We start from the raw sequence: 72,089 nt of genomic DNA, 5'->3' as shown, positions 1-72,089 counted from the left end.
TTGGTCAAAGCCACACCTCCCGACTACCTCTGTTTCTCATTAAATAGGGCTAACAGGAAAGGGGGTGGCCTAGCGGTCATCTACCGCAATTCTATGAGGGCATCTTTTAATTCATTAGCTAATACTGAATGTGAAGCTCTAGATTTTAGTTTTTATCTTTCACACCATCTTACCTTCAGAGGCACCCATATTTATAGGCCCCCGGGTCCCAGAAGGCAGTTCTTAACACAAGCTGGTAGCATGTTGGAAAATGGGCTAAGCGCTAATTCGCACACGATACGGGGAGATTTTAACTTCCATCTGGAAGTACTTTCTGATCCAGAAACCTCAAGCCTGCTGGACTTGATGAGCAATGCTGACTTAAAGCAACTGGTGATTGGTGCCACACACCAGGCTGGACATACACTGGATGGCATATTTTCCAATAACATACAGCTGCTCTTTACAGGCCTTCTGCCGTTAGTCTGGACAGACCACAAGGCAGTGCTATTTGAGCTTACCACACCTGTCCAACACACTCTGAAACCAGCAACGAAACAGCTGGTGAGCAGATCATGGAACAAGGTAGAAGCCGAGGAACTTCAGGAGTTGTTAAGCGCTACATCTCCCACCTTTCCTTCAGATCTGGATGAGACTACTCTATCTTACACTAATTGGTTAGAAACAGCAGGTAATAAGCTAGCTCCCAAAAATCTCCTCCACCCTAATAGAGCACGACCATCTTCCCCCTTATGCATGACAAATCTACTTGCACTTAGGAAGGTTTGAAAACATGGCTCTTTTTGGCTTAAATCCTGATAACAGTCTCTCTGTCTTTATGACTTTAAAGGACTTCATATAGCGCCAGGACACCTCCGGGTAACAGTTGCGCTCTACAAATATCAATAACATTAACATTAACATAACATAACAAGAGGTGGAAGAGGATGTTTGCTTTTTTGAGTATGACGGTAAGGGGCCTCTAGATGTTGAACAGTGATGGAGAGAGAAATGAGCCTTGTGGGACACCCTGGTTTACTGGAAACACGTCAGACATTGAAGTGTTTATTTTTATTTGCTGTCAGCGGTTTTGCAAAAAGGATGTGAACCATTGTAGGACCACCCCTTCTGCTCTGATCCTTTCTTGAAGTGAGTTCAAGAGAAGCTTGTGGTTGTATGTGTGTGTATATATATTTATATATATATATACACACAGAGTTTTTAAAAGAAAGAAAACCAAAGATGCAGTTTGGTTGAGAAGGTTATTAAAAGTGAGTTTTTGTCAAAGAAGACAACCAGATTTTCAACCTTTTCAACTGGGGATGGAATAGGGCCCATATCTGGTGACCACCATGCCGGGGACCAAAAATCAGTATTTTTCCTAAGAGAGTAATATCTTGGTCTTGCCAGAGTTTAATCTCAGGCAATTTTCTGCCATCCAGGTTCCGATTTATTCCATACAGAGGTGGAATTGGGCGGCTGTGTGTGCAGGATTTCCTGTGACTGACAATGATTTGCATGTCGACAGTGTAGGAAACAACAGAGAAACAAAAGATCTTGGTGAGTTTTAGCAAAGGGGCAATATAAATATTAAATAAAGTAAGGCTCAGTGATGTCCCTTGAGGTACTTCACAGGAAAAATTCCAAGTGGTGGATGAGAAGTTTTCTAGAGTGATGAATTGTTCTCTATCTATTAAGAATGATTTTATTAGGGAGAGGACTTTATCCCTAATGCGGATCTCAAAAAGACGCTTTAGCAGAATGTCATGTTTGACAGTGTCAAACGCCGCTGAGAGATCCAACACTATCAATGCCATGTTTTCTCCTCTGTCTACTATAGATCAGATTCTTTATGCTGAAGTTCTAAGAGCAGAATTTGTGCTGTGTTGGCTCCAGAATCAACATTGTGAATCTAATAGGTTGTTTTCCTTTATGAAGGCGGATAATTGCAAATTAAGAAATGTGTCTAGTATTTTGCCTGACAAAGATACTCATGATATGGGACAATAGTTTGAGGGATCTGATGCTGTGAGATTTGCCTTTTTTATAAGGGGGAGTATTGCTGCTTTCTTCCATAATTTGGTGATAACACCTGTGTGTATAATTTCATTAAAAACGAGTGTGAGATGTCCAGAGATTATCTCAGTTTCGAGATGTAGCACTTAAGGTGGACAAGGGTCATCCGGACAACCTGAATTTGTGTTAGCAAGAAGGGTCCTAAATTGCTCTTGGGTTAGAGGTAAGAAGTTAGGAAAACAACATTGAGTGATGATTTCTGGATGGGGCTTTTGGCCCTTAAATAATTTGGGACCGTTAGTGGTAAAAGTGGAAAAAACATTGAGTACTTTCGATTGAAAGGTCTTCGGCAGGTCATTACAAAAAAGTTGACTAACATTGATCGCGTTATTTTGAGATATATTTGATAAGGCTTTAACCGTTCTAAACAGTTCTTTGGTTGAGTCTTTAGCTAATTCAATTTTCTCTGAGAAATAGGCAGATTTATTTACAAAAATCATTGATTTATAGGTTTTGGAAGCTTGCTTATATTTGACTTTATCCTCATCGTTATATTGTGATCTTTACTTCCATTCAAGCTTACGGCAGAGCTTTTTTGTTCTTTTAGACTGTTAGATATTAGACTATGCATATCATTCCTTATGCTTTTGCAAGTGCGGTTATGAAGTTGTTAAGTAGCAATGAAGCCCAAAAAGAAAACTAGACTGCATATGTAAAGTTGCAGATTTACTTACATGAGCAACTGAAAGTTCTATTTATCGTCACATGCTAATGGAAACCTACAAACAAATACTTAACGCATAGAATACAGCTTAATCTACATACGCTTTCTTTACATGCTCTCTGACTAACAAAATAAAACTGTGCCCAACAAGTACAACAATAACCATCTTCTTTATGGACTCCAGTGCAACAAAATTGGAAAAGTGACTTATCAGTGAGCTACACCAACAACTATATGGTGGACATGATTATTGGCAATTAGGGGAAAATAATAATATTAAATTGTTATAACAACAATGATTGGCTTTCATTCACTTTGAGCTTCATATGTAGCACAATCTTCCTAAAAGTAGCAAGAAAACCCAAGAAATAAACTACATATGTACATTTTCAGAATGAATACATGAACAATAAAAGAAACATTTATGGTCACATGATTATGTAAACCAATAAACAAATACATAACAAATACAATATATAAAATGAACGAAATCACATTAAATCTGATTGCCCAGGGAGGGGTTGAGTTCTTAAAGGTATGGGCAAGTTTGGGCTTGATTAGTTGGGGGGGTTGTAGTAATGTTTTTTTTGCAGCAGGACAAAGTGGCATCTTGTATATGTACATCTTAGCGGGTATCAATACCCAGGTCACTGATGTTAAGTTTCAAGGCATTGTATTGTGCAGTAACAGCATAGGGGCCGCCCTGGAGGAGGCCGCAGAGGGTTTAGTACGCTATATATTTTACATGAATACCATTGTATTACTATTTGAGGCTAATGGTGAGAGGTCAGGGACTTAAAATTACTACATGGAATGTCAACGGGTTGGGAAACAAAATTAAGAGAGGCATTGTGTTGCAGTATATCCATCGTCAGGGACTTGATATAGTGTTGTTTCTAGAGACCCATTTGATTGGTAATTCTTGTATGGCCCTCAATAGAAAGGGATATAGCATGTTAGCACACTCGGGCTTCACCACTGGATCCAGAGGGGTGGGGGTTCTCCTTTACAAAGGCTGCCCTTATGTGATACAAAACACTTGGACGGATCCACAGGGTAGATATGCAGCTTGTACGGGTATGTGGGAGGGCAGAATTCTTAATGTTATCCCTGTGTATGCCCCACCGGGTCTGCAGCGCTTGACTTTGACGGATGTAGGGGCGCTATTAGTGAACTTACCTGTGGGTACCCTGGTTATGGGAGGCGACTTTAACCTGACGATGGATGGCCTACTGACTGGTCCCCGCCCAGACATGACTCGACACACTGCGCACAACTCCGCGATTTTACTAACGCCTTGGGGATGGTGGATATTTGGAGGTGGTCGCACCCCCATGACACATTTTACGTTTCAATCCGGTGTACATGGCAGTCAATCACGAATTGACTACTTGTTTACCCATGCACAACACATACACGAATTTACGGCGGTGCTCAACAAGCTACACAACCTGGTCCGATCATGATTCAGCCATGGGCACTAAAGATTCCACATATCAGGGAAACTTTGCGGAAAGATATTGATTATTATTTTGAGGAGAATATAGGGTCGGTTAAGTCGGCAATTACACTAAGGGGCGCATACGGTACGGTGATCAAGGGGAGGTCTCTGTCTATGATGGTGGGTCATATGGCGAAGCATAACCGGAGGGTGATCGAATTGGAAACGGAGAACTAACGCCTTCAGAACGCCATCTCCCAGGGCCCTGATCCTGATACTCAGCACCGTCTTAATATAACAAGACAGGATTATAGACAATTTCTTCTGGAGGACGCTAACAGGCGTGCCCTTGCCACCCTTCACCGGGTATACGAGAAGGGCGAGTGTACTGGCAAACTACTGGCATGGCTGGAACACAAGGAACAGTCAGCGAGATGGGTGCATGCAATTAAGGGGCCTGACAACGATCTGATCACTGACCCGCAGGGCATTGCTGAGGCCTTCACGAACCATTACAAAAGAGTGTACAGAATTCCGCAAAATTCACAAGCTTCGATGGCGGCAGATCTTCTTGCCACCATTGAGGTAACAAGCACCTCCCAAAAGGGTAGGGAGGCTTTGGATGTGGACATATCTGTTGACGAAATTCAGAAAGCAATTCAGGTCATTCGCGCGGGTAAGTCGATGGGCCCTAATGGGCTTCCTATTGAACTGCTTAAACCCATGGCTCTGAAGCTAGCGCCCCATCTGCTCAATCTATATAACGAAAGCTATGAGAATGGCCTCCACCCGGCTGATATCCGCGCTGCCACCATCGTGGTTATCCACAAACCCGGTAAACCGGTGGATTAGTGCACATCATACCGGCCCATATCCCTGATTACAGTGGAGGCCAAAATTCTGGTCAAACTGTTGGCTAATCGCCTGCTTCGGTATCTCACCGACTTGGTTCACCCAGACCAGCTGGGATTCATGCCGGGTCGGAATACGGCACGAAATCTGCATCGACTGTATGGCGCACTGGGCTGTGTGGCTACGCTAGAGGAAGAAGGGATCGTGCTTGCGATTGATGCAAAAAAGGTGTTAGACACCATAACATGGGAGTATTTGTTTGTGGTTCTTGCCCGCATTGGGTTCGGACCCAAGTTGATTGGGTGGATCTGACTATTACACGCACAACCCATGGCGCACGTTTCTGTGAACAATCATCGCTCCATTTCATTCCCCCTCTGTCGCGGCACGAGGCAAGGATGCCCGTTATCGCCGCTCCTTTTTGCCTTTGTTCTTGAACCTCTGGCGGTTTGAATAAGGGGGGACCCAGGCATCAGAGGCATTAAATGGACAAACGAGCATGAAGACCGCATATCGCGGATGATATTCTGCTTTATCTTGCCTCACCAATGCGCTCGCTCCGGCACGTACTACATATTTTTCATATATTTGGGGCGCACTCTGGGTACCAGATAAACTGGTCCAAATCCCAGATGTATTCTATCTGGGGCGACCCCCCGCAAAGTCCTCGAGGATATAATATTCCAGTGGCGTCCCAGGGTTTTCGATATTTAGGCATTTTTATAACAACCGATGCAGCACTATTTTATTAACAGAATCTGTTGGGACCGCGGCAGAGGTTCAGATTGGATGTCACCCATTAGAAGACACTCCCTCTTACTCTTCTGGGACGTGCGTCTTTAGTCAAAATGCTCGCCCTACAAAATACTTCTATTTTTTACAGATCGAAGCAGCAGTGAGGGACTTACTTTGAGAGAATAGGCCACCTCGGATAGCCATAAATAAACTCACTATGGGATGGTACGATGGGGGTATTGGGCTGCCAGACATGCGCCTCTACCATCAGGATTCGCAGCTAAGGGCCATCATTAAATGGGTGTTTGGGTCACATGACAATCCCAGCTTCCTCACCAACCATTGGCTAATGGGGAAGTAGAGCATTATACACAAACCACAGAAAACTACCCCTGACTGGCCCCACAGCGTGTACAGTGGAAGTGTGGCATGGAGTCCAGCATCAGATGGGTTGGCAGGGGCGTCTAACTAAGGCTACCCCTCTGTGGGAACCAGACATTTTGGAACGACTCAGTGCCTGTGCGGGGTTTGATAAATGGGACATGATCGGCATTTCCACTGTGGGCGATATGTGGGTTAAAGGAAAGAAGGCATCTTTTGCGGATCTCCAAATTAAAAACCAACTAGCACCGTCGGAGAACTTCCGTTATCTTCAGGTCAGCCACGCCATTGACTCTGCCCTTCCGAAGGATACCCCCCTTCCAGATTCCTCTCCTCTTGAGGACATAATATTGCTGGACCCAATGGACTGTAAGGCCATTTCCCTCACGTATAAGAAATTGATCAATAACCGGACTGACCCAATGCTGAAACTACGGGCGAGTTGGGAGGTAGACCTGGGGGAAATGGCTGAAGAGGACTAGAGAGAGGCACTGGCCTCCCCACGGGAGGTGGCCATCCCGATGCGACTTCGGCTGGTCCAGCTCAAGATTCTCCATCGGTATATTTTGACGGCACACTGTTATTTAAGTTAGGTAGAAGACCCGACACACTCTGCCTCCGACATTGTAATCAGACTGGTACATTCATACAAAAGGGAGAGACTCTCGGTGTTGGAGGGGGAAGATGAGGGGATGATGGCACATACTCAGGGCAACTAAGAATAATGAGAATCGGTGGTGTTTCCTGACCCGGGGACATAGTTGCAACCCTCATAGTAGCTGTTAAGCTATTAATAGAAGCTCCTGATGACTTGAAGGTCGTAATGCAATGCTATAATCTTGCATAACTTTGCCTAAGATGTCTATATAATGTCTTTATTGCTGCTGTTTGTTTCTAATAAAAACTGTTTAAAAAAAATCTGATTGCCACTCTGTAGTTATAGTTAGTATTCCCAAAAATAAGAATTCCTTGGATATTAGCTCCCTAATAACTTTCCAACCATTAGACAAATCATCTCAAAATTATACAGACCTATAGCAATTTCTACTTTTTGAGATCATTATTGAATGATTATTGGATTGCGGTACCCTTTAGTCACAGATGAAGTCGCTTCAACAATGCAATATTTAAGTCAAATTTACAAAGAAACACAAGGCTACCATACGTGGCCTTGCATTGATTGGTAAATCAGGAGAAATGCAAGGCAGCACAATTCACTGTTTTGCATTACTCTGCACACCATTTTCTACATTGGTGCTGAATTTCACATACATCCGTATGCCACTCCACTATACGCTATTGCACTTTACACCACTCCACTCTATGCCTCTCTACTGTATGAGACCCCTCTCTATGGCACTTCACACTACACTGTTGCGCTGTATGCAATGCCACTATACGCCACTAACGCTATGCTCTTACACTGTACTCACCCCCACTCTACCCCGCTCCAGTCTACATCACACCACTGTATGACATTTTACTGTATGCCACTCCACTCTACCTTATTCCACTGTATGCCACTCCATTCTACAAAACTCAACTGTACGCTATTCCACTGTATGCCACTCCACTGTACGCTACTCCACTCTAAGCAACTCCACTGTACGGCTCTCCACTTTACGCCATTTCAATCTACACTATTCAATTGGACGCCACTCTACTGTATGTAATTACACTCTACCCAATGCCACTGTCCGCCACTCCAGACCACCACTCCATTATACGCCACTCCACTACATACTATTATAGATGATGCCAGTATTTGTAAAGCGCACAGCTACCTCCGACGGAGGTGTCCCGGCGCTGGGGGCCCTCAGGAAGCTAGCTATTGCCCAGAGTCACATGGTGCTGGTTCTAACCTGCTGCCGGGGATTGAACCGTGAACCCTGTGGTCCGGAGGCAGGCACCCTGGCTGCTACGCCACACCTCTTCCAAAAACTGTACAAACTGTACAAAACTGCGCCTCAGTGCAGTCCACTCTCGCTATTACACTGTATGTAACTCCACTCTACGCCTCTTCAGTGTACACCACTCCACTGTCTGCCATTCCACCATGCTACTGCAATATATGCTATTCCACTCTATGCCATCCACTGTATGCAACTCCACTCTATGCTATTCCACTGTATGTCATCCCATTGTATTCTACTCTACTCTATGCCACTCCACCACTCTACCCATCTCCATTCTACGCTACTCTGCTGTATCACTTTTACACTCAACCCCATTCCAGTGTACCCCAACCCAATCTACACCACTTGACTGAATGCCTCTGTACTGTACATTACTCCACAATAAGCTATTCTAGTCTACAACACTACTGTACACCAATCCACTCTACGCTATTCCACTGTATGCCACTCCACTAAAGGGGACTCCACTCTATGCCACTCCAGTCTATTACACCCCACTCTACACCACTCCACTGTAAGCCACTCCATTCTACACTAGTCCATTGGATGCCACTCAACTATGTGCTGTTACACTCTACCCCACTCCAATCTGCACCACTTCATTGTATGCCATTGCACTATATGCTACTCCACTATACGCTATTCCAGTCTATGCCACTGTACTGTACACTACTCCTTTCTGTGCTATTCCACTGTATGCCACTCCACTATAGGCTACGTCACTCTATGTCACTCAAGTGTACACCACTCAATTCTACGCTATTTGATTTGATGCCACTCCACTCTACGCCACTTCACAATATGCTATTTCATTCTGCCTCACAACACTGTACACCACTCCATTCTACACCCACCACTGTATGCCACTACCCTCTACGCTATTGTACTGTACACCACTCCGCTGTACTCCACTCCACTCTATGCAATTACACCCTACCCTACCCCACAATATACCACTCCAGTATACACCGCTTCACTGCGCGCCACTTCACAATACGCTACTACACTAAAAGCTATTACACTATAAGCTATTACACTTTTTGCCATCCCACTATATGCTAGTGCACTTTACGCCACTCCAATGTATTCTCCTCCACTCTGTGTAACTTCACTCTACAAAACTCCACTACACTCTATGGCACTCTACTAGGGTCTACCCCAACTCTATCCCGTGTACACTCCACTGTCCAATTTTGCACTCGGCTCATACACTCTATTGAACAACACTCTACTCCACTCTATGACAGTTTCCAACACTGTACGACATAGCACTCCAATCTATTGTATGAGACACCACTCCAATTTATAAGTTTCCTCGACTCTACGCTATGACACTTCAATGTATGCCACCCAACTTTACGCTAATCCTTTGTACTCTACTCTACTATATACCACTCAACTCTATGCTATTCTACTGGATGCCATTCTACTCTTCTACACTGCACTGTACAGTATTCCACGGTATGCTACTCCACTTTATGGTAATCCACTGTAAGCACTACGGTGTACGTCACTCCACTCTATGCCTCTCCATTGTATGACACACTCCTCCACTCTATATAACTTTACTCTGTAAAGTTCTACCACACTTCATGCCAATCTACCACATTCTACTCCACTCTATCCCCATACACTCCACTGTTCAACTTTATACTCCCCTCTATGCCTGTACACCCCGAGATCCCACTCCAATTTATAACAGTTTACTACCTACGCTACGTAGTGATAGGTAGGTTAAATTATGTGAAAATGGCTGTATGCTTTTTAAAAACAAAATAGGGAGTACCGCAGTATTACCTCAAAAGTTTCTAGAGAGTACCATGGTACCATAAAACTCTTTAAAAAAAAAAGAAGACATATTTTGACATTTAATAATTTAGCTATTAGGTTGGCTCTTAAAAGAGCTTTTGATTACAAGTGTTTAGGTTGATTTAGATACTGTTTAACAGCAATTTGTGGATATTATTTATGAACACATTACTGCCCTCGGAGGTCAAATGTACTCCATTTGCACGATATGTGTATGCGGTTTTTAAAACACAATGTTTAGGTGATATATAGAAGACATGCTGTGATCTTTTAGGAAGGCAGACACCTACTGTTAATGAGTACCTCCATTTTATCCTTTGGCAAATATTTGAAAACACAAAATAGGTGTGAGGAAATAGGGACATTAAAGATGTAAAAATAGCTTTCCTCTCTATTACGATTCAAATACCAGTGAGGTGACCGATATCATTGCCTCCACAATGAATAATTATAAAACGGAAATGCTCACATCGAGTAAGAGATGAAGTAAGAGGAAGAATGTTATTCCACCCTAAACATTTTCAGCCTTTTTCAGCCATTCATGTTATCTCAACGTTTGCCAAACCTAAATTATGCTCAATTCCATACTTTTTTGGCATACTCTCTAGCCCAAAAGATATACCTGTGTCCATTTATCCACACACAAACCATGTTGATTGAAGACTAGCAAAAATGCTGAAAAAATACTGACTGAATCAAGGAAAGTAACACATGTATGTACTGGGTTACAAGATTGGCCAATTACATAGTATTTAACATATTACACTTATGAAAGAAACAGTCTGATTGAGTACATGTAAGATTGGGCTACTAACAAAGCCCAAACACTACTAAAGAAGCACATCGAATAACAAATAGACTAGACAGTATTTTTTCAGAATATTATAATATACCTTCAGCTATTGCAGTGACATTTTAAGTCATATGATGTAAACCAATAGACTACAGTATTAGAAGAGAAAGCCACCATGTATATTTTATGTATTTGTTAATTTGTTGAAAGCCACATGTGAAAGAGATACTGTTTATAATGCCATCATAAAATAAACTCATAGTATGGTATGCAACAAATGCAATATAGGTGTAACAAAGATTGCTCATTGGATTATATTACAAACCTAGCCTAATACTACTAGAAATATGCATATACTATTTAGAGTAGGTGAACAGTTGTACTACAACTGAAATTGAACTAAAGCTTGAAGACATGCCTATTTATTACATAGTTTGACACTATTACTAAAATAGTCACAGTATTTATTAGTATTTATGGTAAATACAAATAAATTTGCATTATATTTTAATAATAAAACTGGTTATATGTAAAGCTAATGCGTGATTTATGGTTTACTGTAATATCACTAATAGTACAGTTGCTTTGTTTTTTATATATTTTTATTTTTTATTTTTTTATATTTATTTTTATTAATTATAACACAAGAGAAGAAATGTACATATCAGGTATCATTTGGAGGAACATACTGTGATGGTGAACGGGCAAATAATTTGAGGATATACACAGCAGTTATAGACATCTGAAAATCAACAATGCCAGCTTAGAGCTGGGGCTAAACAATACAGTACAAATAACCTTTAAGCGAACAGCATCGGAACCCGCCCCCCCAAACGACAGGATATTAAAATCTAACATTCGACACCCAGATATGAAGAACTAAGCGGCTCAGGATAATATGCCACATCTCTTGTGAAGAAGGGAAAAGGGAGAAAGAAAGGCCATAGAACATAATAAAGAAAAAAAAAAAAAACTCAGCCCCCCACCCTGCACCCCTGCAGATGGCTACGACCTAACCCCACTAGCAGCGTGCCTGTCGCCCACTAAACTAAACCCCAAGGAAGGGAAAAGATGGAGGAGGAAATGTCATACAATACAATACGAGCTCCCGAACTCCCCTCCCCCCCGCCAAAAGCGGACAGCCCCTACCGTCGTACAAAGCGAAGGAAAGCAGACTAATAATCAAACAGATAGGGGAGTCACAAAAAGAAAAAGAGAAGAAGACCTTCCCGCCCAACCCCCGGCACAACAGAGGCAGCAATCCCTTATCAAACAGAGCAATTGTACCAAACCCAGACGATCAGACTTCCATCTGGCCCCTACGCTCACAGGCACCACCCAGCAGGGCCAAAAGATAGTCACTGTACCGAACTCAGACAATCAAATTCAGCCCTGGCTCTCACGATCCATCGCACAAACCCCATCCGGTAGGACCGACATAGTAGCAAAAGAGTCAAAACGTTGTAAGAAAAAAAGACCTATACTGCTGGAAAGGGTCAAAAATGTTAAGTCTCGAAGTCTCCCGGATACACGAAAGTCAGTCAGAAAAGTATGAAAGGAAGCCTCCAGAAGCGAAGGAAAAGATGAGTCCTGCGCGGGCGATGACTCAGCCGGTCGTGCTGGTTGTTCAAGGGCTCCGGCAACGTTCCGCTGCACTCGTGCATAGACAAATGGCACCAGGTCTCGATTATGTTCGGGGTTCTCCTCTCGAGTTAGATCAAGCTTCGCGGGGGTCACCGTATGTTGCAGGTCTGACACAGGGCTGGAGTCCGGTCTCAAACACACTGTCTCGATGCTTACGGCCAATTTGTAGAAGATAGCCTCCATTTGCAAGTGTAGAGCCCCAATGGCGGCCATTACGGTCCCCAGTGATGGTCCACACATCGTCCCATCCATCGCTGCTTGCACGATAACAGAGCAGGTCCTTAACCCCGGAGGCCGGCTACTCCGGGGAAACAAACAGGAGCAGGATGGACGGAAGCGACGGGCGACTTGTAGGCTTGGCGCTCTTTACACTGTTGCCGTGAGCGGGGGCCCCACCCGCGGACCCCGCGGGATGCTACAGGGTCCCCGGGACCTGGCCCCCACCCACCCCAGCAAACACGTCTCGTCGCCGTCTGTCAAGTATTCGCCGGGACCAGAAACCACCACCAGGATCGAAGAATAAATTTCACTCCGATGAGACCAGACTCCGCCAGGTACCCGTGGCTGATGTTGTTCAACTGAAACCCGGCTGGGTCAGTACTCGAGGCCCCGGCTTACACACTGGAGTAGGCCCAAAAATGAAAGACGGTGTAACTTCGTCAATCGGTGCGAGAAAAACTCCGGGAATGCCCCCCTGGGCTCAGCAACGATTCAGACACCCGGGAGTCGGGCGGGAGGTCAGGATTAATTGCAGGATAGGTTCGCCAGCGACAGAGGTCGACGGAGCCGGGAGCTTATGCGGCCATCTTGGTTGCTAGCGTAGCTCCTGTTTTTTATATTTTTACATACAAGTAACAAGTATAGGTACAGTTAGCAAAATGCCTCCAAAATATTACCACAATTGTTTTTACATTAAAATGTATTTGAGAAAACTTACACAGAAAAGGAGAAAATGTATGTTCCAAAAACAAAAATGGTTAGCGTATTACAACATGTTTGCAAACTGAGAAACCAGCTTCTGCTGATTATATGTTTAGGCATGTGAAAAAGCTTCTTGTACAGTTGTACATGAAGGGAGAGCATTCTAACCAGATTAGAAATAGAGTACTTGCAAAATTACTAAAAAATAACCCACTTCCAAAAACCATACTGCCAAACTGAAACATAAACAATATGTTCAACTGATTGTGGAAAATAATTTTGCGGTAAAAACGAAATCATTTATTTTAACTATAAATCGCATGTAAGCCATAATGCATTTAATTGTAACATATACATTATATAAGTTAGGAAAAAAATGTAATTGGCTACACTTTTCAAATACATTTGGAGACTGTTGGAGACACACGTCCAGTACTGAACCATACTTTCAGGAAGAAGCTGCTACACAGACACAAATTGGGTCCCATCTGTAGGACGTTGCTATGAAGTTATGCATGGCTCTGTGGTAGGGTTAGAAAAAAAAGTTACAAATATAATGGACCACTCAAGATAGGATTTTGAGGAGAAAGCTACTAAACATCCCGTTTACCAATGGAATTACACATCCATATGTGAGATTTAGATGAAGTCTATTGAAAAACTATACCTGTTTATCACTGTTTTAAAAAGAAACATTTGCAAGGCAAAATCAAGATTTTGCAAACATTGGATACATTACAGATACAAAGCAATTCTTTAGCCTGCCTTACAAATGATACGTGTAATTCAACTTTTCATGACATTAAAATGCTTTCAACTCACCATTCAAGTAAACTTATACGTAATTCATACTTTGTTACAGGACCATCAGTACAACTGGAGTATATAAATTATGCTCTACTACACTGCAATCCTGAAAAGATTCCATCAATTACAAAGTATATACAATCGCAATAATTTAGTGGCAAATCTGAAGTTTCCATGGGATCAAATATTGTATACCCACAAGTTATCCAATCTTATTACCAACTGGAAAAGGAGGGCAAAATGTTGATTGTCCAGTTCAAATTTCTGAATCAGAATATCGTTCCTCAAAACTATATTCAGATGACCTGCGATTTCGGCAAAGCATACCTTATATATTTACTTAACTATATGAAAGTGAATTATCCATTACCTCTTATGCTGTTGTGCATGTAATGCTAACTGGTACAGAATTTAATAACTTATCAGCTTAATAGTTTGTAAACAAGGTGTAGAGCAATGTAGAAAATCTGAAATATAACTTAATAAATATTATGGCATGTAGCAAGGTACAAATGAATATTGGTTGCGAAGCCATGGAGAGCTAAGATATATGTTGAGGAATTTGGGACCACCTACTTGTTTTTTTATTTTGAGTTGTTCAGAATAGCTATGGGATGATTTATACATTTTCCTACTTGAAACCAATAATAATCTAACAGATGTCGCATTTAAAGCATCAGAAGAATGATGTTCTTTAGATCCAAAATGTTGGTGTTTGGTCAAAATATCGGATTAGAAATATCAAGTTGCAGCAATATCGGAGAAAAAATATCATGATAATAAAATTTTAAGATGCAGTAATATCACTTTCAATAATATTGTTGTTAATATCCTTTTCAATAACATAGTAGTAAAAATATTGCTTTTTAATTATGTTTATGTGTTTTTCATATATTCATTTTATGTTATTATTGTTTGTATTATAGTTAATATTATTTTTAAATATAGTTTGTAATTTTAAGTGATTTTTTTATTTAAATGCTAATGGTAACATATAATTAATTAATAATAATAATTAATTATTAATGTACTATTAATTATTTAATTGATGATTATTTATGTAAACTGTAATTATTGTAGGATTCTTTTGTTATATATTAGATGTGGGCTGCTGGCTTTGTAGGAGTAAAGGGTGGGAAGTTAATTAAGTAACAGTTTATTAAAAATTACATGTATAAATTACATGTATAAATTATTTAATTGATTAATAAATGTTAAAATTGTGTAATAATTATATTTGTTAAGTTATATACTAGGTGTGGGCAGTTGGATTTGTAGGGGTACAGGGTGGGATATTTCTAAAGTAATGATTAATTCCTACTCATTATTTAATTGATTAATCAATATGTAAAGTGTCTAATAATTGTATATTTTTTTGTTTTATATTAGGTGTGGGCTCCTGGGTCTGTAGGGGTATAGGGTGGGAAGGTAATTCAAAATGAATTAATCTATAATTAATTATTAAATTGTTAATCAATATTTAATTAAGTAATAAATAAATATTAAATGTATTTATTTTAGTTATATTGTAGGTGTCTAATCATGTTAATTGTTTTGTAATTTTATATATATATATAAAGATATAACAATACCCTTTCAGGCATAAAGTGAAGCATAAATTATGCAAAATAGAAGCAGAGAAATCTAGGTAGTTCCCAAGTTTAGGTGGAAGGCAGCTTCTGTACAGAGCACCCTCAACACCAGCGACAAACTAAATTTGCTTACCTCAAATGTCTGCTTTTCTATCAAAGTTTTTAAGCATAGGATTAGCACAGTGACTAAAGCCATTTACCCCTCCAGGCACAGTATTACAGCTTTGGATAGGTAAAATACCATCCAAGCCAACCTTGAATGCATAAAAGCAGCCCCTGATACTTGTTTCCCTGTCATTACAGCTCATTAGAGCGGTTTAGCTTTGTCCAAACACAAAGGAGCACCCAGTATAAGTCAAAACAATACCCTTGCAGGCATAGAGTGACACATAAATTATGTAAAAAAGAAGCAGTGACCTCTGGGGGTAGTTCCCATGTTTAGGGGGAAGGCAGCTCCTGTATAGAGCACCCTCAACACAAGCGCCACTCTAAATTTGCTCACCTCAAATTTCTGCTTTTTATCAAAGTTTTTTAACATAACATTAGCACAGTGCTATCCACGCCAAGATAGAAAGGGACAAAGGGGCATATGTAGGTAATTCTCGTTTTTCGATTCTCAAATTGCGATTTTTAAGGAATCGCAATTAGAGAATCGCAAAACGAAATGTAGGTAGGATTAGCAAAGTTTTTTGCAAATCCCACTTATTCCTTATTTACAAATCGCAAATTGAGATTCGCAAATAAGGAATACATTCTCATTCATTCCTATGGGCTAGAAGGCTCATAGGAATGAATGGGAAGACATTCTCAATTTGCGATTCTCAATTAGAGAATCGCAAATTGAGAATGCAATTTCAGGGTTGTAAGGCTGTCAATAGGATACCCTTTTGCACCCCTGAAATGAACATGTGTGCACATGTGGCCCACATACATGCCATGTATGTGACCCACATGGCACTTTGAAAAATGCCAAAAAGTGCATTTTTCAAAGAAATCGCAAAATACCACCAAGCTGAAGTTGGTGGTATTTTGCGAATCCTTAAGCCAATATTAGCACAATTTGGGTGCTTCCTACATTGCATTTAAGGAATCACAATTTGCGATTCTATAGAAGTCAATGAAGTCTGGTAGACAGCTCTTGTAGTTGTAGTTTATTCTTCAAGTTACAGCTTAGTAAGTTCCAATGCATGTCTTAATATAAGCTCTTAATATAAGCCCCACCAGGTGTGGCCTCTTGGCTGCTCAGCCCATCTTCTCTAACTGCTCTCACTTCAAGCACAAACCTCCATAACATTCTAAATGACATCACATAGCAAGAGCATCAGAGCCAGGGAGATTCATTACATAAGAAGGAGATTCCTACACATTCCTTAAATGCAATACCAAAATAAGGAATCGCAAATTTTGCGATTCTTTATTTTGCATGTGGGTTTTTGTGTGCTACATAGCACACTGCCCTATTTGCGATCGCAAATGCTGAAATTCTGCAAATTTCAGCATGTGCGTGCGCAATTAGGCTTCCTACATATGGCCCAAAGTCTTTTGCCATTTCTACAGGAAAGTCTTTAAGCATAGGATTAGCACAGTGCTATCCATGCCAAGTTGTAAATTGACAAAAACCATTTCCCACTCAAGGCACAGTATTACAGCTTTGGACTGGTAAAATACCATCCTAGCCAACCTGAAATGAATAAAAGCAAACCCTGACATGTATATATAAAATCATAGGGTTATGTGTCATATATGTTATGTGCAGCCGCGGCCGGTATGGGAGTACCTGCCGGGCGGTGATGTGGGGAGGGGGAGGGGCAGGGTGGGGGTAGTAATGTATGGATTACGGACCTTAACAGGTAAGTAAACATATAAATAAATACAACGAATTTGTTGCGCGCACTGCATCGCATTTGGTGATGCAGTGCACGCAACGAAATTTATTTATTTATATGTTTACGTACCTGTTAAGGTCCGTAATCCATACATTACTACCCCCCACCCTGCCCCTCCCACTCCCCACGTCACCGCCCGACAGGTACTCCCATACTGGCCGCAGCTGGTTATGTGTTTGAAGGGAAGTACTTTACCTACTATTACACAGACTAGAGTGGGAATAGTAATTGTTACCCCTCTGAAGTTCAACACTTTCCCTACTGTTGTAAAGAATGGAGTGAGAATAGTACATGTTACTCCTCCAGAGTCCAACACTTTCTCTACTGCTGTACAGACTGGACGGGGAATAGTAAATTTGACCCCAGTCCTACATTCTGCTAAAGAAAATGATGGATGGTGTCGAACAAAATGTTATTTTGCGTTGGAGCAATGGAGAGATGGGCATACCCATATCCAGCATTCAGCACCAATGATCCTGGCGGTGGTAGGGCACAGTGAGCAACTGTAAGCTGCGCTATTTCAACTTTACTAACTTACACCAACACAAGCATTGAAATGACCCTCTGAAAGAAAAGTATTACAGAGACAAGGGCTGCAGTTTTAAAAACTCTGGGGCTTATTTACAAGCCTCTTGCGCCACCCATACATCACTTTTACCATGTTAAAAATGACGGCAAAGTGGCGCAAGAAGCTTGTAAATAAGTCCCTATATATCCAGGCTAAGCCTTCTTACTGGCGTACTATTCTGTAGTGCTGGCACCAGCATTCCTTGCACAGGCATGACTGCCAGACAAAAGGCCTCTGACAGCACACGGACCACAAGCGCCACTGATCTGCTGTTTAGTAAGAGGCGCTCTGGGTAAGCAAGTAACGTACAGAGATATCAGATCACGTAGGGCATAATGCAAAATTATGTAGCCCTCCATAGAAGGCAAAGAAGGGCCCCTAACCCTCACATATCTCACAGGCATTCATTGGCCTTAAGCTGAATGGGCTCCCCTGAATGGTTATCCCCTACTCACCGCCTGCGCCGCAGGGGCTGCAGGGGCCTGCCTAAGGCCTGCAGCGGCACCCCAGCCTTTTCTATAATGTCACTCCTCGGGGTCCCACCCATCGCTTGGAAATTAGTAGCAACAGCCAGTGCAACCAGGGGCTCATGGCGGCCCTGTGCAGGGAGCGTAGGTAGGGGGCCCCGGAAGACATGGTGTCTATAGCACAGAGTATATAATGGGTGAAAAAGTGAGGGACCTGTTTCACAGGGAGGGAGTGTATACTATCAGGAGATGCGTTCCTCACATAGTGGAGGCTGTATGTGGAGGGAAAGGGGGGAGTCGGTTGGACATTGCGCATAGTTCCGTTGAATCTGTTTCACGTGTTACCTGAAAGGGGTGTTTTTAGCACCAAGTTTTCAATCTCCTTTCTCCAGACAGCTCTATTCCATGTCCTCCTCCACCTCATGTACATTTGACCTATGTTCAAGTCCCTAGTTAATCCTGGAGCATCTTTGCTATCTGCTCCTGTGGTTTAGCATCATCCTTGTGCCAGTTGCAGAGGAGAACTTACCAGTGTCAGGACCCAGTGGGTATAATAAGGAACGGGAAATGACAGATGCAGGAATGACCATTATTTTACCCGAATCTCTTGGAAATCTTGGCTAATCAGCGCAGAACAAAGCTGGAGACAGACAACCATCTGTGAGCCAGATCCCAATTGATGGAAGAGCCAACCATTCCAGATAGAGATTCTTTTTCAAAGGATGAGCATCAAGGCCAGTGTCACCCAGCAAAGCTATACCAAGGAGTCAGGCAGAAGTCAATGCATACATTTCATGTACTTTCTCTATTTAAACCGTCCTTACTTTGAGTCCTGGAGCAATCCCTGGTTTCAGGACAGTATCTGTGGTAGGAAGTGTTCACCTGTGGCGCAAGACTGGACAACTCAGCTTAGGGGGATGAAAATCCTGCAAAATAGACCCAAAATTAAGTCACACAAAAATCCACTACCTGAAAACCAGAGGGGTCCCACACAAGCAAATAGAAGTTTCACAGTACCAAGCCCCAAGTGGCCCAAAATCCTGATGTCTATTTAAATGGGTTTATCAGAAATGTGATTATCTGTTTCTGGGAATCAGACACAATTCAGGATGAATCATTTTTTGTCCAACTGTTTACAGCAGCACAAGTAGAGGCAAGAGGGCTACTGGTGCTGGAATTGGACTAGTGTTCAAAGCAAATTCACCAGGAGTATCAAACTTTGATGCCGGTTGAAATTTTCAGTTTATGAGGCACCCTCAAATGTTGGGGGCTACCTCCCGGCCCACAAGATCACTGGTTTTAACCTAGGCACAGTGATATTGGATTAGGATCTAAACAGGCACAAAGGTAGTTACACTCCTATGTGTTCCGCTTTAGGGTTCTTTGATGCTGTGCCTGCCATGTTAGGTCTTGACTGTGATGCTGACATGGGATGATCTGGTGCTACAGATTCTATGAACATTGGTGGTGCTGGCCGATATAAAGCGAAAAAGGACTGCAGCGAGCCACGAAGCTCTGGTATTGAGATTGAGGTGTAACCAGGACTGAAGTGCGGAAACCTATGGGAGCTGAGTCTGTGGTCACAAAGGTGAGGAAAAGCAGAGGCATGATGCTCGGGATTAGGGTGAGTCTGCACCTTTTGCTAAGCTTAGTGGCAGGGCTCCCTTTGGACATCACCCACCCCATAGTCAAAAAGGGGTAATATTCAGAGATCAGCTTGTTCTATGCATGATGGTGAAGTAGCCATTTAGTAACAAAGTCACAAAGGAACAGACAGCACTTTTTTATGCCCCAACATTTTCCAATCAGAGAGGGACCCACACCTGAACGGCCAGCTCCGCTCCTCCGACCGCGCCCTCGCCACCATCCCCCGCATCCGAAGAGCGACCTCCAGCGGCAGATCGTTCTCCTACCTCGCCGCCAAGACCTGGAACACCCTCCCCATCCTCCTACGGCAGACCAAAGACCTACTAACCTTCAGGAGGCTACTCAAGACCTGCTATTCGAGCAGTAGTAGCACACCACCCCCCTCCGCGCCTTGAGACCCTCATGGGTGAGTAGTGCGCTCTACAAATTTCCTGATTGATTGATTGCGTCCTGAGTCATGTGAGGTAGTGGCCAATCAAGAAGTCTCTGATTGGATGCTTTTTGAGCTATAAGTTCTGTTTATCTAACCTGACTATGAAGACAGGCAAAACAGAAGAGGCTTTTGAAACTGTGAAGGTGAAAACAGAGCTACTGTCTGGTATGATGATGGTATAGGAGAAGCCTAGGCATAAACTGGAGGACCATATCAGCTCCCTTGAACACTTTCTGGGGACCTCTGAGTCTATCCAGCAATACACATTCTGTATCATTGTCAAGCGGGAGAAAAAGTTTTTGAGTCCGGAGACTCGGATTTAGACTGTGACCCATCCCCAGATGCCGGACAAGATGACAATTTGACTATGGTTGTCCTGATTACTAAGATTTCTGAAGTCAGAGACAGAATACTACCAGCCGCTGTGCAGCTGGAAAATTAAAAGAGAGGTCTAAAATCAGGAAATGATTTCCAGTCTCAGTCATCCAGTAATACCTTCAACAGGAAGTCATGTGTTGACACAAAAAGAGCCTGCCAGGTCTTTTCCTGCATGCCTGACAACCACAATTGTGTATAGCCATCACATTATCTTCCTCGGAATACGACTGCAAAAGATATCCTATACCACACACATCATACCACAGACCATGGGAAGGTAAGGACCTTAGTAGTGGAAGGTGACTGGAGGCATCATGCTGGGGAGATACTGGTAGGCTATCTCCCCTCCAGGGGTAAAGGGAAAAGGTTCTGTGCCCCTGAACTTGTGTCACCTTTCACCACAAGTCCAGCCTAGTATGCTGAGGCAGTAGCCAACCTTGACTAAGGGGAAGCATAGCTTTAAGTGCCGTACCGCACCCCCTGAATGCCAGATCCATGGGCATTGTGGTGAACCTAGTTTAACAAGATAAAGCACCTCTGTGGACTCAAACAAAAACTCAGGACAGACCAAAAAATGTCAAAAGAGGGCAGGGTGGCACAGTAAACCAGCCATGCAAAACGTTTGCCCAACATGCAGCTGCAGCTCTATTTTGTAGATTTGCACAATGAGTTCCAAATAAAAACCTACTCTAGCAATGGAAGAGGCTATCGGTGAAGAGTGTGTCAAATCGTGGATGCAAACAACCAGCTTTTTGGGCGCCAAATACAACAACCCAAAGGAAGAACCCTTTGTGATGATGGTTAACCACCCTACCCATTCTGTGGTTGTCACAACACCCTTTGGCATGGGGAAAGCTTATGCTTCTTCTCTCTCTTCAGTGTGGTTTAGAGATGTTGAAGAATGGGGAAAGGAGTTACAAAAGTAGAACCCTTTTGCTTTATGCACTGAATTACTTAATTCAAGGCACAAAGTGGCAGCAAAGTTTGTTAACACTGCCCTACCCAGTCTAGTTACTAGTGTATTCTGGCACACGCATTGCCCACCTCAAATGACCAGCTGCCACATGGCCACAGATAAGATATAGTTTGGACAGAATGATGAGAGGCAATACAAATTAGTACAGTAATGAGTCAGTGATCAATAAAAATTACACCAAGGGTTTTGTTGTTGTGAGTTGCAGATTCTTTATTTCTTATATTCTTTTCACAGTTTGGTACAGCCAACGCATTTTACCCTAGAGAGGGCTTCTTCAGGGCAAGCTATTATTGTAAATACAGTTCAAGTGTAAACCGTTCGTAACGCCAGCAACGAATTGCGTCATCATAGTCCCTTGGTCAGTCAAGTATACGCCACTTCTTGTATTCTGGTATTCTTAATGTAGATAGTTTGAAGAGTGGTCAGTGGCAATTTCCTAGTTGACTCTGGCGTTTCCAAGTCTGTAAATCCTTCCAATTCGGATAAGTCTTCTCCCATGTATGGTCAAATGTCTGTTTATATTCTGTCACAGAATACAAGCAGTGGCGTATACTTGACTGACCAAGGGACTATATTGACACAATCCGTTGCTGGGGCGCTGGACGGTTTACAATAGAACTGTACTTACTATAATACCTTACCCTGAAAAAGCCCTCTCTAGGGCCTAACACGTTGGCTGTACCAAACTGTGAAAAGAATATAAGAAATAAAGAATCGGCAACGCACAACAGCAAAACCTGTGGAAGAATTTTTATTGATCATTGGCTCATTACTGTACTAATTTGTATTGCCTCTCTTCATTCTGTCCAAACTGAATGACTTAATTGATCTTCAAAACTGAGGCAGCATTGAGAAATGATTGGAAGAATCTCTTTCTCTGGAAACTGCAAAGGAATGGCTTTATTGTACACCAGAGATAAAGGAAGTAGCTATTGAGTACTTACAAATCCATAAGATCTGGTAGAGGACACCGCCAGATCAAGATATGCCTCAATATGTATTTACAGGTGTGCCTGGTTCAGAAAACCATCCCTACATTCAGATATAAACAGGCCCAGACTGGAAACCAGTACCAGACCTGGCAAAAATGTTCAAAGCAGACCTGTGCTGCAGAAGGACACAAAAAGAAAGGGTCCAAGTGGCCATGATTAGACCATGGCAGCCAATCCTGCTCTGAAAGCAGCCATTGACCTGCAGCCCACTGGGAAAATATCAGAGTAGTAGAATGCCCAGTCTGGCTGTGGATTCCTACTCTCTGATGGTCAAAGTTCTCTGCTGGAGCAGTCCCAGAGAAATACAACTCAGGGTAGTAAAATCCACATATTTGTGTGTCATTACTACTAACCATTAGAACGATCAATGGAAAATAGAATTATGTATGAGATTCATCTAGCGCAAACCTAGATACTAAGCTATGGAGGGCTGCAGAAGAGCAATGGTGCAAGGGCAGGACACTCTTGGATGTCTGGGGGGCATGAGTGTTGACGAAGGTGGTCGATATGTGGTGGATGAATAAAGCGGAGAACACAGTTAAGTTAAGATGCGTTACTCAGCGGTGGCTCCTCCACAAGCCAGCACCTGAAAAATAAAACGATATCCTACTATTTTTTTATTTTTTAGTTGCTGACTCTGAGTCAGCGTGTGCAGGGAGGGGCGGGCCGGGCCATGGAAGAAGGGAGGAGGAATGTTATGTGCACTTGTAGGTGTGCATGTCAGTTTGGCCAGGTTGGAGAAACAGCACAGACTGCTTGTACCTGAGCGAGCGTCTTTTCAGCCTGCTCAGGCCAATCCACACACTGCTCTTATGCTTGAAAGCAGCACAGGGATTGGATGGGAGGCGTGATGCTGACCAGTAACTGTAGCAGAGGAGCGCAAGACAGCCGGCAGCACCAGGTAGGTGATTTTTTATTTTTATCATTAACCCCCCTGCGCTCCACCCACCTGCTTCCCTCTGGCAACCTCCTCCTCCCCCGCTCCTCTCGCCCACCGGTATTTGTCTGTGTCGGCCGCCACTGGAGTTATTAGAGGAACCCGAGAAGGCCAGTAGAGAGCAACTGTAACTGCCATCCTATGGAACCCGACACAGTGAAAACTCCATAATTTTACTTAGAATGCAGTGTAAAATGAACATACAACACAAATGAGAAAGCAGCAGTAAGTAGAAAGTCGATCATGGCTGACAGTGCAAAAGTGGACGGGGAGATGCAAAGGTGTAATCGTACAAGGGGAAGAGGGGATCTCTTTAGGAGGGTCTGGCAGCACAGTGGTCCATACTGGACAAGGTGTTGTTTGAAAAGTTGAGGCTCCTGCTCTTTCCAGAAGGGTGAAGGGATGAGACATGGTGGCACTGGAGTATAGACCAGTAGTTGGACTGCATTCTGTTAGGTACCAAGAGAGTGGTTACCATTCACATTGAATAACACATTGACCAATTCCATTTCTTCAACCACATGCAGTTTGGATTCCATCCCAGTCACCTTACAGAATCAGCTCCTTTGGATGTGGTGGATTCAGTGCATAATCTGAGCCGGGGCCCGCGGGCACTCATTTTTGGTGGTTGATACTTATTTTTCCTCCTCAAACATTGAACCAGAAGAAGGCAGTGAAAAAACACACAAGGGGGAAAGAAGGAGAAAGCAAACAACAGAAACCCATGACAAAGGGAGATATAAGGGATGAAAAAGAGCCTGCAAGAGTAAGATAAAGAGCCGGGGAGTGTTCGATGGTGGATTGAAGAGGCGGGAGGTGGAATTAAGACTAGGCGCCCTGAAATTCGCACGCCTACATTCAATAGGGTTGGAACGGGCTTTTGAGCAAAATAATGGGCCAAACACTTATTCTTTTACAAATTAACCACTAGGTGGAATCAGTTATCGGAAACCATCAATGAAGGGGACCTGGGGCTCTTGGTCTTATTAACCTCTTTCCTGCATTCACTAGGATAGACCACCCTGTAGGTTGACCGCCTTAACCAGGGCCAGACTGGCTGTAGCGGGCATCAGGTGTTTCTCCGGGAGGCTGGAAGGGTGGGGACCGGTTTTGAGGCTTAGTGGGTGATTTTGTTACTGGAGGCCGGTTTTGCAGCAATACCGGCCCCCAGTACAAACCAAAAGCAGCAGTGCAAACTTGTGCACCCACCACCCCCTCGTGGAGGCTGGTCTGACAACATTTCCAGGGCTGCTTTGGGGTCCCAGTCCTGGTCTGGCCTTGACTCAGTAGTGGTGGTAAAAGGATCTTCACTGGCTGGCTCTCCTGTTTTTGAGTGAGCTAAAACAGCAAAAGTAGTGTAAACGTAGCCTTTTCTTTAAATAGACCCAAAGTATCCTCTGGGCTCATAAGAACTTTTCTTCTCTCCTCGTTTATTTTTACATCTGCCTGTAACACCTCGTAGATCTGAATACTGGGTATGACCTATACTACCAGTATGTGGCAAGTAAATAAAAATACCTTTATTTTAGATGATTAAAATATATTTACTAATTCACTTAAAAGATAAACACAGATACAATTAGCAATCTGGTCTAGCATACACCAATACAAGCTAATTGCCAATAAATATAAAATCGCCAGATGTTGCGCCTAAGCCCTCATACAGAAACTGAAAAGTAACAATTACAACGACTATTTAACACATTTTACAACAATAAAACATGAACACATTCAAACAGTTAAAACTTAGGCAATATATAGAAAAGATATTGTATGATAGCTAATCTAGCTAACATATTTTGATATTAAGTATTTCTGAGGTTTGTTAGCCAAAATATAACAAGTGGCGATTATTCTATTTGAATGACCTTGGAAAAAGAGGGCAACAGCCGATATCAGTATTGTACTCTGAGCCACTTTACATTTAAATGTAAATATTTTTGCCTGGGTCTACTCAGGTAGAATAAATGCAGATAAAATAATCAATGGTTTCTAAACATTGACTAGATGAATAACACGTGCAACCTTTTTAAGTCTCGCCAACACTCAGCTCTTCACTGTGTGCCGTCGAAGACCTATTGTGGATGATGCCAATACATAGAGTGGACTTTGGCTCAGCTCATTGCTTATAATCTTTTGGCTTTCTGGTCAATCACATTTGATTGCTTCTTATTTGATGATTTCCCTTCCCCTTCTAGTGTTTATCCCTCCCCTGGTCCACAGTTTCTTTACCTGCCCTTTGACTGATTGGATGACTTATCTCACTCCTTGTACTGCTTACGTTCAGGAAACGATTTTTTCCTTTTTCACTCAGCTCTCCATGGCAGTGCATTCGTTTTCCTGTTCTCTCCCTCCTATGCTGCTTCCCTACTCAAAGTACTGCCCCACAACCTGTGATCTTCGTTTCGCTGCCCCTCCCTCCCAGCTCATCTATTGCTTACCCAACACCTCCATATCCCTTTTTAACACCTCCCACCCAGGTCTTCCACTGCAAGCTGCTAACTTGTGTTTAATTTAACCTGCCAGCCCACTCCATGGTTACTGCCCCGTCTCCAAGTATGTTCTTTTTGTTTTTAATTTGAAGTGCATTTCCTTTATAAAATAAAGTGCACTTTAGAGCACTCTTTATTTTCTTTTAATTTACCACTCCAGAATGGCCATCGTACATCTGGAAAGGGTAAATTAAAAACAAAAACAACATAACCCCCATGTCATAAGTTGGTGATGCATGTGCCCACACTTTTTGCCCCAGTGCTGATGGTTATGAGTCTGAAAGGGCATTGAGGCCTGCTGCCTAGACCCCAGTGCCAGTGCTCTCTCCTTAAACACGATGTAGCAAATTGTTACTCTCAATTGGCAAGGACTTTAACCCCTTTATAAGTCCCTAGTAAAGTGGTACCAAGGGTACCCAGGGCATGGGTGTTAAAGAGGCCACCAGGGGCTGAAGCACTATTTGTGCCACCTTGAGTGACCCAAGTAAACAGTTGATAGCAGGCCTGCCACTGGAGACTGCAAGAACAGTGCAAACTGTTCCAACTCGACGTTGCCCTCACCATGAGTGGCAAGGTCAAAGCACTATCTATAATATATGTCAGTCACCCCTAAGGTAGGTCTCCTAAGCCCAGGAGACCGGGTGCAGTATATTAAATGTGTGGACATGTAAATATCAGTTTATATGTCCCTATAGGAGCCCTTTCCATTAAGGACCACAATAAGTGATCAGCGGTCCATAGGATAACATGGGCTGCCACAAGGGCACATTTGAGGTCGCAAGCTCCATTATGGTACCACCAAATATGGTCATGTTTAGTATCAAACACTGTGCGTCCACACCCCTGATATGAGTCCAATATCAGGTTTGATGTGGAATGCACCCAAATGGCTACCGTAGAAATGTCTCAACTTGGTTGCCCTAGACTCTCCTGTCCTCTAGCTTGCAGCCTGCAGCTGCCACCACCCATGCAGAAATATGACCTCCTGAAAGGCAGAGTGAGCACACCCAGGAGTCAGAAACAAAGGCCTGGCCATGAAGCAGGTGACACCTCCCTCCCTGACAGAATGGCTAGTGAAGAGGCACATCAAGGGGGTGAGCTTCAAAGTACTCACTGTCTGTGATATGCACCCAGGCTGACTCCAAAAGCAGGAAGCCGCCCTTCCTCTGCCCTCAGGCACATTTGCACCTGAGCAGGAGGGAAAATTGTTCAGAGGGTGTACATCCCCAGAAGGCTAGCCACACCCCTAGGGTGGGCACTTGGTCTGAACAGCCACGGAACTTTTCTGCCAAATTTAGAAGTGGCAGAATAGAAGAGTCTAGGTTCAAAAAGGTGGCCCACAGGTCACCTCAGTTGCGGATAAGCAGCTGGGGCAAGTGGCCCATTGACCACTTGTGCCCCCACCCTTAATACCCCTAAATCTAGGATACTCTGCACCAGTAACAACACTCCTGGAACTGCAAGACTTCAACTCCTCCTGGACCAGAAAGTGGCTCCCCTAGACAGAGGGAACCCTTTGAGATTCAAAGGCAACTCCAGACTCCCTTGAGCTAGTGGCACTAGTCCCCTGCAACTTCAGGTAAAAACAACGTCTCAGAACCAAAGAATCGATGGACATCAGGCCCTACGAGTGATCACCCAAAAGTAGATGGTCCAGTGCATCGTGGAAAATGCAGTGATGACCTCCAGCAAGTTTCAGGCAGCGACCGCTTTCCCCTGGACCTCCGGACATCGAAGTATCATCTTGCTGGCCTAACCACTACCAAGGCTTGTTGGTGACCAGTCCAGTTAACAACCCTCCGTTACTCAATGCTACAACAAGGGGAAACCACGCAGCCCCTTCAACTGCCCCTGGCAGTGGCCCCGTTGTTAACCTTTTGCATCCGTTTTCTCCCTAGCACCTTCTCAGCAGTAAACCCAGCTTTCCATAGCTCCCGCTTCAGCACCAAGGACAGACAGGACAACTCTGTACCTGGGCTGCTCAGGCCAGGTAAAATTGAACGGACTTCTGTGGCTCGGTCCTTGAACCCTTATCACCGTACACCTTTGTTGGTTCCACGTAACTCGGCCTGCAAGTGACCGATTGTCAATAGTACCTTTTTCCCTTTCACCGCAATGGTACAGTTTACAGTACTGAATTGCACTGAATTATGATTTCTTTTAAAATCCATAACTCTGGTTATATTAATCGAATTGTGTTCGTGTTGGAGTCTAAATGTATATAAATATATGCTTTATTTCTAAAAATTAGTGTTGGAATTCCTTCGTGCTGTGCCAATTACTTATCATCCATGTCGGTACTCTTAAATGCTTCTTACAGGTGACACCTAGTAAAACCTGACTGGTGTTTGCCACACTACCAGGACTGAGCTACGGATTTATTAATGTGTATCCAAGAACCATCTTTGGGGTATTGTGTTTGTATTGCATGGTGAGGCTTAACCAACATCACCACATTCCACTTTCCTACAATCACTATGTTAGGGCCACCAGAATGTGGTGACACATATGTGTGCATTTATCACCACACATACACATTATTACACTTTTTTTTCTGCCAATACATTCCACTTTTTTTTCTTCTTGATGCTGAACAGCATAGCCAAAAAACATTATCAAAGCCAAATGTCTGCACCGTAACAGCCAAAAGTAAAAGTTGTGGGATTGGCCAATAATGCTTGTTTACATATTGCATACAACACACCCTAAACCTCAAGAATTGGAATACAATAATCAGAAGTGTTGGAAAATGTGTTTCTCACTTGTTTCAAGACTTTATGCCAAATACATGTGCCTAAACGTGTCTGTAAATCAAAATCTGACAACCGTTTGTCTACATTTATTTTCACTTTGTATCTCCACTCCATTTTTGTCTACCCTGCCAAATTGTCAATGAGGCTTATATATACTTATAATGTAAGAAAGCGCCCGACATCGCCATAGCCATCCCGGACGGATACAAGATCACCCCGAAGGACCGCGTCAACCAGACGGGAGGAGGCATCGCCATCGTACACAAGAACACCATCCGCATCTCGACTAACTCCGACGATACCTTCACCGCCGCCGAACACCTACACTTCCAGATACACACTGACCCCAAGACCACCCTCCGAGGCACCCTCATCTACAGACCACCGGGACCACGCACACTATTCAGCGAAGACATCGCAGACTTCATCAGCCCACACGCCCTGCCCTCCGCCGACTACATCCTCCTAGGGGACCTCAACTTCCACCTGGAGAACAACAACGACAGAAACACCACCACCCTGCTGGACAACCTCGCCAACCTCGGACTCAAGCAACTGGTGAACACTCCCACCCACTACGCCGGCCACACGCTTGACCCCGTCTTCTCTTCCAGCAAGCACATCTCCTTCAGCCATGCCACCGGACTCCACTGGACCGACCACAGCTGCGTCCACTTCAGCTTCAGAAAGACTGCGACCCACCACCACCCGCAACAGGTTCCCCGCCGGAGCTGGAGCAAGATCACCGCCGAGCAGCTCACCGCCTCCCTCAGCCAGAACACACCCACCAGCACAACGGACCCAAACGAAGCAGCCAGCAACCTCGCCAAGTGGCTGACCGCCTGCGCCGACGACCTCGCACCACTCAAAAACCCTCCCAACAGACCCGGCAGCAAGAAAACCCCTTGGTTCACCAACGAACTCAAGGAATCCAAGAAGAACTGCTGCACTCTCGAGAAAGCCTGGCGGCTCGACCAGACCACAGACAACAGGACCGCCCTCAAGCACGCCACCAGCAAACACCACCAGCTGATCCGCGCCACCAAGAAGTCGGCACTCAAAGAACGACTGGACAACAACGCCCACGACAGCAAGGAACTTTTCAGCATCGTCAAAGAGTTCTCCAACCCCAGCGCCGGAAACAACGACATCACCCCCTCGCAAGACCTCTGCAACTCACTCGCCACGTTCTTCCACCGCAAGATCACCGACATACATAACAGCTTCGACGCACAGACCACGCACCCTACCGCAGAACCAACGCCCGCCACTACCACCCTCTGCAACTGGACCCCGATCAACACCGAAGACACCACCCGCACGATGAACTCCATCCACTCCGGATCACCAACCGACCCCTGCCCACACCACGTCTTCAACAAAGCCGACGCCATCATCGCACCCCATTTCCAGGACATCATCAACTCCTCCTTCCACACCGCCACCTTCCCGGAGAGCTGGAAGCACGCCGAGTTTACCGCCCTCCTGAAGAAACCAACGGCGGACCCCACCGACCTCAAGAACTACCGTCCCATCTCGCTCCTTCCGTTTCCGGCCAAAGTCATCAAGAAGACCGTCAACAGACAGCTTGCCGCCTTCCTCGAGACAAATGGATCCCTCGACCCCTCGCAGTCCGGGTTTCGGGCCAACTACAGCACCGAGACCGCCCTAATCGCAGCCACCGACGACATCAGAACCCTAACCGACAACGGGGAAACAGCAGCCCTCATCCTCTTGGACCTCTCTGCGGCGTTCGACACCGTCTGCCACCGCACCCTAGTGAAGCGCCTCAGCAACATCGGAATCCGAGAGAAAGCACTGGAATGGATCATCTCGTTCCTCGCCGGAAGAACCCAGAGAGTCCGCCTCCCCCCGTTCAGATCCGAGGCCACCGAAGTCACCTGCGGCGTTCCACAAGGATCTTCACTCAGTCCAACCCTCTTCAACGTCTACATGAGCCCCCTCGCAGCCATCGCACGCCAACACAACCTCAACATCATCTCCTACGCCGACGACACCCAGCTGATCCTCTCCCTCACCAACGACCCCACCACCGACAGAGCCAACCTACACGACGGGATGAAGGACGTCGCCGACTGGATGAGGAACAGCCGCCTTAAACTGAACTCAGACAAGACGGAAGTCCTCATCCTGGGATCATCACCCTCCGCCTGGGACGACTCATGGTGGCCCCCGCCCCTGGGCACCGCTCCCAAGCCAACGGACCACGCACGCAACCTGGGCTTCATCCTGGACTCCTCCCTGTCGATGACCAGACAAGTCAACGCCGTCTCATCTTCGTGCTTCAACACCCTGCGCATGCTCCGCAAGATCTTCAGATGGATCCCCACTGAAACCAGGAAGACCGTCACCCAGGCACTCGTCACCAGCCGACTGGACTATGGGAACACCCTCTACGCCGGAACCACAGCCAAACTTCAAAAAAGACTCCAGCGCATCCAGAACGCCTCCGCACGACTCATCCTGGACATCCCCCGACACAGCCACATCACCGGACACCTGAAAGACCTGCACTGGCTCCCCGTCAGCAAGAGAATCACGTTCAGACTCCTCACCCACGCACACAAGGCTCTCCACGACCTGGGCCCCAAGTACCTCAACGACCGCATGACCTTCTACACGCCCACCCGCCAGCTACGATCAACCAGCCACGCCCTCGCCACCGTACCACGCATCCGCAGAGCCACCGCCAGAGGATGATCCTTCTCCTACCTGGCAGCCAAGACCTGGAACTCCCTCCCCACCCACCTTCGGCGAACCCAGGACCATCTCTCCTTCAGGAAGCAGCTCAAGACCTGGCTGTTCGAGCAGTAACATACCCTCTCCCCCAGCGCCTTGAGACCCTCCCGGGTGAGTAGCGCGCTCTATAAATGCCGTGATTGATTGATTGATTGATTGATTGATTGATTGATTGATATTACTATTGCTGTCCTTAAAGCACCATACAGCACCCACTACATATAGCTAAGGACATAGAGAAGGAAAGAAAGCACTTGTCCGTCTCAGCTGTGGACTGCAGTACATTAAAAAGTGTGTGGACATACTGAATAGACAATATATCTAAGTTATTATTTTGATGCCAACAGTAAAGAGAGGTACAGTAAGAGTTAATGGGCCCAGTAAGGGGGGTCAATGCAGTGTTTGAATCTCCAAAAGCTTTTCCTCCACAGCAGGTCATAAGAATTGACTTGTCAGCAATTTAAAGTGTGTTTGCCAATTTACCTTGTTGTCAATCAGTTCTTGTATATCAGAATATAGAGGACAGAAGTAATCATCCTACAACAGTAATGTGGCCTAAATATTGAGAACAAATAAATATAAACCTAAGTATAGATATACTCTTCTTAACTCTACCTACCTTGACAATATGAATATTCTAATGGTATATATTGTGTTAACAAGGCCGTGGTGGTGAGAGTAGGTTCTGTTTAGGGGAGCTGATAAATAAAGATAACACAGGGTATGTTATTTATCAGGTGTGATAAATGGAACCTTTTACAAGTTTGTGGGGAACAACATGCACATTTGTAGTATTAACATACCAAAATCTTCATAGTATGGTAAATACCCTACATTTGTCCTGCCGAAATTTGCTAAAGCTTGAGGTATTTAACACAACACTACTAGTAATTCAGTGGCATAACAAAATGTGAGGGGGCCCTGCAAGGGGCTGCACACACTCACAATCACATCAGTAGGAGCTGTGGGCCCCCCTCCAATATGGGTAAGCCTGGGAGCCCCCGCACCACGGGAGCTGCAGTAGTCTGTGCTATGCCCCTTCAGTAATTATTGGATGTTAACTACCTTTTAACTCGTAATTACTACCTGTGCGGAAACGTGTTTGCCCTGGGTCGGATTAATCAACCCACTCGTAATCAGCCTGTAAGTGTCTTCTAACAACCCCACTCAAGGAAGCAAGAACAAGTGCATTCCTTACCATTATTGCAGAAAATATGACATTAACTATGGTACAGGCAGGCTGGACAGGCTGTAATCAGAGTGCATCTATTGTTTTAAATGGTAAATTATTGTGCTCACTAATAACTTTTTATTGTACTGCTTTGATTTCTATGATTACATATGTTTCAACTAAGATAACATTGTCTATCATTGTTGTATGCACTTTCACTCTGTACAAAATCAGAAAGGATGGGAATGGCTATGTCTGTTTAATGAGTTTACACTGAAGCAATAGCGGATTACATACCCTTTTCGAGTTGGCCCATTGTTACACCACCCCTCTCATTTAGTTTAAGGGGTCTCCAACCTTTTCTGTATTGAGAACTATTTATGTTCAATAAAACACAATAACAGCTACTAATATTATTAGTGCAGTATAATTTCAATTTCTTTATATGTATATTAATTTAACCAAGCAAAATGTTTCTAATTTAATAAGCTGGGCTGCACACAGGTTAGCTACTCAGAGTTAGCTCAAGAGCTACAGTAGCTCACGAGCTACTGGTTGTAGTACTGAATACCTATTACAAAAAACTACACTGATTTCTTAATTTAAAATATTGCAAATCCACCAGTCTCGCTATCAACGGGTACAGTATACAATTTGGTCTCATTTTATGATAGATGAATATCTAAAGACTGTCCCCCTGTCTCAGTGCTACATCTGCAGACAAAACTCACCAGAGAACAGCTTTGGTTCCAGAGAGGCGATGGAGTAGTCATCTGGCTCTGCATCAGTACATGGGAAAGTCATGTGCTTCGCATGCAGAAATTATTCCTCATATGATTCTCCCAGGCTCACTTTGGCATTATTGCAGCGATGGTAGTCCTGATGGGCTACTGCTGATGACCGGCTACTATGCTTAAAGTCCAGGAAGTGGTGCTGAGAGTTCGGATGAAGGCGTGTGATGGTATTGTAGAGTAGAGACCCCATATGGATCCAGGGAACAATGTCGGACTTTCAAATTCTGGCACTTGCCATACAAAGACAATGCAATTTTCCTGTGAAGGTGGGTGTGGTGAGAGTTAAATGTATTCCTAACCAAGATGGTTGTCTTCATGGTTGGTACTGTCAGAGCTTCCCTGTCGAAAAGGGTGTTAAACCATTTTCATTGCTTGTCATTTCCTGGTCTCATATGTAAGGGGGCTTGGAGCTGAGAAGGATTTTCCATGATGCTTACAATTCCCTATTTTTCTGACATGTTAATTATCCACCTTAGATACTTTTGGTCCCTCGTCTGTGCTCCTTTTTTCCGCAGATGTTTTTCCCTATTGGATTATTCAACCAGGAATATAATGTAAGATATTTTCTCTACCCTGTCTCACTATAGTTTTGTTGTCTTGATTCTCAACTTAGTAAAGATCTACATCTTCAATGAAGGACTATGCATATTGCCAAGGATATCTTTTCTGCCCTTTGCAGTATTTTGCTCCCAAATAGGATTCTCTTAAGAAGACACATGATACTTTGTTAAGCGCTTAGTTGCCCAATGGCTACTGTGAGAGTTTCCCTTTCTTCAGGCAAACATGAAAGAAAGAAGACAAATCTTCACTATGTCTAGATTGGGGCATCAATTACTTTATAGGGCGTCTTTAGTTGTAGATCCATCTCACGGTTACAAAAACTCTGCCTTACGAATATGGCATTAAAGTCTACAGATATTCCAGTAGTTCCTGATGGTGCCCCACATTTTTCTTGGCATCTCAAGAAATTGAGAGAATTTTTGGATTACCTAATAGCGTGTTTTGTTTTGCACCCAACAAAGTTTTCTCATGATGGAGCCAAAGTAGGATAATTAATTGATAAGAGTTGCTGGACCTGCTTTGGTTTGGGCTACACCTTTAGAAACTGATTCTGATGTCTGAAGAGTTAGGTTATCTTTTTACTTGGCATCAAGTAGATGTTTGAATGTCCTGATTTGAGCATTCCACTGAGTAGGAACTTTGGGATTTCCAACAGGAAAGTATTAATGCATTGACTTATGTGACTCATTTCTGCCGTTTGGTTGCTGAGACTACCTGGGCTGACAGGTCTCAAATGACATTGTTTCAACATGGATTAAAAGAAAAGATCAAGGATGACTGGTTCATATTCATCGTCCTACTCCATTTTCTGAAATTGTTGACCTAGGTTTAGTAAATTAAAAAAAAAATGTAGTGAAAGAAAGAAGTCTCAAGTCGAGTTTTTTAAATTTTCCATGAGTCTATAATTTTTTATAATTAGAAAACAACAGTGACTTTCTTCTCAAGAGAAATCCATGAAAATAGGAGCAGTTTGACAACGAATGAAAAAGAACGCCAATGAAAATCCTCAAATGTATTCAGATAAGACCCCGACCTCTGTTAAAGAGACAAATGCAGAAGTGCATTGGCTTCCCTATATTATATTTGTGTGTGGGTAGCTAGGATAGAATTTGTTGTTTTTGTGCAAATTGTGCTAATTGAAGATAAAAAGAATAGATATTATCCTGGACCTTTGACAGCAGAGCATGTGGGATGTTTTAATGATTCTAATTGGATGAGTAAGACTAATATTCCTTTAGAGAGCTAAGAAGGTTCCTGAAGTAGTGCAGACTAATGATGGCACACCGTTCCCTTCAGGGCCCAAAAAGTTTACTTTCACTACAGGTCCCTTTTGGTAATCATAGAAAAATACTCTAATTTGATTAAACAGCCTCTCCAAATGAAGCTGTGACTTTTGAAGTTCTTTGGCTCAAGAGGAGTAATCCTTAAGTCAATTGGGCTACCAGAACAATATAATTATCACAGTTTTCTCATGACCATTGCCATACTTCAGGGGGTTAGTTGTTTGCTGTAGAAGAACTGAAAGAATCCACAGCTCCTTCAAATGTAAAAGTGGCTGATGTCTCTTGAGTGCCACTCGGGCATCATGCATATGCTACAGTCTTTGATAAACCTGAGGTCTATTCTCTTCCCCATATCTTGAATGCAATTGCACTACACCAGTTGACCATGGTGTTGTTGTACCCTTTGGGCTTATTTTTCATTGTCTGAGAATCAGAGGGATATTCTTAAGGCTTGCTTGCAAGAGAGTTTACAGAATGAGTTGATTGTATGTTTGTATGCTCGTCATCACCAGCTACAGCACCCTTATTCATTGCTCTGAAGAAAAACCGAAATCTCAGACCCTGGGTGTTAAAACAAATTATAGTCAGGGATTGCTGTAATGGATCTGTCTGTTTTACTCAAATCCAACTGCTTGAATGATGACAAGAAGAGGAATTTTCGTAAGAAGGCTGTGATATACGCCTGAGACGTTTACTTTCCTGGCTCTTGTTTGCCCTTACAGCCAAGCCTCTGGCAGAGATAATCCGAAAGGAAGAGATGAGATGGGGCATTAGGGTGGGTAAAAGTACACTTGGAGAGTCGCTGTACACTGATGATGTTTTATTATACTTTGGTAATGCCAGCAGGGACCTAGCGGAGGCTCTAGCGGGATTTGAAATATTAGGGGACATGGCTACACTAACGTGGAACCCAGGGGAAAAATAATATATATACATATTCGACCAGCTGTTTCTCAATTTGCCTAAAGTCACGCAGGGCGGAGACAAAAATAGAAATGCACACACAGATACTGAAACGGATAATGATATTAAGAAATTATTAAAAGGCTTGGAAAAACACATGAGAAGTGAACTGACAAAGTGGTGGGAGATTCGCTCACTAGAAAAATACCACGAGGTGGGCAGAGTGCCACGAGGCCTAAGGATTATGTTAGTACCTAGTTTTGACAATCCGAACCCGATGCTCCTTAAGGAATGGGCAGAATCCAATTTGGAAGCTTCAATGAGACTGTTATGTCTATTAATCAAATATGCCAAAATTGATCGAGATAAGGATCTTTTGGAAATCTTACGTATCAATGAAGAACTTGCAAAAGAGCAATTTGCGAAAGACCAGGCGCTGATTGAACAGACACGAAAAGACATTAAAAAACGGTTGAGTAAACATGAAGCAACAATCAAAACTAGGAAAGTATATAAATTTGCCCGTGACGAACAGGACTATAAATTAGGGCAAATTTATACATTTGCGCGAAAGTATGACCACTTACGAAGGCAGAGGGCATCTGGAAGAAATGTGCCCAAACAAGCACAAGCCCAACCACAAGCACAATCTGCAACAGTAAATTTGGGCGACTCAATTACCACAACATCCAATGAAAGTTTAGTACCAACGAGTGAAGACTCTGACAGCGGAATCCCAGGTGCAAAGGAAGGGGATATGGGTCAATTAACCCTGAGAGAAGAGTTGGAGTTCATGAGAATGCAACGAAGGGGCACATTACGCTCCAGAAACGCACAAGCAAGCAGCTCAGGAACTCAAGGCGAAGACAACGCAGGAAGTGCGCAAAGAGGCAGAGGACGACCGCCGAAAAAAAGGAATTGGAAAAGCAACAAGCAGTAAATGATAAGACTATCATCAACCTTACTAATGTCACATTAGACCAGGCAGAGAAACAACTCCTAACTTTGGGACTCTCATATTGCCCAGAAAGTAATTTTAACTATGGCCACACCAGAGTGGATATATTCAAATTCATCAGGAAAATAAAATTACGCAAATATTTTGCAATCAAAGAAGGAGTGGGAACATCGAAAAAAACCACAACAATGGCACCCACCTCAACAATGAAAAAAAGTGGATTGCAAGCCAAAGATATTGCACTATTGAAAACAATGCATACATTACAATCAACTGAGGATGTATCCCTCCAAAACACACAGGATGTAGCCAGAGAAGAAGGCATTAACCTGGGTCAAACTGTAGAGAGCCCTTTCAAATTACCATCAACCTTTATGCCAACAATGCCCAAAGATGCAATAGATGTATATGCAGATCTTATAATAGATGGCCTCAAAAAACTTAACACATGCACCAAAGAAAAGGAAAGAGTAACAAACATCAGGACAAGACCATATAATGATCTGATGAAAAAACTAAAAACGGAACAAACAGTTATTGTCAAGCCATCTGACAAAGGTGGAAACATTGTACTCTGGGGCAAACAACAATATATGGAAGAGGCATACAGACATCTTAATGATCCTGAATGCTACACACAAATTGATCTCAGAACTACTAGATCGATCCAGCAAGCCTATCATAAGGAACTTCATGGATGGAAAAGAGAAGGTCTTCTATCTAAAGATGAAATGAACTTCTTACAAAAAGATCATCCAGTATTACCCAACATCTATTTCATCCCGAAAGTTCATAAGGATGTTTCTCCTATTCCAGGGCGGCCAATAGTATCTGCTATAAACAGTTTATTTGAGAATACCTCGAAATACATTGACTTTTACCTGCAAGACTTTGTAACCAAATTACCCGCCTACATTAAGGACTCGACAGAATTCCTTAGAAATATCAACCAATGTAATTGGTCTGCGGAATACCTGCTAATGACAATGGACATCGCTAGTCTTTATACTAGCATTTCACATACAGAGGGCCTGAAAGCTATCAAATTTTATCTGGAGAAAAGGCCTGTTGAACTGTATAAGCACAATGCCATGCTGATCACTATGATCGAACGCTGCCTCAATAATAATGTTTTCCTATTTGATGATAAGGTTTACAAGCAGCTGAGGGGTGTGGCTATGGGGGCATGCTTCTCCCCCAGCTACGCGGGGCTCCACGTGGGCTGGTGGGAGGAGCATGTCCTCAAGGTGGAACATTCCACATTTTGGAACAACAACATTGTGAAATACATCAGGTATATTGACGATATTTTTATTGTCTGGAGAGGGAGTTTGGAGGATGCCAATTTGTTTGTATCTGCCATCAATGAAAATAATTCCAATTTGAAATTTTCTGCCGAAATAAGTAAGCATAAAGTCAGTTTCCTTGATGTTCTGGTTGAGGTAGTGGATAACACTCTTATAACAAGTCTCTTTAGAAAGAGCACAGCGGGAAATAGCATCCTACATGCACAGAGTTTTCACCCGCAACACACCATCAGAGCAATACCCTATGGTGAGTTCCTTAGAATACACAGAACTTGCAGCACGACAGAACTCCGTGACCAGCACCAGAAGGAGGCAAGTCTCCGTTTGGAAGCAAGGGGTTACAAAAAAACTGAATTACTCAAAGCCAGAACCAAGGCTAATAAACTGGACAGAAACAAATTATTAGCAGAAACTCCAACAAATATAACTGCCACAATCCCGACAGACAAGAGCAATGAAATCAGGCTAATTACCGGTTATAGCAGACAAGCCCGCGAAATATCTAATCTGGTGAGAAAACAGTGGCCTGTAATTCTTACCGACCCTGTTCTTAATGATATCCTACCAGACAAGCCAACAGTAACATATAGAAGGGCTTACAGTATGCGGAATGAGCTGGTGTCTAGTGCACCAGAAACTATCAAGAATGACGATTGGCTGTCACCCCGTAAGGGTTTCTACCGCTGCATCTCATGTCGCGCATGCCATTTTGGCATTAATACCAGGACCTACACAACCCCCTTTGACCCAAAACCCATTGCGATTAAAGCTCACTATACCTGCAGAACAGAGCTAGCAGTGTATGTCTTAACTTGCACCTGCAATTTGAGATACATAGGGAGCACCAAACTACCTGTGTATCAGCGTATTCTCCAGCATCTTCGGGCTATTGTGAATTGTGATCAGAGCTACCCTGTAGCTCGACATTTTGACCAATTTCACAATAGAAACCTATCTCAGTTAAATTACTTTGTAATAGATGCTGTGAGAACATCCAAAAAAGGAGGGGATTACGAAAGGAAATTAAGACAACTAGAATCAATGTACATTATCAGACTCAATAGCAAAACCCCTGCAGGTCTCAATATGGGAGAGGATTTGAGGAACTTTTTATAATTTTCTGTATCTGACCGCTTCCCAGGTGATATTTTTTTGTCTAAGTCCAGAATGCCCATAGTCAAAATTAGGTGTGCTATTGGAGCCTCCAATGTAATCAATTCTGGTATAGATAATGTGATTCGGACATGTCTCCCACTGTGTGACTTTTGGAGCAAACAGGATGTGGCGTTAACATCCGAGAATATAAGTAATCAACTATAGATATTTACACCTTAGTTGTAAAAACTCATTCTTTGACACCGTATTTGCCTTTTTAATTTTGGTGTTGGGTTTAACCTCACACACATTTTGTCAAAACGAGCCTGATCGCTGACATTGTGTCACTCCCCCACCGTTGAAACATTATGTTTTTATTATAAGACAGACAACTACTGTATGAAACCACTAGTCTAAAAAGATTCAGTAATTTTATACAAAAGAAAAGTAAGGACATTTCAGGGCATTTGTGCTCAGTTAACATGGAATTGTATGCACTCGAAAACTTTTCTCTGCAAAACATCAACATAGCATGTGGGACTAGGATGGAAGTGGATAGCATAGGCTATACAAAAATGACACGAACCCTATATCCTTAAGAGGCTCTTAAGGACAAATACAGAGAGAAAAAAATCGATGTAATTTCAAAATGTAATTGCTTTAGGATTAATTTCATTTATATTTATGGAATGAATTCCACTGAAATATATTTATGTGCCTGCATGAATTGCTATGCGCTAGATTCATTGTTTTGCAAATGTTTGTTTGACTAAGCTAAGATGGCTGCTATATGTTGAGTTGCATCCTGGACCTTATAATTTGTACCAGTCCTTACACTATGTTTCCTAATTTTGCCATGACGTGTAGTTTCTCACATAACCGCGCCTTTTTTCAAAAAGGTACTGTGTAGTATATAAACAGCAGTTTGTCGACTTTACCACTAACAGTGAGCAAGGGCGTTCACGCCCGAAACGCGTCTGTTCGACGTTCTTTGATTTGCACCCCCGCACTTTATGTTTGATTGAATAAACAACGATGACCTAAAGACTGGCCTTGGAACTTCATTTGTAGTCTGCGCACTGGAGACAGTGCCCGGGAGGTCTCTGCTGCACCGAAACCAGTTGGAGGTACATATATATATATATATATATATATATATATACTTTGCCCTAGGGGGAAGTGCTTAAGCTAAAGAACTATCCTATTTGCCCCTGATCTGGGAATGGCTATCTTCATATATCTTGGAGTACACATCAACCCCACCAACGATGACTGTTTGCAAGGGAACGTTAAATGAGTACTATTGAGAGGCCGGAGCTCATCAGCTTCCACTTTTGTCCAAGGTGAGGAAATACTACCCATTCTTATGTGTTGATTTTGTATCATGTGGTCACATCGTATAACTTCTTATATAAAGATTATACTCATTTTTATAAAAACTGGTGTGGAGTCTGTTTGTGGTGACATCATTAGGTTGCTGTGAGTGTGGTTGTACATATTGTACAATCATACCTTGGAGATAAGCCTGGCTGCTCATGCCAAGCCACTAAGGGGGTGAGCAGGGCTATCTCAGATGGTGTCCTTACTTAACCTAACGTTGAAATGAGGGGTCGTGGACTCCCGCCTCTAGCATTTGGTAGCGGCGGTGAGGGATAAGGACCCCACTTCCAACATTTAACGGCAGAGTGGGATTTGATCCAAATATAAATTAAACGCGTATGTGCAAAATCACTCACAGTAATTGGTGTTCATCATAAATTGATTGCAGACCACGACGCAACAACATTTTTTTTTTCATTTGGTGTTTCTATTGTTGGGTAACCTTTAATCCACACATCATGTCTCCGGGGGAGAGCCAGGTAGCCGGTGAGATTGAGGCTGCAAAATTAGAGTTTGACATTGAGGCACTGTTTACCTCCAAGGTTGATCAGTTGAGGAAATTCTGCAGATCTTTGGGATGTCCTATGAAGGGTAGCGCCAAGAAGGAGGAGCTAAAGGTGGCCTTGAGGGCCTGGTGGGAAGCCAAAGAGGCTCAGGAGACGGGTGATGGTGAGGTGGATGAGAATGAGGATGACCCAGGGAATGGATTTGGTCCACAGGATTTGCCAGTGGAGGGACCAGCCGCAGGGGCTGGTAGTAGCTATTCAGGGAGGAGTTTTTCACCAGAGGAGTTTGAGAAAAATCAAAGGGTCAGACTGCATGAGATGGAGGTGTTAAAACGTAAAACTCAATGCTCTCGCTTTGGGAGAGAAACCGATTCTCTTCACTCATGAGTTATGCATGAGGGAACTGGACATTAAGGTTACACCATCAGAGTCCAGTGTGATTGGTGGCAGTGCACAGCCAGTGTAAAGTGTGAAAAAGTACAAGTGTGCACTGGAAAATTAGGTAGTGGTTAGCATGGTGAATGATTTGGAGGGGTTATCCAATCTGGCTCAGAAATTATTTTCCAGGATTGCCCCACCCGGCTTAAGGTGTGGGCTCTTTGATTCCAGAGAGTCTGCCTGAGAACAATACCCCTGGTCATGGGTCCAGGGGCCTGAAGGGGCCCCAAAGTGGGAAGAAGGGCCAAGTGGCGCAAGGAAATCCCAGAGTAGGGAGGAAGGGTTGCTGGCTAGCCCCCTGTCCCCAAAGAGGGAGCAGCACCCCCAGGGATCAGCAGCACCACCCAGGAAACTGGGGGGCTGTAGGAGAGCCCCCGGGGGAGGCCTTGTGCCTAGTTGCCAGCAGTGTGGGAAAGAACACCTAGCGTCAGGAGGGCGTGGGGGGTCTGGAGTCAGAGCTCCTGCCGTCCTGAAATTTGTGGGTGCCATTCCTAAGTGGCAGGCCCGGAAAAATAAATGGAAGGTTAAGAGAGGATTGTGTTCCCCAGTGGGATACCAGTGGGACAGTGGCCAGCCAGTGGGGCTGGTTCCCATAGGAGTGACCAAGGTAAACCCACTCTTAACCTAGAGGACAGGATAATTGGAGGTAGTATCCTGACCGATTGGTCTCCCCAGGGTACCACTCCAGAGGGGGGTTGGCATGGGTCCACCACCCCTTGAGGGGTCCCCCTAGCAGGGAAGGATCCATGGAGCAGCATTGTTGGCTCAGGGGGTAGTGATCAAGAAGTCCCCTTGGGGGCAGGAAGCTGAGGAAAAGGAGTGTGTTTCTGTGGTAGAGGTTCCTGGTTCTATTGCCTGAAGCCGGGAAGTCATTCAAAGAAATGTGTGGTCTACCCTGGCTTTTGGCTGGGAGGGGGTTGTATAGGACTTGACATTTTTGGCTAAAGTTCCCGAAACTTTTTGCTTTCCCGCTAGACCGTTTTCCTGACATAGAGTTGCTATGTAAAGTGTAATGGTAATTTGGTTGTCCATGATTGGTATGTTTGCCTTACTAGTAAAGTCCCTAGTGATGTGCACTGTGTGTACAAGGGCTAGTAATGCAAAGGCGCACGGAGAAGGGAACTCAGGCCTGCAGTGTAGGGCCTGCACACAGTTTGCTAAGTTAGCATGTTGTCCTGACAAGTGCAACCACTTGCTTTCCCTTTTGCATTCACATTGGGCACCCCTGTGGTAGGTCCCAGGTAACCCCTGGGCAGGGTGCAGTGTAAATAAAAGGCAGGACATATACTAAGGTGTGTTATGTCCTGTCAGTGAAAAACACTCCATTTCGTTTACTGCTGAAAGGCCATCCGGCCCGTAGGAAAGAATGGGGGAGGCTGGGTGTTGTGTTTGTTAGCCTAGTTACCTGTAAGTTTATAATGGAGAGGTGAAGTTTAGTATATATGAACTCAGTGTCATAACACATCTTTCTGTGAAGGTGGTTTTGTCACTGTGTCCAGAAACCACTCTTTGAGAAAGTGGCTGAGTTTTGTGCTTTAGGCATTTCTGTGTGTCGCTGCTGAAATGTGGATTGACTGTCTAGTTCTGAGAGGTGAGAGGAGCTGGAGAGGTCTTGACCCAGGGAGGGGTTGCGATGGCACCAGGTTGCCCTGCATCTGGGGAGTAGGGAGAGGAGAAGCCCGGCAGGTGAAAATGCCTGGGGTGGTGCTATAAACCAATTGACCCAGCTCCTGCTGAGTGATTAAGGATCCAGACCTCCAGTATCAAAGGGAGAAAGGTGACACTGGGAAGGAGACACCCAGAACTGATTTAGGGAGGGGTCAGGGACCCCTGAGCACAAACGAACTTCAAAGACATTAAGGGGTATAACTATGAGAGCTGAAACCCCTGAACGTTGGAATGAAACAGAAATGGATTGAGACTGAAAAGGCTTGGACCTATTCTGTGGTCAAGAGGAACCTCTGCAGGGTGTGGCCTAGCAGCCGGCGATGGTGGACGTGAGCTAGACGAGCTCTGTCCAGTCTGCACCAATACCCTTGATTTATCCTGCCCTCCGACTCCGTATTGAGTCCATTGTCTGCGCCCTGGCTGGGGAGCGCCTTGGGGACGAGAGCGATCCTCGTTTACATATCTTATCCTGCCGGGAGGCGCCGTGACTGTGGCGGCCTGAGGTGCGACCCGGAGGCAGCAGTGGGACGCCATTTTGGGCGGGGCGGTGCCTGGAGAGAGACGCGGAGTGGGCCTGGGGCTCAGAGGGATTGCCTGGGCCAGAGGAGGCCGCCAGCAGCTATCTGACATACAGTGAGGGGGTCGGGAGGGGAAAGCGGCCTCTAGGGTCGGTGGTGTGTGGCGAGGCCGTCCACCCACGCTTTGAGTGAGCGGTGGCGTTATCGCGGCTGGAGTCGGGCATCGTAGGACTGAGACGGGACACACCCTGCAGTAGAGTCGTGCTGCACTAGACGCCGAGGGGACACTGCGTGCTCCGGCTTTGAGGCTGCTGAATACTGGAGGTTTAGATCGCGCCCCGACACTGATGCTTTCTAGGGGTATCGGGGTGTGCACCTCCCTCCTAGTGCCGTCGTTCCCCTGCACCGGCGGCCATTTCAGGCCCCACGGGGGTGGTGAGGTGACTAAGTGGAGCTGCCATAGTTATACCTTTGTGCTTCCCTTGTCTGCTCAAGTGCTCGGCGGAGGGGTGGTGATTCCGGCGGGGCCCTCGCCCTCTCAGCGAGCTCTGGAAGGGCGGCAGTGAGATCGGCAGCCTGAGTTGGGCCGCAAAAGATTGGTGTGGGCAGAGCCGAGTGGTGGTAGCCACCGAGGGGGCCCTACGAGCGCCCACCTTGGGGGGGCCGTACATGGGGGCCGAGAACACCCGACGCTGCTGCTGGCTGGGGGTCTGTGAGTCGTGCGCCTTCCTCCCGGGTTGCCTTGCCCTCATATCAGTGGCCATTTTGGGCCACGCGTGGGGCAGTGAAGCGACTGTGGGGTGCCACTGCAGTTGTACCTGTGTGCTTCCCTGGCCTGCTCCGGGGCTCGGTGGAGTGGCAGTAGTTGTGTCCTGAGGCCCTAGGGGGGGCGGAGGGTCCCACCACAGCCTGGTTGCTGTGCCTGGCTTGCCATATAATCATACCCTAGGATCAAAGCTGAGTGGGCTGGTCCTTGTCCCTTCTTTGTTTAGTTTACGGTGGACTCTAAAGGGCCCACTGGCTTCCTCCCTGAGGGCTGTTGGGACCCGTGTTCGGCGGCCGTATCAGGTCGCGATGGTCCCAGGGCCGTGGTGTTTGGACCCTCCTTGCCGAGCCCCTGTGGGGATCCATACAGGTGGTCCAGCTGTTGGGCCCCAGTGGACATAATGACCCGCAATAAGCCAGGGGCGGGTTCCGCAAAGCAGAGTACACTGGATAAATTCACAGGCCCTGGGGCTGCCAGACAATGCAGCGCTCATGGCCGCCATCACACAGTCTCGAAGTGCCCTGGAGACTAAGATCGGTGCGGTTGGGTCAGACATCATGCTCCTCTGCCAGGACCTGCGGAACGCAGTGGCCCGCATCACGGAGACCGAAACGCGCATTTCGGGAGTGGAGGATGATGTTCCGAACCTACAGAAGAAAGTGGCCGCTATGGAGACGGCCCAGCGGACCATGGCAGCACGGGTGGAGGATGCAGAGGGCCGGGCCCGGCGCAATAACCTTCGCTTTGTGGGCTTCCCAGAGGGATGTGAGGAGGGAGATATGGAGCGGTTTCTTACTCTATGGTTGGAGAGTTGGCTCCCCCTGGAGTCCCTGTCCCGCTGCTTTGTAATAGAGCAGGCTCATCGTGCCCTCATGCAAAAACCACTGCTGGGGCCCGCCCGAGGCCAGTCATCGCCAGGATATTAAACTATCATGACCACATTGACTTCTATAGAAGTAGAGGCAATTTCAGGTGAGAGATAGCTAAAATTAAGCCACTTTTTGCCTTCAAAAATTGGGATTCTGCCACTTTAATCTGGTCTATTGGCATTTAGGAATCAGTCATAGGTGAGGAAACTTCCGCTCAAATCTGCAAGTGCCTAAAGTGCCTCAAAGCCTGTCTTCTCAGAGAATGAAACACATTGCCTGGTCCTGCAAGAGGAGAAACTGTCCAGGGGGAGAAGCCTAGCATGTTTCTGGTGTGTGAAACAACCAGACTTAGCTGACTGCTGATGGGGAGTGGAACTGGTTCTGCCCCAACGTAGGAGAGGTGCTTCTGGTATTCCGGTGCAGCTCCTTCTATGAACTGCTTAAGATGTTGTGCATTCACTAATTATTAAACTGCAGCATTCCTGCTGATGACTCAAAGGCTTAGTGCTGCTGAAGCCACTAGATGAGCCACAAAATCGGCCTGGAGGCCACAAATGCCAAAGACAAGTGCCAGCCTGCATTAGGCATGGAAGCAGGAACAGCCGAAGACAAGTACTCACCTCCTTTGGCCCTAGGGCCTGCAAATGCCTAAGACAATTTTCCACCTGCATCGGCTCTCAGAGGCAGCCGAAGACAAACACCCACGTGCATCGGCCTGGTGGCCGTGACTTCTGACAAGGCAGATAAGCGTGCTGTTCTACCTCAGTGGCCAAGAAATAGACGACTGATGTTCATGGTCCTCTGCAACCGATGCTAAAGCCTGTGGAGCTGAAACACTGTCCCCGCTGCCTCATGCCGCTGAGTTAGTTTGCCATTTGAGCAGGTTCCAAGGCACAGTGCCCATGTGAACTATGAGACTGGGCCAATTAAGCAAAGATGAAATTTGCTGCTAGAATGTTAGTCTTTGTAATTAGGAACTTACTGGACAAAAAATATTGTAAAAATATATTGATCTGACCTATGAGCTAACATTTTGGATAGTTAATACTGATCTGCACCTGTGCCTAGGCTACGCCATATTTGCTTGGGGTTACCCAGATAGAAGGGAGCTCCCTGGAGAGAGAGGGGAGAGGAAGCTGGCACCTTAGAGGGTACCAGCATGTCACTAGACCTCGTGGGAAGATTGTACTCTGTACCTGAACAACTTTTGGAGTGCGTAGTACTTAATTTTGGTATAAGATTAAATGACTTTATGTTAACTGAAGGTAAGCACTAGGCTGGAAAGTGTATTGTGTCTGTTGTTTGACTGTTGATTTCTGAGCTCTTGCCTCCAACAACGCTTGTCCAAAAAGCATCTGACTGCTCACCCTCGCTACCCTGAGAGTCAAGAGCTCAAAGGGCATAGCTGGCACAGTTTTCAGAGCCATAGTAAGATGGAACCAGTGACATTAGTCACAAAAAACCTCACTCAGTACTGTTGTGGCCCAGACGCCCCTCTCTGCTCTGTCACCCTCCAAATGGGCTACGACAACTAATTTGATATGGTCACTCTAAGAACAAATTGGAGGTGCATTGCATCAATGGGGCTAATTAATATCAGTAAACTTTCAGGACGTGTAGCTTACTATCATGTTATGTTATGTTAATGGAACTTGTATAGCGCGTGGTTACCCTGGGGTGTCCTGGCGCTGCACATGCCTGCTGGTTGTCTGTGATGAGATATTACTGTGTGAAGAGCCAGGTTTTCAGCCCCCTTCTGAATGAAAGGAGGTCTGAAGAGTTCCTCAGATGGAATGGGAGCTCATTCCAAGCTTTGGAGGCGCATGTAATGAACCTTCTGCCCCCCCCCCCCACCCCCCACCCCCACCAGCTGACCTTTTTGATCGGGGGAGTTGTAACTAGTTTGGCTTCCGTAGCCTGAAGATTCCTAGTGGACCTGTACCACTTACATTTCTGCTTCAGGTGGTTGGGGCCAATTCCATTGAGGGCTTTAAAGGCCATTCAGAGGGCCTTAAAATGTACTCTTAGCCTCGTGGGGACCCAGTGAAGTTGTGCCAGCTCATTCTTTACAGAGACAAATTTGGGAGTGCCTGTGATTAGTCTTGCTGCTGCATTTTGAGCGATTTGCAGTCTATTGATGAGGTTTTTTGGGGCATTTAGCAGAAGACTGTTGCAATAGTCGATCCTTGCCATAATGAGGGCTGTAATCACTGTCCTGAGACTGCTCTCAGGGAGACAGATCTTTATTTTCCTTATTATCCTAAGGATTAGGAAGCAGGCCGAGACCACCATGCTTACGTGGTCACCATAAGAGAGTTTATTGTCCATGATCACCCACAGGTTTTTGCTTTCCTGGTGGGTGAGGGGCACATGCCCAGCTCATCGGGCCACTATTCTGGCGTCCAGATATTGGGGTTATTTCCAAATATAAGGACCTCTGTTTTGCCAGAGTTTAATGTTAAGCAGTTGGCAGACATCCATCCTGAGATGGTCTTCATACAGTTATGAAAGCGAGTCCCAGTTTCCTTCTTCTGTCCGTTTGTGATTGATAACACTATTTGAGTATCGTCTGCATATGAGGTAATTTGGAAGCCATAGGACTTGATCAGGGCTGCCAAGGAGATCACATATATATATTAAAAAGTGATGGGCTTAATGAAGATCCATGTGATACCCCACAAGGGAGAGTGATTGGCTTTGACCTATGGTTGTCCAGATCCACTGTTTGCGATAATTCGAAAGGAACGCCTGCAGAAGGTTCCATGCAGCTCCTTGTAACCCAATTTCAGACAGCTGGCCCATTAGAACCTCGTGATGGACTGTGTCAAAGGCTGCTGACAGATCTAATAAAATCGGAATAGCCTTTCCTCCTCTGTGGAGCGCCTCCCTCACCTCCTCTGTGGATTTAATTAGAGCCAGCTCTGTGCTATGATCTGCTCTAAAACCATATTGCGAGGGGTCGAGCAGATTGTTGTTTAAAAGATATGAGCTGAGTTGTGTGTTTATCGCCTTTTCAATGATCTTGGCCGGAAGCGGGAGTCTTCAAATTGGTCTGTAGTTGTTTGGATCGCTGGAGTCCAAGGATGTTTTTTTACTAAGGGAACCCAAGAAGAGGCAATGTTGGAAATATCTTTGTTGTCCCTCAGTATGCCAACACTACTAATATAGTTGCCTCCCATTCTGTGTCAAACAATTTCAAAGATACTCAAGAACACCCCCCCAACGCACGTAGGGAGCGCACCAATTAAGTTATCTAGATAACTTGTAAGTAAAAGCTCAGTGTCTGCAGGAGACACCCAATAGCCTGCAAATAGTATACACCACTCAAAATCTATACTTCCATTAAAAATTAAGACGTTTCATTCAATTCCTTGAAAAAGACTTCAGCTTATAGGAGCTCTTCTGGATATTTCTCCCACAGTGGCACATCTTCAGCCAACAATATTGAAGCAAATGATGCAGTCTTCAAATCTAGGCTTCATAACTTGATATGTGCGCCCATGCTGTTTCAGTTAGGTGTCTTAAAATTTGAGAACTAAAGCAACCTATGCAACACTTGCAAGGCTGTCCAGAGTTGAGCGTAAAGCACCTGAGCCATGACAGATTTTCATTATATTATGGACATTGGAAATTATTCATGTTTAGATCTATTGTATTTACATTTGTCCCATGAGGCTTTCCTAAAAATCTGGAATGATACATGGATCTGACCAGTGTGGATTAACATTAGGGGTGGGAGGTGAACTCCGCTTCACTGGCAGAGCTCGCAGAGTTTTGCCCACTTCGTGAGGTGCGCAGAGTTTAGAAAAACTCTGCAAAACGGCGTGGAGCAGAGCTTTTCCTCTTGCGTGGCTCGTCAACATTAAGTTGGCGAGTGCGAGCAAGGAAAATCATACGCTAGACAACCTCCTGGCAAGATTTCTCAATGCGGTTGGTAACGGCAGGTCACTAACGCTCACGTTAAAAAATATGCAGCTCACGTTGAGCTGATTTTACAGCCTGGTAAAAACTCCCAGTGCTAAAGTTCAGCGAGAGCAGCGCAACTTACGGCACTCCGCTGCATGCAGAACTCTGCAGAGCGCAGCACAGTTTTTTAAGCACTTCACGGACTTCTGCGCAGCAGAACTCCGCCCAGGCCTAATCAATATTGGACCCCCTAGAACTACATGAACCACTGTCCAAGAAAATATTAGTGAAGGATTCAAGGTTTCAACCACTTGAAAGGAAAATATTTTAAATCACTAAATCATCAATTAACGATGATAACCAGATCTCATCAGTATGATTGAAGATCTTGCTGCCAAGATCAAAACACAAATTCCTGTATGTAGACAACATCCTAGAGATCGAACACGTAAAATGTGTGCTTTAGGGTAAAGCATATACTTTACACGCAGGCTTTTCAAATGACACACTGCTTGACCCCTTGCTTGTGCCAGGTTAGGATTTGGTGCAAAAGAACATCAAGATGCTTTAGGGGATCAGATTTTATGGACAAAACCTATATTTTTCGCAATGTCCTAGCCCAGGTATGCCCCTTTGCATAACTTAACAGGGGTTGGCGCAAATTGTTTTTGTACTCTGCAGGGGTTAACTTCCAGAGCAGAATAGCTTTTGCGCATTCAAGCTGATCATCACTGCTTTGGATCACTTTGTGTCACACAAGCGCAAACTCTCAGTAAATATGAGATTGAGTACTAAACATCTACCCAACAGCCATCTAGAAAATCTAGGCCAACCCTATGGCCACGTTCTGCCATGCTGTTGCGAATGGCAGATTAATTAATTAATACTTCATCCCATCTTTAACAAGTGGTTATTTTCTCAAATCTTTTTGCAACAGACAGAAATCAGTAGGACAAACAATGTGATTCCCCTCTGGCAAGAGGATGGATTCTGATGTTCTAGGCTGGTCAGGGAAATCCTCTGCATTTCCACCCATTTCTCTCATTCACAGGACTCTCTAGATGGTCAAGAACGCCATGAAACTGGACCAAAACAAAGGTAATGCTCACGCCTGATTCGGGTCTCAAACAAGCATATTTCAAGATCTTCCTCGTGTTGGTGATCTGCTATTTTAGCAAGAGGAAATGATCGGCATGGAGGTGGCTAATACATGACAGGTGAAAGATTGAGAAGGGTAAAATTATGTTTATTAGTGTTCTCTTTAGAGTAGGTTTGTAAAGAGAAATTGCCAGGTGCAGTGAGCGCTCTTCTGTCACATGAAAACAGTCTTTGCTACATATAAGTAGGTGGTCTCATGTTGCCCATTGTAAATGCATCTGCATATCTCTGTAGGAATGTCGTGATACAAATGTAGGTGCCTGTGTGAGTGCATTCCTCGTTTTGTCTTCTTTCCATACCTACGAGTGCCTGCATGTACCTACAAATATATGGGCGGAATGACTTCAAACTCAAATGAGAAAAAATATTCTATTGTGTCTTATGTGCTTCCTGCATTCCTGTAAACTGCCCGGATGGAACCCCCCCTTCCTGAGATGATGAAAAGTTCCCTTTTTTTTAATGCAACTTTTTTTAATGGAACTCTGTTCCAAAACGGAACAATTCCTCTCGATTAAAGGGGGAAATTAAACACCTGGCCATGTGGAACATGAAATGTAAAAAACGGAAAATCAATCACTCCTACAGAAATTCTCAATTATCGTGGCGCGTTTTTAACTGAAGGTTCTGCTCAGCCAATAGGAATATAGCTTATTTGTGCAGGAAAGTGATGATGTTCCTGACACTGGAGCAAAACTTATGTCCCAACTAATGTGTGTTCCTGTGCTGGACAACTATTGTTTACTGTACAGGAGTATTGATGTAATGGGTGGGCCAACGGTGGCCAGGTTTGCAAGTGAACTGCTTGTGTTTTATTGTTAATACTTGGTGCTTTGCAGTTCATTCTGCAGTTCTTATTGGGTCCTGTAGAGGGTCCACGCAGGGTCATGATGCAACATAAGGTCAGGCTGGACTGGGCAGTGGGAGAGAAGGCTAGAGCGCAGCAGGTGCAGTTGTCTGGCCAATTCGCTTTTGCGAGACACAGTAGGAGCCTCAGGAAAGGTGACAGGTTAAATTATTTTCGTGCAAGTTATAATAAGCATACAGCAGGCTAAACTTGGGTCCATGGGGGATGTCGGGGGATTTGAGGGCCGAAGGACGAGGTGGTGGAGGGGTCGACACCAGCAGGAGTGGGTGGCAGAGGGGAAATGCGCCTGGTGTTTCTGGTCCTCAAGCAGCACAGCCAGGGAGAAGAGTGTAGCATACCCTGCTGCAGTCTGTGGAGAGGGCAGGGCTGGGGCTAATTCTTTTGTTTCAGGTTTGCCAGCAGTGCGGGAGGTAGGTACACTGTAGTCGGTGCAGTGCAAGAGAGGACGGATGGAGTGCAGGGATGTATTGGGTGAGGTGGGGCAGGGAAGCTGGTAGTGACTAATATGGACATGTAAAAATGGCCTACTCTGAACCAAATAGCTGAAAGGAAACATCACAAAGGTTGTAAAAAGCACTTTGATTTTGTTATTGTAACCCACACCCACCAGGGTTCCCCCTAGGTGGCATTCTTTACTAAAGGGTTCCCCCGCTTCTCTGCAGAACGGGGTGTGCTGCTACCAGTGGAGAAACAGGAGCACTTAAATGGTAAATACCCAATGGTAGATGGAATAGGAGAGGTAGGAGGAGTAGGATCTAAAAAAATACCTGCCTGATAGGGGAAAACTACGTTATATTCCGCCCCTCAAGAGGCATTGTTAACAAGCATTGATAATGCATCGGTTTCGCCTATGTAATAAATAAAGAGCTGTGTTTATCAATCATTCTACATCAGAAGGAAAGAGGTCCCTGACAGATAACACAGGAGTGGAGAGGATGTGGGGCAGCGGCCAGAGCTGCCGACTTTGGAGCTGGGGTCCCTGGTTTGAGTCTCTGCAGAGCCGCGCAACGTGCTGTGATTTTATTCAAATGACTTCATCTCTCCGGGTGATAAATTGTTATATAAATATGCTGCCAGAGTAAAAGGCAAAAATTTGTGAAAATATAGTTCCACCAAAGTGGATGTTAACAGTATTTTGACTGTGGGAAACTGATAAGAGAAGCAGGCGAGGAACACGCATTGGTAAATACAGGAAAATATGCTACAGCTAATAGAAATGGAGGAAAGGTAAGTGGCACACACAAGAATCAATCAGAAGCCAGGAAAGAGAGGAGGCGGGACGTAAGTCCCTTTAAAGTTTATATTAAAAACAATAGGTTTTTCAAGCACAGCGCAATCGCTGTACAGGTGAAACCTAAAAAGGGAAGAAACAACAAAACCCTAGGTTATAATGCACCTGGTTTCTGTATGGTCTGTGTGACTAAGGTAGGGCAAGGTTAGTGGTGGTAGCTGGGTAGTGGTGACTCAGGTGTGGTGTCAGTCAGGCAGGCAGTAACGACTGGGGTAAGAGTATATTTTGGTACAAGTGGATACTTATTGAGGTGGGACAGGTAAATTGTTACTGAGGTGAGGAAGGGGAATGCACTGGTAGGCCCGGGTAGGTGGAAGCAGATGGCCTGTGAGTGAGGTGGAACAGGGCTGGGAGCACCTGGGAAGTGGCAGGTGGGGCAGATGAGTAGCAAATAAGGTATGCCCAGGGTGTAGGTGGCTATGCACATTTGTGGGGAGCTGAAACAGTTCTAAAGCAACCTTATATCATATCCATAGTGATAAAAAACTACTGATAGTATAAATGAAACTTGGATTTTTTCTATCTTCAATTATTTATTTAATATCACACATATGTTCAGAATAAAACCACGATTAGTCCTCCTTCATATACATTGGATTAACATTGGGAACATAGGGTTTTGACATGTCCTACAAACTGGTGACGCAATTGTTCTGTACATAAAGAAAGTATCCTCAAAAAGCCATACAGCCAATACATGTTTCGCGCTGGTGAGCTGCTTTTTCAGGGCATAAAAGAGAGAATAACGAGACATCAGGACAATACCAGGATGCCTTATGGATGATAGATCTATTATCTCAGTTTTTCCTCATGTCTGTTCTCATTCAGGAGAGGCGGTTAGATGTGCATATCACTTACGTCACCTTCAAAGTTCAAAGTAAAGTCCTCTCCTAGTTATATTCCAAATTGATATACATATTTCTGGCATAAAGATTACATGTAACTGTCCCGCAGTTGTTCCCTGATATTCTCACCTGGCCATCAATTCATCCAGCAGCCTCTAAGCGTAATAGCCTGGGTACCCCTCCCACTGACAGACTGTTTTGGGGTGATTTTAGCCTAATGAAAACATTCTGTATCCTGGTTACCATTTTTCACTTGTGATCCACACTAGGGAAAGGAAATTGCTGCACACTGAAAATGTGGGCGAAGGATGCCAGCTAAACATCTTCTGCGATTTTCAGGCACACTGGGAAAATTCGGCCAACGAGAACGCTTCTTTTTACTTTTTCAGTTTTTCACAGTGATCGCAAACTTTCGATTTTGTGTTTGCTTATGACCCAAAAATGGCTGAATGCAATTTTTGGACGTTTCGTTTCATTGAAAGATGAAATAAAGAAAGCCAAAATGTTAGGGGAATATAGTTGGAGATTTGTTTTCTTTCCATTAAAAAATGTTCTAGACCGTCGCACGTGGGCTTCGATCATTCATTTCTGACTTTAAAACCGATGAAGGAGAAGTTTTGTTACACTTAAGTAACTTTATCTTTATTCGTTTTCGCCTTAATTACTATTTAAGTGTTTGTCTCTTGCATTTCTGGTTATTTTTTTATTTTTTGCAAAATAGTAAAATACTGATTTTATTTTATTATTTTTCAGTGTTTTTCTCGGTATATATATACATATATATATATAATATTATTATTTTTAAAGCACCAGCCGTGTCGTTAAAAACGCCGGCCAATGTGCCAAGGGTCTACTGCAACCCCTTGTTTCTTTCCAGGGGCCTCCTCGCGGCCACGGGGCCCCATGCGGCGCGTGCATCCCCTCTCGGCCTCGCGGGAGGAAATGGCGGCTTCCAGGGAGCGCGCGCCGCGTGGAGCCGCCTCTGTGAACCTCGACAACCTACCCTTATCAAAACACGGGGAAGAATAGATCATTCAGGCCTTTTCTGATCAGCAGGGCGCGCTGGAAAGCGCCAGCTCGCGGCGCTTGCTTCCCTCACTGCACACTCATGTGGCGGCAGCGCGAGCCGCATTCCCCATCCTTCCGAGGGGCCTTTATGAGCCCTCGTTTCCGGGGGTGGGAGGGAGAGAGACTCACATTTTTCCTTCAATGAAAAACATAAAATGAAGGCCTATTGCGCCGGAAATCCACCCCCCTTTGATTATTTTTTTCTATATCGCATTCACAAAGGTATGTTTCCGACGAGGGTCGACGGTGTTTTTGACCCCCAAGGGGCTTTCTTGCACTTTCCATCACACCGAAAAGGCGGCCAGAATATTGAACACAGATTGAGGAATGGAACCACAACAGTAGCTGTGTGAATGACAGACAGCTCTGCCTGCGCCCCTCCCCCTCCCCGCGACGTTTGTTTTGTGTTAAACTCCCGCCTTTTCCTTTCTTTTTTTTTTTTTGTTCAACTAAATACCAAAAAGGCCGAAAGAGTGGGAGATTAAAATGTAAACAGCAAAAATTATTATAATTGCAAGAGTGTTTCAAATTATTTCCCTCAACTGCAACATTACCTCCAGTCAAGATCTCTATTGGTGGTGAAAGAGGAAACTGCTTGACCTCGGGGGGACCTCTGACCCCCCGGGTCAGCACCCGTGGAATGCACAGATGTCACGGTTCATAAGCAAGGACAGAACCGCTCAGGTTTCCCAGGCAGAGAGGCGCCAGGTCCGCGGAGGGGCCCGGGCCCGCACCTCCCTTTGAAGCAGGCCCCGGTACCTGCAGCAGACCCCAGAGGACCCCATCCGAATCTAATAAAAGCTGCAAAAGCATCTACGGGACCCGGGATTCTCGAAGCGAAGGGTTTAAAAGCAGGGAAGGGGCGGGGGGAGCTGGGTGTACACGCGGCGTGATTCACCCGAGGAATGCCCAGCGCATGTCAAAGGAGATTACATGTGAAAGCACGTACGAGGGGGCTGTGCTCGCTGCCATCAAGCTAATCTTGCCCGCAAGAAATGTCAAGGTTCCCCTCGGCGTTGTAGCAAACACTTTCTACATGCAAACAAGCCAGCTCTTACAAATCACCCAGCAAACTAAACTTAACATTTACAACTAAATAGCAAATATGTTTTCATTCATACAAGGGGCTTCCGCGTCTCCCCCTCCTTCCCTTCCGCATGCCATGCAAAAAAAAAAGGCCAGTGTTTCACCACAGGCACGCAGATTCAGTGCAACAGGCAAAAATACTGAACACAAAGTAGAGCCATTAAAATGCAATAAAGAGGACAACACGTCGAGGAACTATAAAGTAGAATTTAGACTGCAAGAACCACGACCTGTTACTTTATTCATTATAGGGCCGCCATACGTGCCAACATTTTAGAACAGAAAGTGGGAGGCTTTCAAATAAATACATCGGGGAATGTATTCTGCCCAAATATATACATATATATAGAGACGGAGGCAATTTCAGGGCGGGAGACACCTAAAATACAGCCATTTTTTGCTTAAAAAATGTGTGGTCTCCCGCTTGATTTTGGTCTGTTGGCATGCATGGACCACAGAGAACCAAGGTTCATCCATCTATATATTTGTCCATCTATGTTATGGTATGGTAGAGTTCCAAGATCTTTTGCAGTTGTCATATATATATATGATTTGACAATTTACGCATGACTAGGGTGCATTGACTTCTTTATACTGTGGACACTCTCCGGCGCCCAAGGTTACTGCACATGTCAACTATGTGTAAAGTCATATTGCATTATGATTATGTCATGGTGATTGGGTAAGCTAGGCCGGGCATGGCCGAGGAACTGTATGGTCTATACTGCTGCCCCTATTGTCATGATGCATTGTTCTCTATGTCTCAAAAACAAATGCCAATAAACAGAGTCGACAAAAAAAATGGTATGGTAGAGTTCCAACCACCAATGTTAGAGCCTTGTAGCGCGTTCTCTGCCTGGAAGCCCTTTTGTGCGGATCCAAGAAGGAGATCAGTTGGATTGAAGAAACCATTGATTCATCGCCCTTTCCTCAGCCGGAGCGTAGTTATCTGTACAAGTTGGAGTCTTACAATGCATTGTCGTATGCGTGAGGGTACGTTATGATTTAGCTAATATTATCTGCCTGTCTCTAGGATGTATGTTAGTGTGGTGTGTGACAGTGCTGTTGACTTGGCAGCGCTGTGCAGATTATATGGCTTTGGTGCTGTGTTGTTGACTTGATGGTGGGTGGACTCTGTCTAGCTTGTGCTATTTGAGTTTGAGCATGTGTAGGTGAGACTGGGAAGACAGTCCTGCTGTAATTTTTAGCTATAGACTGCGCTTGGATATCTGATGGAGGTCCAAAAAAAGGGTATCCTTTGTGTGTTGGTCGAGTCCTTTGAGCTTTCATTAATCTATTGAATCAGTGCCTGCGTTGGTTTTGGGTATGGATGTTGAGAGTAGTCAGAGAAAAAGTAGAATCCCGAGTTGTTTTTATATAAAAGTGTTATGTGGTATGTATGCATTTACATATATGGTATTTATATACATAATGCTACCCAGCAAGGGTGGTGCTTCCTGAGCAATTTTCACAGTAAAAGATATATAAATCCAATCCCAGTCATATGATTAGGCTCCACGGATCAATACATTTATGTATCAGGGAATTAAAATTTGAGGTGGCCTTTCAGAGGAATACTAGGCCATGGAGAGTTCCAGGGGAGTCAAAGGCAATGGGATCTCTCTCCCTGGCAGTGTCTCCACTCAGATGACTCTTTTGATTAGTCATTTACTCACGGGGCAGACAGGCTGAGGAGGGGGTGTTGTGAGTTACAGCTGGAGTTAGTTTTGCACCCCCACTACATTTCCATAGGTGCTCGGACTTCTGGGAGAGCAAAGGTGCCAGATTTAAGGGGAAGTGCCACCCAGGCTGCTGACGGGTCTGTCCTGGCATTCACAAAGTTAAAGGTGGCCTTGGCAGGCAACCAGAGATTAAGAACTCACCCAAGGTTGCCTATATGGTTGTTGCAGTGGAGCCCCTATGTTCGTGGCCCAACCAGGACGTGGGCTTGCATTGGAACGCTTAGTTGCCATAGACTCCTACCTATGTGGCTGTAGGATATCAGCTTATGTCAGTATGGGTGAATGCTGTTATGTTATGTTGGGTAAGAGAGTGAGGTAGGGCTGAGGGGTCCAATGCAGTGTTGTGCTTCTTTGGGAATGAAGCATTTTTTTGTTTGAATATTTTTATTAGCATTTCTTAATCAATGGCAGTTGTATTCAGTACACAGAATAATAAAAAGCAATTGAAGAATGACAATGAGAAATTAGACATTAGTTATAATCTCTGCACACCGTTATTGTGATTGCTTCATCCAGCAATGTGTTGCCCATAAATTTCAGGTGATTAAATGTGTGTCGTTTAGGTGCTGCAGATAGTCTAATGAGGCCGCGCGTGGCCTGTCTCCCATCTTTGTATGTAAGTGGCGACATCTGTGGTCGGGGACAGTATTTCGAGGGGTATAATAGGGAACTGAAAAGCGGGTCTGGTCTTGTTTCACCGTGTGACGTGCCTCCCGGGCATATCTTGCTGCCTATGCACATTGTATCATATCTCACTGTAGTAGGTGAGAGGGTACTAGGTGCCAGTAGAAGTGCAATAACCAATATCTCAAACGTAATAAGAGGAGTCCTTTCAACAGTGATAGCACCCTAGTTTCAATTACGGAACCATCATGTAAACAGTAGGGTGAGATGATTCCGGGAAAAAAATAGGGGGGAAGGATGAAAAAAGTTGCTCTATAGGCATAGAAGGCGGGGAAGAGGTAAGTGCAAACTAGAGAGGGTTCTAAAAAACAATTAAAATGAGGTGCGTTCGCTAGTGTCAGCTGTAATCGTGCATGGGGAGTGTCGGTATGCGGGTGCAGGGGGAGCCAGCGGACAGCGGCAGAGATGCCGGCCATGTCCAGTTTGTGGGACAGGGTGTCCGCCCAGGGGGAGGGGAGAGGAGAGGGGGAGAGGCAGTGCAGCCGGTTCCGTGCTCCTGGGAAGCAGCTACGCCTATGCGCGCTGGGCTCATAACCATAATTCGTTGCATTCCCTTCCGTCTCTGCCGTCAGTTAGCTATGCATGCCACGACGCTCAGCTAGTCACAGGCTGGGAGGGAGGTGCTGGGCACATGGGGCATCTGTCTATTCCTACATCTTCGGTCTATTCCGGAAGTGTGTCTAATCTCAGGTGATCCCTTGTGCTAGACTAGCCTGCTGGAAGGACTTCAGCGCGGCATCCCAGAGGTGCGCAATTGGGAATTTTCTCAGTCCCATCGTCTCCTCTCGACGTAACACTGTGCCCACCGCCCAGTTAGTGAAAGAGGTGTACCAGTGTCGAGTATGCGGGGGCTCGCTGTGCTTCCAGCGTTTAGTGAGTAGACATTTGGCTGTGACAAGTCCCAGATCCCAAAAGCGAGCCGGCACCTTGTTCAGTTTGGTCCTTTTGTAAAGCCCCAAGATGCAAGCCTCCCATGTGTGCGGTATTTTTTCATCTGTGCATTGTGTCAGCAGTGATGTGATCGTGCTCCAGTATGACTGGATGTTGGGGCATAGCCAGAGCATATGTAGCAGGTCTGCTCCAATCAAGGAACATCGCTGGCACGCAATGTTAGTGACTGAGAAGTATCTGTTAATCTTGTCAGGTGTCAGGTACGCACGTGCAAGATGTAGAACTGTATAATTTTGAAACGGGAGTTGCGTGGGACATTGACTGGGCCTAGTAGCACCATTGCCCACTCCTTGTCCGTCCAGGCCCGTCCTCTGTCCACTTCCCATTTGTCTCTTAGTTGTCGGGTAGAGTGTTGCGTATGCTCCAAGAGAGCTTGTGCCAGCCAGTGTACCACGTGAGTGCCATTGCCCATGACATGCAGATATTGCATGAATTGATGCATTGGCGGCTCCTCGGAGATATCGCCCCAGGCGTTCGCTAGCGTTCGCACCAGGGAGGCATGGGTTAGAAATTGACCAGCTGGTAAGCCTGTATCCGCTGCAAGTGCAGCAAGGGTGAGCAAGGTGCCGTCGGCATAGAGGTCCCCTAACGTCTCCACTCCAGCCTGCGTCCATCTCTCCAGCATAGCCTCCGTCATTACTCCATCCCCTCTGGGAGTGCCCAGTAAGGGGAGCACTGGGGCGTATGGTTGCACCGCTCGGGTCAATTTCAAGCAGCGTAGGAAGCACTTGTGTGCTACTGCTGTGTGTAGCTGTGTGGGGCGTGGGACTTTCGCCAGTGGGTGGAACAATGCGCAAATTTGTGTGTGGGTCCGCGAGTGGTGTCCGTGGCTGTATCGTCCAGATTTCTGCCACTTAGCCATCCCGATACCCATTGCAGTTGTGCTGCCAGATAGTACAATTCCAGATTGGGAACCGCCAGGCCTCCTGTCTCAGTTGTCATATACAGCTTCGTCAACGCCACACGGGGTCTGCCCGTATTCCAGATTAAGTCGCGAAGCAGGGCTTTGGGAATGAAGCATGGCGCAGAACGCTGCCCGCTTGACATGTAGGATTTCAGGATCTGAAGCTAAGAGAGAATGATGTTATGTAACACTGGACAAGTGAATGAGGGGAGGCCAGTGTAGTGCAGGGCAGTGTAATGTTTTTATGGGGGAGGAATAATGCAGGTCGTAGACTCATGTCTGTTTGACTATAGGATTTTAGGAATTTGGGAGTCTGGGAAGAATCTATTACCAGAATGTCTCCCCATTGGTATCTGCCTGCCAGTTTTGTCTGTCTCCTTGAGGGTCTAGCTCTACTTTGCCTGTCTAAATGGCTGCCCGACTGTCTGCCTTCTGTCCTTCTTTTTTTATCTCTTGCCACCCATACATCCATAACTTCCTCCATACCCAGTGCCTCCACATACATTCATGCATCCATCCATCCATGCATCACCCTCCATCCATCCATCTCCAGCTGCCTTTCTTTCTCGATATTCTAGAACCTTCCTGATCTAAAAGTGTAGCTAAACCAGGTAAGATGATGGTTGGAGATTGCCGCCCTAGTTAGAATTGGATGGAAACGTTTTCCAATATACATGGGACATTTTCTTTTGCATTATCCTCAGGCAGAATGACTTCTCCCATTGTGATTAGGATATGCAGGCAACTGCCCTGGAGGACTATTCCCTGGTGTACAAAACCCAATACAGGATATACCACCTCATCCATAAACCAGAGGGTCTGCCACTTCCACTCATCTCTAGCTCATGCTGTAAGTGGCCATATGAAACAATGGATCAATATTATACCGGTCAATATTATCCTATGTTGACCAGTGTTAACTCAATGGCACAATGTTATCATTTGGTGGTTCAGCACCGTGGATAGCACATTTTCTGTCTTTGTTCTGAAATCCTCCCCCATGTCGCCCTAGAAGAGAGGCTTAACGTTAGCAAGACACACAATCTGAGAATTGTGAGAGTCAGACCATGAAAGCGGAACATTTTTTAGCTCACCTGTTTTTTTTATTACAGTAGGAATATTGTAGTGGTCAGAAGAGATGGGCACGAGCTGACCCAGTGGAGGGTTCCACCATCTTCCATGAAGGAAGATCTTGCTACCCATTTCAATAACGATTTTGGTTTTCGAGGTCCTGAGGACAGTGACTGAACCATGGACAGCAAAATGTTGGAACTTCTTACATCTTCATGAAGATTACTACTGAGGGGTCATTGGAGAGGCTAAGCAATAACCACAATTATGAATGTACTAATAAATGGATGTCAGCACAACGTGACCACTTGTGAAGAACATCAGTAATGCATGGTTCGTTATTTGGCACTATGGATACACTACAGGTGCCAATGCCAGGGAGCCAAACACTTCAAACATTGAGAGGCACAGCCATCTCATGCAGTTGGAACACAGTGTTCAAAGGCAGTGATATTGCAAGGAAGCAATGGGCAGGGCTCTCAGGACAAGGTTACGACTGATAGGTGTTAATATGCGTCTAGGGGCACAGGTAAGTACATGAGCTCATCTGGAAGGAAGGAAATCTTGCACTTACTACTAGTTTGTGGCGGGGGATGGTCACTGTTGTCCTCCTGCTTGGCTACATCTACTTTTCAGCTGGGGGGAGGGGGGGGGGTCGCTTTGTTAGTGTGTCCTGGTCCACAGCCCTCATTTAATAAACAAAATGACAAGTGGTAGCACAGAGTCTGCTTTTGTTGCCTGTACAGTCTGCAGAACAGAGATACTCTCAATTTTTCCTTTTTAAAAGGAATCACACACCATGCTCATTCTCACTATGGAAGTTCTATTCTGGATCATAGCATTTTTTGAGGAATGTTTAAAAGGCTAACGTAAATACACCTGACTTTTAGGAGGATTGGGAGCAGTGAAGGCGTCGCAGCATCCAATCACATGGTAGCATCCTTCATGTTCAAAAGGCCCTGGACACTCCCAGCCAAATGCTTCAGTTTCAAATTCCTATGGGACAATTGTACAAGATTTCAAGCAAATATTGTGTATTTAGCCAGAAGCACCTGAAGTTAACAGATACATGCTACTCATTTTTGTGTGTTTTATTTATCTTAAACTTGAACATAGAGCAGGTATTCACAAAATTGTTGCAGACATCAAAATACTGTCTTATTAAATCCATCTACTTTTTAACAAGTCAGTGATGACATTAGACATTAAATAAAATTCTCAGTGGCATCACCAACTTACAAGCAGTAAACCTCATATGTCTCACTGACAAGAACTTTAACATTTCTTGGTCTATATTTCTATAAGTTTAATGAAGTTTGTGGTATCTGTCCATACTCCCCACATGGTATCTGATCCCTTTGTCAAACATTGAAAGGCAACCTCGGCTGTTATGTACAGTTCTCTCTGTGACCATGCGCAAGACCACCCTTTACCACCAAGGATAAATTACTGGGGTCTGCTGGTTGCCATTCAGTCTGGCAATACCCCAAAGTGTTGTCACCAAATCTATATAGGACAATAAAAACATTTTTTTTGTTTTGGTGTGGGTAATTCACCTCAGATTCGTAGTAACATTACTTTGGCAGCCTTGTCAATGGGATTCTTCAGGACAGTAGACTGTATGTCCTTTACCTTGCACCTAAATACTTGGATCATTGAGCATTGCCATATCTTTTTGCCAAAGGTGCCCACCTGCGCGCAATCCCTTATTAATAGAAACATAGGTATTCATCTGATGTTTGGGGCACCAATAAAAGCCTCCTTCTTTGTTTGGGTTCTGACAGGTATCCTATTCTCTATTGGAGAACAGTCTAGCATGATCCTATTCCAGAGACCTTCCAAAAAGGTGATCACCCTCTGGTGGTGGTGTAGGAAATTTAGCGTTCCATATCCTATTTGTTTGGAAGTGTATTCACTTTGCATACTCACTAGGAACATTTGTCTAGCAACCCCCTGCTTTTTAAACTTTGCTGTAGAACATGTAGCCAGAACACCTCATGGAAATTCACATGGACTTTCATGTTTACCACCCTAATGTAGGATGGACAAGCAATATGTTGGAAAGTCCTCGGTGTGAGTAGCTCATTGCATCCATAGTATTTTGTATAATTGCTCTTCTCCATTTAGTCATTTTTTAACCTCAATCTGCAGGCTCTCTCTCCTAAAGCCCAAAAAGGGTGGAAGCTTTGATGTGAGTTTCAGAAGCTCTAGTTTTCTGCTAGAAGGGCGGTGTTGGAAAGTTCCCTCAGGTAAGTACATCACTTAGCAAGCTGCATGGAAGTCTCCTGATCAGAGGCAGCATTACTATTTTTTTAATTACAACTCAAGCTTTTATCTCCAGGGAATATGTCTTCTGCTCCCCTGTAAAATTGAGACTAAACGCCTCACTACATAAAATGTATTTTGATAGGTAAATGTTTATAGATGACTTGTTCACTTCTAGGTAGCCTAAGAATGCCCCCATGACCATGTTATTGTTATTGGTTTCTTGTATAGCGCATGAATCACCCGGGGGCATCTCGGCGCTTAACCTGAGGGAAGACATCTAACGGGTCAAGAAAGTAATTACTCCGGAGGCACTTTACATTAGAACAGGAACATTTTCAGTTGTTTCCTGAAGGCCATAATTACTTTCCTAATGTAAGTGCCCCCACAGCAGGGGCAATGCAGAGCCCGATTTGTTAAAATTTGTTGCTGCATGTGTGTGGTCTGGCCAAGAGCTAAGATGGCTGCTAATTAGAGGAACTTCTGTTTGCTTGCCATTAATCCTCCAGTAATCTGCAAAGGTTTGGCGTTCAGACGACTTCAGCAATGGGGAGGTGGTGTTGGACACCACAACACCAAACAAAAATTGAGGTATGCCACTAAAGCCTATCCCTGACTTTGGACCATAAATGGGGGCCTCTCTGTTTGGAGAGTGGAGTAGATTCAGGTTGAAGACTAAGGGCCTTAAGGTTGCTGTCCCTCACCTCTTCTGAGTGCGGACTATGCGGCCTGCCCCTGGGGTTAGTTCCTGGTAGGGGTGCTGCGATGGAAGACTGGAAATCCTAGGAAATTGTGCTGGTGGCTGGGTGCGGCGTTGGAAGATGCTGACAAGGCACAAATGGACTTCTAAGCTGCCCTGCAATGATGGAGATAGAAGTCAGTGGAGACCTTGGCATCTGCTCTTCAGATGAAGGACCACCCGCCATTAATAGAGATTGCAGCCTGTCAAGTGGAGATCTCTATTCCTAGCACCAAAGACACAGATGCAGGCTGAGAGGGGACCCTGTTTTTACCACCTGTTCAGCATCCTGCAAAAGAAGTTTTATAATGTAAAATCAATGGGCCTGATGCACATGCATATTTCTTCTTCTGTGTCAGGGCCATGATTCTTTCCCTTTGCCGGGACTACCATCCCTCGCATGGAGGGCAAGGGTAGGGAACATCAGGGATGGTCACCTTTTCTTAAATGGGTGTGAGTGACCACCACTGTGACCCATCAGCCCAGTTATGAACTGGTCATCAGTTCAAGGGTTTTCATTTACAGAACTGAGTGAGGATGACTCTAAATGAGATTGGGGAAACAAGAATTTTACAAGTGGGAGCTCAGCCAATTCAAATTTTTGCTTCAGCCCTGGTAAACTCTAAATGGAGCGTTACCTTTTTAAACATTAATAACAGTCCAAGATTAATTTTCCAATGCATTTACAGCCCGAAAGTCAAGAGATGCACAGTAGTTCACAGCGCTTGGGTTCCAGAGAGAACATGCCATACTTAAATGTGGTGTGACATGGTGTTCCTAATAAATTGAATGCCCCCAGGTCTAGGAGAACTGATCTTACACGTGCACATTACAATTGTGCTACAGAATTGTGTTAGGCTTGTCTGACTTCCAGATTCCTGTCTGATTTCCAAATTCCTGCAAGCCTTTGGCTTTAGCCACAGGCAGGTGAGTAACAAACTATGTGAATCAAAGAATGCATAGGCCTCAGCAAAAATAGGACGCTCAGCCTAAACGGCATGTACAACAGCAATCACATTAAATCCAGGCCTCAAGCTAGTAGAGAAATCCCAGTGGGATAGAAAGACATTCACCAAGAGCTAACCAGAAGGGAATAGGCACTGTGGTGATCTAACTCAGTGAGGATGTGCTAATAGAGATTTCCTGAGAAATCATGATAATATCCATAGGCATAAAGGGATTCGGTAGAGTGAAGACATTTGAACTGGCCACAAACTTGGCAGCTGCAAAGACGTTTGCCTTTGAGACGTGGCCGAGTTCAGCGCCTACCCACTACATCTACACATTCCCAAAGACCTAATAAGTAACTATATGTTTTTTACAGATGTGCCAGCCTGAAGGAGGGTTGTACAATTCGGGTGAATGCAGGTAACAGGAACATGAATGGGTTGATTTGTGAGAAAAAGGTGGGAATTTACCAGTGATTACCTATTGGAAATCGTCGCCTCTTAAATTTATGGGGTAGTGCTGAAGCTCCCAGGTGCATTAATCTCATGCCACCCTGCTCCTAATTTCATTATTTGCAGCAGACACTGTATATTTTCCTACTCACTGGAATTGTGTCCTATATTGATTTTGACTGGTGTTCCAATCAGAGTATTCATCTCTGCCAAAGATGGAAGTTCACTTGAAGTGGATCTCCTTTCGACATGGCATTGTGCTCTCCAAAGGTTCAGGCACCAAAAGGACTGGTGGTTTGCGGTAGTTATATAAGTAAGGCCTTTTTTCCTGCACCCGAGATTTGGGAAGCAAATTATAATTTCTTCATGGTGAAGTGTGTGGAGTCTGTCATTGGCCTGCTCAACTCTCTTTTCTCTAAAAGCACATACCTTTGTAGTCAAGAGTGCTGTGTGCCTGTTTTGGATCCATAAACTGTACAGCATAACACAAAGGTGGTCCAGCCTTTACCCCACCAGTTGAAGCAAGATAAAACAAGGCAGCAGTGGCTTGCAATAAGCAATATTCAAACAATGGCAGAGATCAAGTGCATAGAAATCTGTTCCCATCAATGACCACAGATGCACCGTGTGTCTATCCCTGCATCTCGTGTTCAGATCCATCAAAGTAGCTTAAGCCTCAGCCACAGCCTCTAGCTGTGACTTGTCCCGAGTGAATTTGCATTCCTTGCAAGTATAATGGCTTTTTGTCATCACCATAGATTCCGAGACACCAGAATCATCACTGCAGGACTAGTTACCAAGGGTCAGGGTCTGTACAATGCACACCAGAGGTTCCACTGTGACTTGGTTGTTTCCCTACAATATCAAGTGCAGCTCCATCCCACCGTGGCTAGATGGCCTGGCCCCAACAATCTATGGCTTTCATTATAGGTTGTCCCTCTTGGTCAGAATACCAGTTTACTTTTTGACTTTTACAGAGCTCTGTGCACCAGCAAAGAGAAAGGGATTAGGCAGGGCCAGAAGTCTTTTGCTGGCCTCCTTTAATAGTCACAGTAGACACTAAGGGTCAGATATACGACCTGCAAAATAGTGCATCGCAATTTGCGAGGTGCTATTTTGCATGTACAACAGTGTGTTTAACACTGTTTACGATTCCCAATGGGATTGCAAATTGCAGGGCTCATGAATATTAATGAGCCTATCGCAATTTGCGAGCCCATTGGGAATGACATGCCCTCCCAGGGATGGTGGCCTGCTGGGCTCAGCAGACCACCATGTCTGGGACTGCTTTTTTAATAAAGCAGTTTAAAAAAAAATGCAGCCCATTTTCCTTAAAGGAAAACGGGTGCATTTAAAAAAGAAAAATTAAACTTTTCGTATTGGTCTCTGGGACCACTGCCAGCTCTTAAAAAATATTTTCCAACATACTGACAAAGGGGAAGGGGTTCCCTGGGGACCCATTCCGCTTTGCGAGTGGTTTACCACCTACTTGAAGTAGGTGGTACACTTCGAGTGTTTTGCGGCCGCAAATGCGGTCGCAAAATACAAGTACATAGCATATTGATTCGCTATTAGGAAGGGACGCCCATTCCTAATAGCGAGAGTCGCAAATGCTATTTTGCAAGTCAGTGATTCGCAAAATAGCATTTGTACATGCTATTACCCTTTTTGCGGCTGCAAACGGGAGGTTCTCCTGTTTGCGGCCGCAAAAAAGGGTCATACATCTGACCCTAAGGGGGTTATTCACACGTCCCTTGCGCCACCACGTCACTTTTTCCCATTTCAAAAGTGACGCAAGGAGCTTGTAAATAAGCCCCTAAGGCTTATGAATAAATCCACGTTTGACATGATAAGGAGGGTAGATATTCCTGTGGGCTAAACCTCCCTTCCCCCGTTAACTAACTTTAAGAACTCAGTAGTTGTATTAAGGCATGGACAAAGTGGGCGATTGCTTAGGGCAGGGCACCGCCTTCCACACTAGCAAAACTAAACAACCCCAGAATCAAGCCTAGCCATACAAAAGCAGGATTGAAAACTACCCACCGACATCCGTACTTGGCTGACAATCTTTGCAAAACTTGGATTCACCCTGAACACTGTCCTCTCTAACAATCTTGTAGCCAAGATTACCAAGCCATCTTGTTACCCGGTGTCCTTCCTGAAGAGAATTAGACCTTTCATACCCGAATCCTGCTTCAAAGCAATAGTCAATGTGCTTTAGTCTAGCCTCACCTGGATGGAGACAGCACGTTTCTTAACATTCTCCCAACACCACACTGGCCCTCTGAAAGGCATCCTTCATACTTCTGCTTGTCTCATGAAATACCTGAAATTCTTCTCAACATTATAGGAATTACAATGGCAGTACCATTCAAACATGCATCATCTTCAAGGTCACCTGACTCATTTATAACGCCATGCCTGCGAATCTGGCTGGGAGGATAACCCCCTTCACATCTGGAGCCAGGACATCACCTAGCTGGGAACTGAGGCATTGCAGAAAGACAAAGCCTGAAGGCTGGTCGTCTTGATCTCTGCACCCAGGATCTAGAACTACATCCACACTAACATCAGAACTGCTTCTACTCTACTAAAATTCAGAAAGGAACTTATGAGCGGCCTATTAGAAAACACTACCACCTAACTACCACATACATATACCTCCTCGTTGTGAATGATCATAAATCGACATGAGGGTGTATGCCTTGTTCACTTCCAAGCAATGTAATTTCTAATTTCCATCTTTCCAAAATTCTCTCCTCTTACTTGTTAACTCTATGCATGTCTTTGACTATTTATAGCACTTGGTTTCCTTTTGGCATGATTTGTGCTATAGATTTACCATATAGGGACATACATACACATAAATCTTTCCGAATCTACCTCTCATTTGCCTTCAAGTAAGAGATGAGAGAATTCCTGTTAAACAGCCCACTGAAAGTGGCATTGAGCAATTCTATGTACACTCTATGCATGTAAATATTGATATTTGTTATTATTTTGAAACTGTGTAAGGTGCTCTGATGTAGACAGTAATATGATCCGTACTTCATAAAACCTCAACAAAATTACAAATCTCTTTTTTGTTTTATTCTAGTGATGTATGCGAGTTGCTGATGGTGTGAGCCAGAGCTACATATGAACAAGGTACTTTTAGAAAATTATTTTGTTTTGCTGCTTCCATATAGTGCTTCAGGTCCTTTTATAGGGCACCAAAGCGCATTTTTGGATGAGTAGCATGCTAATCTGTGGAGTAGTGAGTAGTTGGCAGAGTACTGCACTTAGTGTGATCCAGTATGGGGAATTATTTTGTTGTCGTGCACGAGTGACCAGAGAGGTGCTCCAATCTTATCTTGAGCCCCAGGACCTAGATGTCTGATGAAGAAGATGTGAGAGATAAGCTCAAAAATTGTAATTGTCATTAGAATTAAAACATAAAAGCAGCTTCACAGCACTGACTTAGCCAAAGGGGCGTGTGGGGGCTGTCTACGTGTCCACCAGGAAAAGGGGAATAATCAGAGGCGGCCCACGAATCCATAAGGCAACGTGAGAAAGCCAGAGATAATGTCAAACGAGTAAAAGGATGCTGAATTAGGAAAAATGGGAGAAGTAGCCTCAAACCTTTTTTAAAGGCAGGGATACAGTCTTGTGCAGATACATGAGCAAAGATAAAGTCCGAAGAGGTCACACTATGTAGGCTATGTAAATCAGGAGAGGAGAACATTATTCAATACTACTGTGTCTCTGCCCAGAACTGGAAATTGAAAGAAAAACCATACTTAAGAAACTTCTCAATGCTGGAAATTGAAAAAAAACCATACTTAAGAAACTTCTCAATGCTCGAGGAGTAAGGACATGTAGGCAAGCTTTGATAATATGTCTGCACTCCGATGATATACTTATGAATTCTGCTTTTGTAAAGTTTTTAGTAAGAATAGGATCGAAATTAGAAGAGCACAACTTAAAATCTATAAGTACTGTATAATATGTATTAAAATGTAATATGAAATGGATTTATCAAATGTAACTCAGTTAAAAATACTTAACTTTTTATTTTTGTTTTAACTGTTTTATATTGGATTAAAATATGTATATTGCCTCATTGTAAGATTTTAATTAATTAATCAAACAATAAAGAAGATATATACTACATTGTTGACACCTTTGGTGCAGACTTTATCTCAAGCAACAGCCCTTTGAACTGGTAATGTTTTCCTATCCACTTCACAACTGGTGCAGAGCGTGACTGCTGTAGAGTGTAACTGGTGCAGAACAAGACTGGTGTCGAGTGTAAGTAGTAGAGAATATGACCAACAAAGAATAGAACTAATGAGGAATCAAACTGAAGCATAATTTAAATGAGGCTGGGTGTGGCAGGTGTAGAGTGTGGCTTGTGCAAAGTATGACTGCTGTAGAGTGTGACAGGTGCAGAGTGTGACTGGTGGAAAATGTGACTGGTGCAGTGTGTGACTGGTGCAGAGTTTGACTGCTGCAGAGTGTGACTGGTGCAGAGTTTGATTGGTGCAGAGTGTGACCGGTGTAGAGTGTGACTGGTGGAGAATGTTACTGGTGCACAGTGTGACTGGTGTAGAGTTTGACTGGTGCAGAGTTTGACTAGTGCAGAGCGAGACTGGTGTAAAGTGTGACTGGTGTTGAGTGTAACTGGCATATGCAACTAGTGGAGAATGGGACCAACAAAGACAAAAACTAATCAGGAATCAAACTGTACCATAATTTAAACGAGGCAAAGTGTGACAGGTGTAGAGTGTTTCTGATTTAGAGTGTGACTGGTGCAGAGTGTGGCTGATGCAGAGTGTGACTGATGCAGAGTGTGACTGATGCAGAGTGTGCCTGGTGCACAGTGTGACTGGTGAAGAGTGTCACTGGTGTGCAGTGTGGCAGGTGTAGTGTGTGACAGGTGTAGTGTGTGACTGGGGTGGAGTATGACTGGGGTAGAGTGTGACTAGTGTAGAGTGTGACTGGTGGGGACTGTGGCACGAGTACTGGAAGACTGCTGCAGACTATGGTGAAATAGAATGTGATTAACGAGAAATGTGAGATTTTGTAAACAAATAATATGAGATGCCCCGAGTTTTTCTTAGGTGGCCACCGCCCACTTTCTTCCCCTGTTTTCATCACTGTTGCCACCCACGTTTCTGGTGGTGTTGGCCACTGCCTCCACGTACAATGCTCAAAGTGGAGGGTAGCAAGCTAACAAAGGAACCTGAAAGTTGGATTCAATAGGGTTTCTCCTACCGATAACTATTTGGAAAAATAGGGTCGGATATTGCATTTTGAGCCTAAAATGTTCTTAAAAATGCACTCTTCAAGGGCATTTACAAAATATTGCAGTATATTCACGAGGTGCTTTGTGCTTAGTTCCAAATAAATAATATTCCTACTAATAATAATAATGCAACTAATAATAATAATACATTCAAATAAAAAGATCTTACATGTGCATTATGAGGGAAAAAAGTGAAAACACAAAATCAAACTGATCAAAATACAGTACTTCCTAAATACACAGGATTCCTCTCTGGTGAGTGTAAAGAGACGTTTCCCATGCCCTATCCAGTAACCATCAGACGACATAATTAATAAAGTGGCTGATTACTAGGCTGAAGTGCACATTCATTCCTGTTACTAATGTAGAGTAATTGCTGTGTAAGGGCACTTCTCTGTCAGTGCAGAACCACTTGTATTTATTCGCACAGCAGCACTTTTCAAGAGCCTTTACTTTGCCTTGATGCAGTACGGATAGATGCAGCTCCTCTTTCTTTCTACGGTGCTGATTCTTGCAATTTCAAACATCATTGAGTATTTGTGTTTTTGGTATATTTAGGGTCAAAATTAGGTGATCCAAAAGAGTTGGGATTTACCAAGTTGCAAAACGACTAATTACCATCATGATATCATAACATAACCCATTAAAAAATCTTAAAAGGATGCTTTGTGACTTACCGGTTACAAGAACTGCTATGCAGCAGGTATATTA

The sequence above is a fragment of the Lissotriton helveticus genome, chromosome 11, assembly GCF_964261635.1.
Source record: "Lissotriton helveticus chromosome 11, aLisHel1.1, whole genome shotgun sequence".
Lineage (NCBI taxonomy): Eukaryota > Metazoa > Chordata > Amphibia > Caudata > Salamandridae > Lissotriton > Lissotriton helveticus.
Note: the sequence above shows the minus strand (reverse complement) of the source record.